General features: G+C 42.5%; 2 protein-coding genes and 1 long non-coding RNA gene across 4 annotated transcripts; 2 read left to right on the forward strand and 1 right to left on the reverse strand.

The window, feature by feature from the left end:
• Positions 1-269: 269 nt before the first annotated feature.
• On the reverse strand, positions 270-34,120 carry FARSB (phenylalanyl-tRNA synthetase subunit beta). Its single transcript, XM_072344432.1, has 17 exons — positions 33,877-34,120; positions 33,498-33,553; positions 32,309-32,463; positions 31,661-31,733; positions 31,078-31,193; positions 30,489-30,639; positions 28,901-29,009; positions 27,541-27,611; positions 26,250-26,311; positions 26,112-26,163; positions 24,716-24,777; positions 24,085-24,292; positions 23,581-23,661; positions 21,382-21,474; positions 19,524-19,641; positions 12,977-13,129; positions 270-534 (listed from the first exon to the last, which is right to left on the reverse strand). The coding sequence occupies exons 1-17, from the start codon at positions 33,932-33,934 to the stop codon at positions 383-385; spliced, it is 1,770 nt and encodes a 589-aa protein (XP_072200533.1). The 5' UTR covers positions 33,935-34,120; the 3' UTR covers positions 270-382.
• On the forward strand, positions 29,220-32,405 carry LOC140256134 (uncharacterized). 2 transcript variants are annotated; one of them, XR_011904643.1, is made up of 4 exons: positions 29,220-29,355; positions 29,993-30,068; positions 31,294-31,407; positions 32,321-32,405. It is a non-coding gene; the product is annotated as an uncharacterized lncRNA (long non-coding RNA). The 2 variants fall into 2 exon arrangements; XR_011904642.1 differs by lacking the exon at positions 29,220-29,355 and having other exon boundaries at positions 29,985-30,068.
• A 311-nt stretch (positions 34,121-34,431) lies between the features above and the next one.
• Positions 34,432-55,528, forward strand: MOGAT1 (monoacylglycerol O-acyltransferase 1). Its single transcript, XM_072344433.1, has 6 exons — positions 34,432-34,655; positions 43,802-43,980; positions 44,119-44,320; positions 47,868-48,042; positions 51,294-51,493; positions 54,137-55,528. Exons 1-6 carry the CDS (start codon positions 34,562-34,564, stop codon positions 54,289-54,291), a joined length of 1,005 nt encoding a protein of 334 aa, XP_072200534.1. The 5' UTR covers positions 34,432-34,561; the 3' UTR covers positions 54,292-55,528.
• Positions 55,529-67,316: the final 11,788 nt, after the last annotated feature.

A 67,316-nucleotide genomic window follows, 5' to 3' on the forward strand; every position in this document is an offset into this window, starting at 1 on the left:
ATTTGCTCTAATCAATTATCTTATTTCATGCAATAAGAAAAGAATGGGATTCCTGTTACGCAGCCATAATCAGTTACAGTATGAAGCTGCGCCTGTGGAACATTTCTGATTTTGAAGACCAATCACATGCTCTGCCCTTACATTTCTCTCGTAGAACTCTGGGCTGTTACCCTGCTTGGCTTTTTCACCCCTCTACAAATACCAACAGCACAGTCTCACTGCAGCTCCATCCTACACCCTAAGAAACACATCTACCCACGGAGCCAGACTCTGTTTTGGTTGTTTATTGAAACATAAAAGCAGAAGCGGATGTTGCCTACAGAGAAAGAGGAGCAGAGGGTGCAGCACGTGGGGGAGGGCATCTGTGGGTGGGGCCCCATCGTCACACGAAGGGCTCAATGTTGATCTCCAGGGCAGAGCAGGGCATGGTGAGCTCGAACTTGGTGATGACGTCGGGGTGCAGCACTCCCAGTTTCCCCACGCTCTGACCTCTGGCAAAGATCTCAGCGCAGCGCCCAGGGAAGAAAGCGGAGCCTGTGAAGAAAGCGAGAGAAAAATCAATATTTCTCTGGGCCAAGGAAGTCAATAGGCATTTACCACGGGGAACAAAGCACTCACTATTAGGCAGCTCTGTGTGCTGAGATGCTAAGAATAGGCTCTCACTTTCTGCATTAGCAGCTGCCATGATTGATAGCAAACGAGGAAACACTTTGAGTTAAAAATAAAACGTGAAGCCCAGAGCGTGGGCAACTTTTGCACTCACTTATTTTGACCGAGTTACTCCTTTAGCAGGAATAAGCACAGATAACTGAATTCAGAGGGACACTGAAATGGGTTTGCTGGGCTTTGGGTACTACTGAACACCTGAACGTTTCCCACCTGACTCTGTTTAAGGAAACGGAGCTCGCTGGCACCCACGGGTTGGCAGCATGTCATGCCTGAGTACACCTGATGGTGTATTGGGCATGAGCTGTGCTCCTCATCTGCAGGATGGTAACGTGGTCTTCCCTAGGGAAGAATGATGGAATGCACATTTGGTGCTGGGAAACTCATCACATAGGAAGAACCCCTCCCAGCTCCTTCTGAGATCAGATCCAGCATGATCAGTGCTGGGATGCTTCAACAGCATTTGCATTAAACCAGAAGGGATGAATTCTGTCTTTTAAGCTGAAACATGAAGCTTGTATATTTTGTTGCTGTTTATTCCTTCCTTCAGTTACTGTAACCCTGAGAAGGAGGTGAGGGCTGGTTGCTGGAGCACAGAGCAGGGCTCATCACCAGCAGCACTGCAGGGAGCTCAGGGAGGAAAGGAGAGGATGAAGCACCATGCTGGACCCTGCAGCTCCTCCTGCGCAAAGCCGCTGTGCCATGCTCCTAAGGCAGTGCCCTGCAGAGAGGGGCAGGCTCACTTCTGTATTTCCACTAGGAAATCAGTGCAGCACTTCCACCCCCTCTGCCCTTACTCTGTCCTTTTCTCAGTGTCCTAAAATCCAACAAAGTGTCTTCTATGAGAAGAGACAGTGGATGGGAAGGAGGAGGCTGCGATGCTGCAGCTAAAAAAGGGCCAAAATTGAACTCGAACTTCAGGAACATTTCCTAGAATTGCAGGCTCACAGAATGGCTGGGGTTGGCCGGGACCTTATAGCCCACCCAGTTCCAAGCCCTGCCATGGGCTGGCTGCCCCCAGGCTGCCCAAGGCTCCACCCAGGCAGCTTGTTAATAAATACATTCTTACCCAGTGTATTTGAAATGATCCATTCCATCTCAGCCCTGAGCACATCCCTGCTGCCCACACTGGGCACACAGCTGTGCCATTATCTGGCCCCGACTCTCAGCCACACGTGACTCTGCCCAAACACACGCTTCCCTCTGCCATGCCACACGCTGCAACGCGAGCGTTAAAATAAAACGTGATGGGAAGCATTCCGGAAAGAAACAAACGGCGTCCGTACAGATCGCTCTGCAGACTGTGGGTGAAAGCACAGCCTAAAAATAAAGACCCCTTGCAGTTAGTGGTAAAGGCTTTCCTCAATGTGAATAAAGCCAGTATTGTGCCAAGGATGTGAGCAGCACAGTGATGTTCTTTCAGAAACGCCTGTGTGAGCTTCCCCTGGCACAACAGCAAGGACTGAACACATGGTAATAATGCCGGCGTGCCACTGTAAGGACAGGGGGGAAAGCAAACAAATCAACACAAAGCGTTGACAGTAGGGTTAATTAACAAACTGAGTCTGAGTTATCTGAGCTGAGCTTGGTGCAGCCTTGGGAGTTACTTTATCTCCTTGCACATCCATCGCGGTTACATCTGGATGGGGTCTAACACAACACTGCACTGAATGAAACGCTGCAAAGCCAGCTATCATCCCTGCATCCTTACAACCGTTAAGCAGGTTTTTCCTCATTACACTTCCACCCGTAGCACCCAGTGTGCTGCCACTGGGACACAGGTTTCCCAGAGGCCAGGTCAGCTCTGGGTGTAACCTTGTGGTCAGCAGGGTCAGGAGAGCCCCAAGATCTGTGCTGATTCCTATAGCGTGGCACAATTCTGTATTTCAGGCCCAAGAAATGGCATGGGCAGCAGTCAGCACAGAGGGGATGGGACAGCTGCTGCCCGAGCAACCAGTGTGTTTGTAATACGTGCTGGAAGCCATCAGCAATTCACCACATTGCATTGAAAGCTGTGAAACTGCTTATGATTATGTCATAAAGTGAAGTGCTGAATCAGCTAGGAGCTGAACAGTGGCAAAATGTGCTCCTTCTAACTGTAAGCTCAGAGTATAACTTCAGAATACACAACGCAAGCAAACAGACACCACAAAGGCTTCCAACCACAGAACAGAGGTGGTGGCTCTGCTCTCCATGCCTGCAGCTTCACATGCTCCCAGTACTGGTCAATGACCACAATGCTATTTGATCTGACGTTCCTTGCAGCAAAGGTGTCAAAGTCTGATTAATATCAACAGGAAAAAGTGTGTGGAACAGAGCCTTCAGGACCAACCCTTCTCTTCCAGCCATGCTAACCCTGGAGGGTTCACTGCTTATGGGACAACCCACAGTGTGTGTGGTGCTTTGCAGACACACATCGTTACTCTGTGACTGGAGAGAGGTCAGGCAATCAGCAAATACAAATGGAAGGACCTGTTCAAAGCTTTAGTTTCCCATCTGTCTGGCTAACACTTGGCTCCTGCACCAGAGAAACATGAGCTGAGGAATACTTTTACAGTTTATGAACTCCAGTTAATAATGAAACTATTATTGTGATAATTGGCTGCACTGCTGAATGCCAGAGTATATTCCTGCTTGCCAGAAAGGCCTCCAGGCTGCATCCAGCAGATGGGGGCCTGAAGGTTCCCTATGTGAGCAGCTCTCTTGCAGCCCAACAGACAACAGGTGAGGAAGGTGAGCCCACACCTGACCCCCATACTAGCCCACACAGCTTTGCCAGGCTGCTACAATTAAGAGCCAGTTTCAGATAACAAAAAACAGGTGTTGAAAGGGGAGCCTATAAAAGAAGATTAAGAAGAAATACACACAAATGCAAGTAAAAAGAAGGAAAGAAGTATTGTGTAGCAGCTGGGGTTATGACTTGAGTGAAGCACCAACCAGCACTAGAAGAGGATAAGTAAGAAGGAGGCAGCTCCCTGGAAGGATGGATGGAGCTGCAGCAAGGCCCACAGCAACAGCAGCCTGCAGATGCTCTGAAATAACAGGTATGCCTCTTTCTTTGCATGTTTCTTGTGGTCCCAAGGAAATGGTAATAGCGTCTCAGACTCTGAGGAAGCTTATGTGCTGTGGGCTGGACGGTTGTGTGAGTTCTCAAAGTAAGGTACGAAGCCTTAAGAGAGCCAAGGTTATGTGAAAGATATGTGCTTATGCTGCTTTGTGCATATGAGAAGTCAGCAAAAAAGGTGTGATTACTTTGGTTGGAATATGCCAGACCGTAAGCTGGTGCCTGTTCTTAGGTGTTGATGAAGCAGGGGTTAGAAGTCAACGTTAAGCATGTGCTGTTCTAGCTGTATGCAGCACTGTCAAGAACTGTAAGGCTGTGAGGAGAATGGCCTTTCTGACATAGGCTTTGGCTGGTCGAGGAGTTGCTGTAGGACATCCCAAGACAATGCTGAGCATGCCGGGAGGTGGCTGCCTTTGTGGTTGCTGTGATCACACTCAGTGTCTGCTCCTATAGGTCTTATTGCCTGTGCTATTGAGTGTCCTGAGAGCCTAAATTCATTTAAAAACTGCAATTTTTTTATGCTATTCACTTCAACGATGGCAAATCTATCGCTCTTCTGATATAATCCTGTCTGCTCCACACACTAATAGCTCTTTACAAACTTCACCTTGAAAACCAGCCAGGGATTGTATTGTCCTCGCTAATGGAGACTTGCACAATGTCAGAGGAAGTCAGAAGGTCTGACAATGGAAATCCACCTTTTAATATGTCAACATTATAATTGGTAGTTGCCAGAAGGGGTGGGGTGAAACACAATATGCATTCCTGAAGAAGAGATGACGAAGCCAGTCATGGTTTATGCTGATATATTACATGCAAGTGAAAGACAAAAGCTACATCTTGTGGCTGCAAGTAAGAATTTAATTTCTAATGTTCAGTGATGTAGAAATAACACCTTTAATTACAGCTTCTGTAGCTTGTCCTCAAAAATCTGTAATTGCCTTTCTGTATTCAGGAGACTCTGATTGCTTTGGGGTAATTCTTTGGCCAGTAATCCAATAGAGCATGTAGTCTTTAGCACATTTTCTGGCTAATTGACCCTCAAAACACTTGGAGTTCCCCGCGCTCTTTGTTGTCAAACACCTTGCACAGTTTCTTTTCTGTGCTTTACTCTCCCTCCTTTTCAAAAAGAAATAGATTAAAGCAGTATTAAAGGCCTACAGTTGTGCTAAGCCTTCAAACCTACTCGTTTGTTCCTATAATTTGAAGGAACATCGGAAGCTGGAGCTTAAGAAGGTAATAGAGAGGAGCTCATGTGGCCCCTGAAGTCTTTCATCTTAATTCCCCGTCCTCTTGGTGAGAGGGCAGCTGGGTGACTACCTCGCCCTGGCTCATCTGCTGAAGTATTTTACCTTTGCAGTGCTCTATGGGATTTAGTTTGGAGGGCAGCGGTGGCTTTTCCTTTTTTAGGATCAGGCTCTTCACATTTCCTACTAATTCCCTTTTCCAGCAGATGCACTCAAGTACAAAGTCACAGCATGCATCAGCATTTTTCAAAGGGGATCACCTTTTCTTGTGCATGTATACAGTACAGTCGGGCTCCCAAAATCTTATGCAAAGACCTCCAAAACTGCAGCTACCTCAACATCACATCTGTTCAACTAATACCAACTTGTAATACGAGTCTTTGATATGATGTGCTCTATTCTGATTTTGTTGGAGTTAAAACCACAAACAAAATATCTTCTGTTGTAAATATTCCCCTGGTAGGTTGCTGAATATTAGTTACTTCCATCAAGCCTGCTACAAACTTCTTACTGTGAAGAGTGTGGAGAAATCATAACAGTGCTTAGACCCCAGGGTTGACCCCTACAGTCGCATTAAGAAATCAATGCAGTGCTAACCTGGGGACTGGTACAGCTGGCACTCTTCTCTCCTTTGCCTTCAACAGAGATTGGTAGAGGCTTCAGGCTAGCTTTATTTTTCCACTCTTGCTGTGAAAAGCAAGAGCAGTAACAGAGGGTGTTACTGGATGTCCAGATGTGATCCAAGAAAGTAACAGGTTTAGAGCTCCTTTTTAATCTCCTGTGTTGTTCTCAGGGTTACAGTACAGTCAAAATAATTTAAGATTATGTGGGTAACATCACTGTGTTCCTGGCTTTCCCAATGGAAGGCAGTATTTGGGTGGAGGCTGAGGAAACCAGGCATCCTGGGTCACCAATCCTAGGTAATGGGATTTCATGTATGCGATGCTGAAATAAGTGTGACTCCTTCAATCTGTACAGGAAAAATCTACCCTGAGTAGGAAACCTAGAAATAATTCTATCAAACTTGTATCTTTTTTCTAGAAATGAGTATTTGTGTATCAAGCTCAATCTGCATTTGTGAGGCAGCTCTGAGAAACAACAATTCTACATCAGCCTTTAGCTACACTTGAGGTGAATCATCACATAGCCAAGCTTTGTTTTTGGGCCAGTCCTGAAATACAGATTTATCTGAAATGTGGGCCTGCCCCATCTAGAAGTCCCACACCTTAGCTAATATTGCATCACAGCTGACTTCTCTGGTCCGGGACTCTTTTATGTTTTCCCTTTTCATATACATAAAAGAAAAATTCACCTTTTACATTAGTATTCCTCAGAAATAAAAATGAGACAATAAACCATACTCTTTGTGGTAGGGGTATTGTGTACTCCATGCTGTGCAGTAAGCCAGTAGGTCTCAGCTTGAACAAGAACCAGCCTGCAATTCTGCTTTAGCACATCACATCTAGTTTGTGTTTCACACCTTTGATCAAACCACCCTCCCCTCCTAGTGACCTGATGCCACTTGCTGAGATAGGAAGGTGGTTGAGTCACTGCCCCTGGAGGTGTTAAAGAAGTGTTTAGGTGATGTGTAAGGAACATGGCTTAGTGGGAAAGTATGGGTGGTAGGTGGATGACTGACTAGATATCTTAGAAGTTGTTTTCAACATTGGTGATTCTATGGTGCTATGCTTTCATGGCTACTATGTCTCAAATGACTTTAATCACTTAATATTCCATGGTAGTTTAAGCTATGAATCTCAGCACTGAGTGAAACTGCCAGTACTAGCAACCAAGGCTTCTCAAGTCAATTCCTCTAACAGAGGCACCATCTTAAGATTCTTCATTCAAACTTCCCTAGAAGTTTGAGGTGAAAACCTTACAACCTCCTGTTTAAAACTGTATTGCACGCATAATTGTGAGAAATATATGCAATACTAAATTTGAAGTGCTGTCTCTCTGCCCCTGTATCACAAAAATCAAAGACCTGCTTAGCTACAGCCTCACAGCAGTCTGAAGATGTGCTAGCACATCTGGCATCCACGTACAGCCCCACTGACAGCTGATGACTTGCACACTTGACAAGGTGTTTTGTTATCACTGTGCTTTGGTCTGATATAGTCCTCAACATCAGTCACACTGCAGTCAGCCAGCAGTATTAGTATTCATCTTTATTAGAATAGATGCACATGTGAGAAAAGGCCATAGCTGGATCTTAAAATAAGCTGTCTGCTTCAAAGACAAATAAACAAAGAAAAAAAAGTCTCACCATCACAAAAAAGACTAAACAACAAACCCAAGCCTGTGACAATGGGAATAAATAAAACTAGAATTACTTTAAAAACAGAATCTAATGTATTTGGTGATTACTAAGGCTACAAGTTTCATAAGATCACAGCACTGAAGTTGCAGCAAAAATGCCATCAGCTGAGCCTGCCTCCATCACAGCAGGGCACAAGACAGAAGGGATGCAGCACTGCAGCCGCCACTGACATCACTGGCGCTGCCCCTGCTTGCTATGAAGGAGTAACGCAATTTGCTATTTCTGCTTACTAGGTTGGATGAATCATCTTTTATAGAGGGCTTTGCAACAGCTACACTGAAAACACAGTCTGTGACAAAGCAATCATTTTGTATTTCAAAATGTAAGGAAAGAATATAAAAATGACCTAATTCTGTATCATATCATGTAAGCTGTGCCAGGCTTCAAGAACTCTTGATGCAAGGAAGATTTTAATCTTACACTTGTTAAGATATGCAATTTAAAAAACCATATAGTTGTCCTTGCTGATGAGGGTTAGGAGCAGCAGAATGCAACTTTAAAGAGGCCTCTCCAGCACAGGAACAGCAGAAGAACAAAGATTAAACATTAGGGGGAAGAAATGGGCACCTCTAGCTGAAACACAAAGATCAGTGTTTTAGGTGGGTCTGTGTTGATGGAAACAGGTAGAAAAAGAGAAGCCTAACTGTTAGGAGGAGCATTACTGCTGCTGGGAGAATCCCACGTCTATGGGAACAAAATGCAGTGGGGGGGGGAAGCCCTGTAATTTCTATTAATTAGTACTAGGGGAAAGAGGATGGTACCTAAACATAGTCTGTCTCCTTGCAAGCTGACCTGACAGCCCTCTCTAAAATATTTCTGTAGTATCTGTAGACTTTTTCTCCTGCTATTAAACCATAGGAAATCTACTTCTAGGTGAGGCAATTCAAAGGTATTTCTCATCTGAAATAACTTTCTGAATTTGAGAAACAAGTATTTTCTTTGTTCTTGCTGGACATCTTATTTTGTGTGTGGGAAACCATCTGTCAAGCAGAGGATGGTAATGAGAGTTTAAAAGAGAGAAGTCCATGACTGTCAAACCTCTCCCTGTGCCAAGATATGTTACAGTAACACGGTTTTCCTCTGCCTGATAGCAGTACTGGCACTTCTGCAGTATGAGGAAAAACATTCATGTGCTGCCAGTATTTCCAGGTCTACAAAACCAGGAACCAGTGATCCGACACTGATCCTGGGGCAAGAAAAACATGGTTTGGTAGTTGGCAAATCTGAAATTCAGAGGATGTGGATACAGTCAATTAGCAGCTGATACAGTTTTATGGCGATAGGTGTCGTCACACAAGTCTGATTCTAGTCTTTCAAACTTAGTAGATAAATACAATTGCAAGGATGCAATAGCAACTACGAGGTATCTGTATTTGAATGGCCATTAAATGGATGAAAAACCGGCTAATATTTTCTAATGTGTCACAAATAAATGATGCTCGAGGTTTCGCAGTCAGATATGCACGTTTCCTCTATTTATCTATGAGCAAATAAATAATTACTGACACTTGCGAATGACGCAATAACTGCCAGGACTGCTACTGAGTGCAATTGAGCTTGAGTTAATAAAACCAGAACAGGCATTAATAATGCCAAGTCCAGCACAGGTACTAAACCTCTGCATGGTTCAATCTCCCAGTTCAAACTGACCACCAGAGAGAGATGTGGGGGCTCAGTGCTATGTAAGCAACTCAGAATTAGTCCCAGACTTTCCTCCTTTTGTTTTGAGAATTGAGATTAACTTTAAGTGGAGATTTAGAGTCTGCTCTGTTGCATAATTATTACTTTAAAAGCAAACTGATGTTCTTAGTTATGGAGATAACTATTACACCTCTAATTTCACAGCTAAACCTCATTAACTGAGAAGCTATTACCATGATTTAGTGTGGAATTAAAATTTTCTACACTTTGCCACACCTTCCGTTTAATTAAGGGCTGTAAAAATAAAGGGGAGCAATTTTTTTTCCAAGACAACTGTCAATTACTAAAGGAAGCAAGACTTAGTAGGCATTCAAGTATGCATTTATTAAGCAGACGCTTACGGTGAACACAAACTGGCTGACTTCCCAGCCTTATTAAGTTGCTGCCTACCCTAACAGAATGAATGGCATGCAAATTTATCTAGAAAGATAAATAAACAGCAAGTCCAAAGCTTGAGCTGCAATTCACAAGAACAAATAGAGGAGCTGCTGCTGTAAGCCCACGCTATCCAGGAACCGCTTGTTTTCATGTGAACAAGCAGCATTCGTATTCTCTGTGAACATATCAAGTTGCTTCACTTTCATAAAGCATGAGTATTACTCTCCATTTTCACACAGGTTGTGCTGAATTCATTTAGATTTGCAAGGTACAGGAGACTCTCAGGAGGTACTGCAAAAATAGGGCTTTTTTTCCTTCATGTTTAGAATGACTGTCATCTTTTTTTTTATAAGGTAAGCGTGTAATTATACATTATACCTTACATCACACCTTTGAGTATTGTGCAAGACAAGCTACCATCAGTATTTAATATGCACGAACTGTTTCTCTAGCTTAAGTAAAAATTGACTGTGGATTTAAGTCCCATGAGGAACACCTTTTGTGATCCTGACTCCTGGATGAAAACAGCCATCTAGGACATGGGATTACAAAAATATTGCAGAAAACAAACCTGTTTCTGCAGAGACCAAAGCTTGAAATTCAGAATAACCTCCAATGTATATATCAGAACGGCACTAGCTTTCATTTCAAAGGAAGTGGAAACCAATTGAAATGATAAAAGAACTAATCCCATTAAATTCATTGGCTCTTCCTACTCACATATTTATCCTTTAAAAAGATAGATCCGTACATCTTATGATAGAGAATTCTGAGATAGTTTTATGTGAGGAGACTGTATTATGGAGCACAGGAAAATGTGAGGAGGGAAGCAGTAATTACACTCAGACTGTTCAATTATGGATGCCTAGGCTGTTCTAAAACAAAAACCAAAATCTTTTCTAGGTCAGTGATCGTGGAATTCAGCAAGTCAGTCCTGTGCACTTTTAAAACAACGGGTAGTGTTTCAGAATGGTTTTAAAACTTCATAACCTTCTATATGTAGTAATAAAGGAAGTTTCCTTAGTAACTCTAAGAAAGTGAAAAGCGCTGAGTGCCAAATGGACATATATTGCAATTGAATTCGGCCACTTAGAACCCTCCCTTCCTCAAGGCTGCTTTAAACATCTTTTCTCCACTTATTACCTAGCTCGGATTACACCAAACTGTAGTGCAAAGGCCAGGGGAACATCACAATTTCACCCATATTTTCTAGCATCTGCACTTTTTCACAGGTGTTGCTATGAAGGCAGAAAGGCTCTGACCTTTGGGTCAAGTCACAGGGCACTTAGGTGTTGGTAGAACAGAAGGAGCTTAAATAACTATCATTTGCGCATATGGGCCAAAGAAGAATATAGCAGGGGTGTTTCATTTTCCAAAGTGAGTTTGGAAAGAGGGCAAATATGTGCCCAATACATCTCTACTTATTCTGTGTTGCTCATACAAAACCAGGTTTTTCCCAATGTTGTTTTCCCAACAATTGTTAGAGCCATTTTAAGCAATTACACCAAGAATAAAGTCCTACCTTCATTTTGTGTTCAATACTAGTCTCAAGTTCTGCTTAAGCCTGCATACAGAAGTAGTATCTGGAGTCTTTCTACGTCAGTATCAGTCTCGTAGGATAAATCCATTTCTCAGTATACAAATATTAATTTGGCACAGGCAGTAAAAAAAAACATGCTTCATAAAGATGCATCAAAACAGCCATGTCACATTAATGCCCTGATTTAAAACCCCTGAAGTAACTGGCATTGCTCTTTCTGAAATATTTTGGGATGCTGCAGTCTCATAAGATGTTATAGGATATCCTTCTTTCACTCAGCAATTGACCTTACTCCATCATCTGCTGACACATTTTCCCATGCGTGCTTAATGCACAGGTTGCAAAGCAAGTTAAAAACAGAACCAAACAAACCTCTCTGGGCTACTTTGAGTTACCTCTGCAGTCAGTATCTTCTAAATAAGCTGGTGCAGTGACACTGCATTCACTTGGCACTAAGAGTATCAGCCATCTGCATTGTTATTGAGGTTAAATTCCAATGTCAGTAGAACTTTAAGGGATCTACGTGTCATCCCCGGAGAGTTTCTGAATCTCTCCTGAAACAAAGCAGTAAGCACTTTTTTTCCCCTGCTCTATAGCAAAGAGCCACAAGCTGCTTTACTATACTGCATGGGGAAAGGCATTACCCATCCTGCACTCCATGTACATTGCAGAGTAACACCATAGCAATGCAGGGATTTTTTTTCTAAAGGTATTGCAAGTACACAGCATCAAGAATAACAACACTAGAATCTAGGAATAACTTCTTCACTGTATTAGGATTATTTGTTCATCTTCTTATTCCAGTTCCTCAGTCAATCATACGTTACTGAAATGCTATAGTACAGAATACAAAATGCTTTTCTAAAGCAAACTTTATATGCCTATCCAAAAACAAGAAGGAATGTAACAGGTTTGACTGCCACATCAATGGTACCCGAATACTCAGCTCCTTGATTTCTTTCCTCCCAAATAAGCTTTGCTGTTACTAGTTTTGTACTGTGTAGAATTATAACAGCCTGCTAGTTTACCCTGTAATCATATTAACATTTTGAAGGTCTACCTAAGTAATACTGAGAAAAATACTTTGTGGAAAAAATGGGAGGGAGAGGCAGAGCTGGGGGAAAAAGTCATCGTTATATGATACAAGTGTGCATTAAAAATGGGCTAGGATACCACATTTCTGGCAGCGTACTGAAACAAAGAGATGTCTAATATTTGGCATTATCAAACACAGATAGGTGAGCTTTTCAGGTTTTTGGGATCTTATATGGGTGCCACAGGTTCCAATAAGTACAGAATGGAAGCACTTCTTCAAGCTGAGACAATTTATGTCATTATTTCATGCCTGCTTCTTGTTCTCTTGAGCAGACCTCACTGCTCCTACAATAGTCAGTCTGCTTTTTCTATATCTTGCACACAAATGCACATAAAAAGCAGGTTTTGCACTTAAGGGTGTTATTTTTAATTCATGTGCAGCTGACCCCGTATGGAGAATGAGGAGGCCTGTTATACAACAGCTTGGCTGAGCAGTCTGAGAGGCTCAGTCTCAAAGACAGCAGGTCTTCAAATAAAAGATAAATGAAGCGTATAGCTTCATGTGAATATACAAATAAGAGGCATATATAAATAAATGATATAGATAAAGCTATAAACTAATAGAACAGTATAAGAAGTTGTCTTTTCCAGTCGCTGTTAGCTGAAGAGAATGTAGTGGATATGTAGCATACTCATCCATTTTGTGAATTCCTACTCACCTAATAATTAGGTTAATTCATTGTAAACAGTCTGTGAAGCTCATAGCTTGCAATTTACTGTGAGTTTCTTTAAAAAGCTGTCAACTCATTGTTTATAGTAAGAATAAATCATAAAGAGACACCAATCCTGTTTTGTTATCAGTGAATGCAGTTAATGCCTTTTCAAAATTATACGTGCTGCCACACCACAGTGTGCTAATATTCATCCTGCACACTGCTAGCAACAGGAAGTTGACCTCAGATTGTAGGGGAACATTTGAGCTCCAAAACAACCTCTGCAGTACGCTGTAGCTGTGTCTTCCTTACCTTCAGTTGCCTTGATTGTATATCCATTCTCTTCATTTGGTGGTACTTCCAGAAGTTGCATGACTCTGTCCAGCAAACCATGGATAATCTCAAACCCAGGGCTCTTGTTGTAATAAATGGCACATAAATGCCTGTAGTTTCTTGCACCTACATCTGAAAAAGAAGTAAGTGTGTTACCTGGCAGAATTCATCATGTTTCCAGCCTTGCCTTTTGCAGCATTTTTTCCCCCCTGCTATTACACTGAGGGTACTTATAGCTGAAAGGAGGAATGAATATGCAAAATGGCCTCTGCTGTACCTACTGTAATTTGTGAAAATGATGGGATTTCCTTAGCCTAATAAGTCAAACAATCAGAAATGTAGACTTAAGGAACTTTATATCTTGTACAGCAAATACGATTGTTAAATAAATCTTCTTAGGCAGTGTCAAGTGCCAAGCTTACAGCTAAGTGCTAAAGAGCTCAAAAACAGAATAGCCAAAATCCAAATACTCAGTGTCAGAAAAAAGCGGCACTACTTGGGAAATTACACACTGATAACATTCACTTGCAGAGTAATCAGCCATGTAAAGCAACTAGTCCACAACATGAAATGGCTGGTATTAACCCAGTAATCTAAGGGAAGATCTAAATTTACACAGGTTTCCAAATCACAACTGTTTTCATGATCATCTTGGATATCCCTGAAACCAAGTGACAATGAAAAAATGTGCTATTTCTCACACAGCTGAGACTGACACAAGTCTGTCCCCCTTTGGACACTTCCCTTGCTCAATACCCACCTTCTGTAAATCTTTTTGCATTAGCTATTTCACTTCATTGAAACATTTGTATTTTCTTTTTTTTTTGTCTTCAAAACTAACATGTAGCTGTATGTTGTTAGACCTGTACTGTCACTATGCCATTGCTATATACTCTATAGGGCTACTGTACTGCAGCCTATTTAGATTTACTTGTTGCAGACTTCAAGGTTTTCACTTTTTGAGATGAATAAATAACAAGCTAATGGGCACAGCTGCCAATTCAGCTGCAATAAAATTCAAAAGACTTATCAATTTAGTGAATAGGATTTATTGCCTTCAGGTCTTTGCCTTCTCAAAGCTGAGCTGTAAGTGTTCAGCTCCTTGGTGTATACAAGGGCAAAACTTTTACAAACCAAAGGAGGAACCCTCTTTGTGATTACCCTTTTTCTCTGGAAATTCATAAGCCTTGAAACCACCTTCTCTATAAAGGTAGTCAAAAGATAAGGTTGTCAAAAGTACAGCTTATATGCATATAAGCATGGACTGCATGTCATCAGCTGACCTTTTGTACTGCAGTATTTGCACAGTGTAGGAAGTAAGCCAGATTTTTATGCATAGATTTCTTTCCATTCCTGAAATGCCTTTGGGATCTGTGGACTTGCTCATAGTTAGATGGACATCCTCCATCCTCATATGTTTCACTTAACAGTGGTTAGATACAGGGAATGACAGCAACTGTATTCCTTTAAAGAAAACAAGAATGTAATTGAACTCCTTCAGATTTCTGGCGGCTTGTAATGCTTGAGGGGAAAAGATGAATAACAGTTTATTTGATAGTGAAAGAATAAAGGAGTAAAAAGAACACCTCCATCTGGTCTGCAAGTTAAGGCAGAGCTGCACCACCCAACATGAGATTGCATGAGTAGGGCTTTCCTATTTCTTACCTAGAAATCAGCCAAAAGAAATGCAGATGAAACCTAGCATATTCCAGAGTGAATGATGCTCGTTATGCAGTTAAACTGCGTGCAGATCAGGCATTGGTCAGGACTTCTGGTCACAAGGCATCTCAGTTGGACTTAGTGTTCCCAGAAGAAAAGGTGCTGTGCTGCATGCTACCCACAGTGTGATTCAGGATCCCTATGTGTGGTCAGTGACTTTGCAGCAGTTACAGCTGTACCCGCAGTCTGAGTCCTACTGCCACACAGTTCTGGATGTAAGTACCAGGGCTGAGTGTGTCAGCACATCAGGCCTTGAGACAGTTCTTTTCTACTGGGATTAATCATTCACTGCTGTATTCAATAGAAGCATTAGTAGATGCAAAAACCAGCAGGGGCCAAGCTTCAGACAATACAAGGAGTAGGTATTTTCAGACATCACCTAGTTAAGCAGTAAATGCTCATAGGGAGAAAACTATTATGTGCTGCTGAATCCGAAGAATCACATCTGAATCAGTAAGTCTCTGAGGTACAAATGACTGAAGAATGTTAGCAAATTTTGTGCTTTTCCCTTGACAAACACTTCTAGCTATTGTTACAGACAGGATATTAGGCTATAAGTTATATTAGGATATAAGTGAGCCTCAGGTCTGATCTGCCATAGCTGATCTTTGGGCTACGCTAAGATTAATCACAAGCAGAAACTCAAGCATTCACTGGGTGTTTCCTGCTAATATCAACCACATAAGAAATCCATATCTTGCTTATTTGGTCCAACTGACCACTAAATAACAGAAATCTATCAGTAACTAGACAGGAAAATGTTTACCAAGTGGCTAGGCAGACAAGGATTTTAAAGGAACATGAAATAGTCCATCGAGAGCCTGCACAAAAGATAAGAGCAGCCTTTTGTGGCCAAAAGTCATTCAGAACTCCTAAAGCAGCAGCTTGGCAATACAGCCACAAGTTGTCAGCTCTCCTGCTGAACTTACTGCAGCAGTAACCGTTCAGTGTCATAATGTCAATTTGCAGTATTAAAACAATGGGGAATTCTGTTCTGAAGACTTAAAAAAATGCTGTAAGAAGAGCAAAGGTTACAGAGAAAATACCAATAAACACAACATCTGATTTCTGTTCTCTGAGCATGCTGGCCACTCAGCTGTATTATTATGTCTCTGTTTCCCAACTCAAATAAGATGCCAGACAGTAATACGCAGTCATAAATAGCGGCTAATCTATTTTCATGTTGTACTGTGCAGCAGAAAAGAAGAAAATGTTCTCCCTTTTCCACAAGACTTTATTTGTTGCTAGGAAAGCAGGCTTTCTGTGCTAGGCATTTGGTAGGATGAGTTCATTTTTCTCTCTCATTATGCTAGCAGAATTCATGCAACTATCTGAATTTTACTTCATATTCAGAGACAGTGGTCTTCAGATCACTATTCTGAACTAAATCATCAGAAAGAAACACGTAATAATTCTTGTACCTCCTGTTTTCAAGCCAACTGTTAAGATCTTCAGTATAGGAAAGGCTGTATTTTGAAGCGTTCCAAAAAGTTGCATTGCAGAACTTATTTCTTTAGAGTTATGCTATGGCACAAGAATTGCATTCACCGCAGATGACAGGAGAAGCATTAAGAACTGTGTGCAAAAGCTGGCGGCTGTTAGAAATGCTTCAGTTCTTTATAACTCACTTAAGAGATCTCTTGTGTCATGTCATGAAGCAATTCTATTTTTTAAATCAGCCTGCCAAGTATGTCAGCCTAAATTACATATATATATTTCTGAGACTTCAAAGCACTTCCTGGAGATCCTGTTGAAAAACAACCCAAAGGATGGGCAGCTGGTCAGGAGTACGTGAGCCAAAAGAGCACAGAGGAAGGCAGAGCTGTACACTGCCCTCTTCCAAATTAGGGATGTTTCAGGATAATATGTTGATCTGTAAGGGATCACCTGCTCGTTCAAACTTGGATTTTTGTGCAATTTCTGCATGCAATTAACACTTGCAGATTGAGATAGGAAAACTGCTCTGAAATATAGCATCGGCCATGTATACTGCTATGAGCTTGTTCGGTTCTACAAGATTGTAAATCAGAGGTGATTTTTTTGATGGATTCATTTCTTGTGGTAGGAGAGGGAAGGTCATTTTAGGCCAGGTGTAGTGCTGCAAGGTGATGGTTTACATGCTGAACTGGTGTAACTGTGTTACTAGAGGTGATTATCTAGAGTTACAGCTCTACAAATGCTGTGTAATATACTCAGCGTCAGCACATTTCTCTTGCTTTGAGAAGAAACATTTCTGCTCGTGTTTGGTTCTATTTAGCAACATCAAATCTGGCACACATTTTGCCAATTTAATATGTCAAGCCTTTCTGCCAGATATGTCTGAAGAGAAATACGTTCTGTTCACCTTGGTAAGCATAAGCTCTGTGTAAGCAGGTATTTTATTAAAAACCAGTGTGTTTAAAAGCTAGGTTTGTTCACACATGAATGAGATGCCATTTTGAATATAGTTAATGTCAGTACTCTTTTGACTCATGATTCTTACATTATAGATTGGAAATTCTGCATGCCAAAACTGTGAAATAATACAATTAAATTAGTCAGTCTGATGACATAAGTCTTCTGCAGGAAATCTCATTCCATATGTGAGAGGGCAATCCCACATTTTTTTTCAGTGTTTAGTTACTTGTTATTTCCTTCTCTCTTTCCTTTTCAAACCATTTATGATGCAAGCTTAATTTTAGAAGTGAGTTTGAGAAAGACAGCAGTTATTTTCAACACAACACTAAAAACAGTTTCAGATACTGGTCACAGTCTGCAGGTGCTCAACCTGTGAGAGGGGCTGCTCAAGAGCCAGGGCTGCAAAGCTGCTGCTGAAACAGAGTTTGTCTTTCATCTGCTGCAGTAACTCCCATCAAAACGAAGTACACTACAGAATCAGCCTCTATAAAGCTGTGAAGCAGCTACCTGAATAAATGAAACTTTCAAGAGCTACAATTAACATACACAAATTAAAATTTATCAATTAAATTTGCAAATTTTATAAAGCCAGGCTAAATACGCTCCTTCTTTCAAGATAAATAGGCCACTCTTGGTTATGAACAATGCTAATGCTATTCTACCATCTGTACCAAGTTTCTGTGCTGTAGCAACTCCGTGCTCAGCAAGGAATGAGCTGCACCACCAAACTTTGCACCTGATTTGAAAATAAATAAAGCAACATGCTTTTCTAAAACTGCTTATTTAGCTTGACAAGGCTGCTAAAACAGTAATCTACAAATAAAGCTCATCACCAAAGCAATTCACTTGCCATTCTGTTTATGCTTTATATAAACCTTTGTTTTGCAGATCCCAAATACCTTAAACACAACCATTAAAATCCCAAACCAGATAAGGAAAAAGCAAAACTAATACTGCTGCTGAACTCAAAGTCATGCCAGCCTTTTCTACTGAGAAGCAAAACTTACAAGCTACAACTCTGGATTATAAACACATATTCACAGAATTTGTAGCTGCGCATTTTTTCCACTAATATAACCTGTAAGAAGAAATGATTCAGTATATTTAAGAAAAATCATTTTAATATATTTTCCAGATAAAGAAGGTAACCTGAAATTTTGATACTGTACAGTGAAATCAGTGCATCGATACCACATCGCACAAGAAGGCTTTCACTGAGGCTTTTGAAAACTGGACTGCTGCTGTTGTTGTTTCATTTAAAGTAATTAATGTTGCAGAGCAATCCAAAGGCAGCCATGCTTTCTTAGAATAGTTGGATGAAACGGAAAGATAAGGAAAATCTTTTCATAGATGACTGGGCAAATCTTAGCCTGTTAGGCTTTCCTAACAGGCTAATTTATACATAGACTTAACTCTGTTCTTTATCCTCTACATGTGCTCCAAGTCTAATTCTTTGTATTGGTTGTCAGTATTCTTGAAGAATTTTGGGAAACAAATACAAGTAATAGTGTTCTAAGGTGATGGAAAAGGGATTCATGTTAAGATATCTAATTGCACTGATTCCCAAGCTTTTCCGGAACTACAGCTCTCCAGATTAGAATCAGTCTCTAAGTATAGCTTATCCCTCACTGACTGGAGATGTACAGCACTGCCAACTAAAAAGCAGTACGTTTTAAAGACTGCAGCCATTGAAACAGGCTTCAGTACCGTAATAGTAATATGCCTCCAGTACTGTAGGTTTGTGCCCTTTGAAAACAATACCAGCAGGGAGTTTGTCTCATTAGCTATGTCTCCAGTACAAATGCAAAAGAGTACCAACATAGGAGCAAGACAAAATGAGTGCATCAATATGAGCAGGTTAGAGTAGGTTTTGTTTTGTTTTTTGATGCAAAATCACCTTGCACTTATTCCCTGTATTCACAACTGTCCTTGAGTCATGCTCAGGGCTGCAGCTGGAGCAGCTCTCTTGAAATCTGGATACTAAATCCTCTGGCAGCTGCACCGTGTATATCCTATGACTGATAAACAGTGTAAACAGCACTGCTAATGAGATGCAGTACAGCTACAAAGACTTTGAACTGTAACTGATAATGGCAAATCAAGTTCAGCTCTTTTCCTTCAGCTGTTGTACCAGTCAGTGGCACAGACGTACCCACTGAACATACCTGGGGTTCACGTTATGCTGACTGTACTGCAGTTCTTGAGGTCATTCTGCTTCTTCAAAAAGCTAGGTCTATTTTCATATTTTCTCATTCTATTGGAAACATCAATTTTTCCCTGAACTTGCACAGCTGTAGCCTTAACCAGTTACTCAAATAATTTCTGAAGTTAATCTGGATCTACAATCCTTTCAAAGAGGAATTTTTTTAATAACTTTTTAAGTTACAAACGGTGAGGAGCCTTCTCTTACCTTTAGTAGGATCTTTTACTACAATGTCAGAAATCTCAAAGAGTTTCAAAGGCAAGGGCATCTTCCGGTTAGCAGCGATAGTTTTCAGCAGACCAGGAAGGAGGGTTGTACGTGCCACCTGCAGGATGAATGCAGATGCTGCAAGTGAAGTGAAATACCTTCCAAAATAGCTGACGGTACAGCTTTCTAATGTTTGGGTTTGTTCATTTCTAACAAGAACTCAACAGTAATGAGATGCAAATACTGAGCTGATCTCTTAAGTTTGAATATCTTTGTTCAGAATTATTAAATCTGAAAAGATACATTTTTCGCATGTTCTTTTTACAGCATTGTCTGAAAGAGAATATACAAGCTTAGAAACTGGTAACATCTCACAGATGCCAGATCTGCAGTACAGGGAGGGAAAAACCATACACAAAGTACAAAAAACCAAAACAAACCCTTTCAGTTTATTCCTGTATATGCAAAAGGCAAATGTTAAGTTTTATTTTGGAAATATTAAATACTATTTGAAATTTGATCTTGATACCTCCAAATATCAAACAATGATGCAGGCAGAACAGAAGCGAGATGAATATATTCATATTGCAGCTGTGGAGGGCCTGAAATATGTAAACAACGTATGCAAAGTACCAGGTGGGAGGCATGTTATTGTTTTAAAGCTACATTCCTTATTTTCTGTGGAAGTACTCTAATGGAGAGCAAAGGAGGCCGCTGTTATTATTTTTCAGACTGGCAGTCTTATTTAGTAAAACTACTATGAAAAAGATGGAAGTGACTGAATACTGCTTGACTGCTGATGAGGAGTTATCATGTACTTCTCATAGTAACTTCTCATCATGCAGCATTACTATCTGTTCCTCTCAACTACTCAATGAAGACTTGAAGGTGCACACTCAGGAAGAGGGCCTGTGGCATCATCTTGTCCTCATTGTGATGGCAGAGCTATCCTGGGGGAATGGGAAAAAGCCATTCTAGGAATCCCACTGCACTTAACATTTAAGGCTGAAATTGCGTACAGCATCACAGAGGGTAATTCCTCCCAGTCAGCATGGAGGCCTATAGGCTTTAAAAGACAGAGACTATTTTGTCGCAAGGAACATTCAGCCAATGATACAACTACCTAGCAGCACTCCTACTGCTTGTGTTTTCTGAAGGGGAGGTGGTGGGATCACACAATTAATATCCCAGACTACTGAAATTTTTCTGAGCCTTTCTATGAAGTGTTTTCCTTTGTATTTCTTACATTAGACACATGAATATGACTCAAAATTGTTTTCCATTTATTTTACAGATCTCATAATGTAAAGTCGCTTTCCCTATAAGCTAAAGAAAGCATCTTCAAAAAAGAAAAAAATAAAATAAATTAACCCACAAACAAAACAGAAACTTAAAAGCTCTGGAGGGAAAATCTAATAGCTGTTTCCAACAATAATATGTTTTAAAACATCTTTTCCATCCAGAGCTTGAAGTTTAAAAATTGCCTGGTCTAATATCTCCATTTTTACTAATCAGATTTTCTAAATGCAGAAGCTGATCAAAAACCAAGGTGGAATTTTCTGTAATAAGACAGCTCAATTTTGCCAGATGCCATCATAGTGAATATGGTACTTTGCTTCCTTGAAAAGGTAATAGCATTTCACACTGAATAAGGTCTTTCTCAGTCAAGGAGTAACAGAAAATGACTGTTAGCAAATGTAGCCCATGAACAGACACCCTCTTTACTGCTATAAAAAGTACCTTTATAGTTTATACATGTTATTTCCTATTAGCTTTTTTCTTTCCTCCTTATACATAGACTGTATAACAAATCTGTATAGACTGTATAACAAATCTGGCCTGAATTAAGTTACCTCACCTGAAATTCTGCAGTCTTGGGGTTTGCTATGTGCACTGCATTTGTAGCAGAGATATCCATGCCAAGTTTATCTGCAATGTCTTCCGTAGAACACTGGGAGGAAGAGACAGCAAAATGAAAAGGAAAAAAAAGTCAAGTCGTTAAATGAGACAGTGAACCAATGGTGAAACCTGGTAACAAGAACGAACAGTATGAGCAGAGCAGTAGCTCTGAGGCCCTTATACAACACCCTCTTTTGATACAAATTAAGCCTGAGCTTTAAGACAATGTAGGCAAACTGGTTTATCTACAAATGTTAATTACTAAGCAAAATAAAGGTAGTTTTAAAGAAGTCTTTATTTAAGCTTCTGTCAGAGATGGCTGTCATCTGTTTAAAAGCAGAGGCTCAGGTTCTGCCTTCTGACTTGCAGTGAATAAAATCTGATTCTGAAACTAGTTTAAAAAAATAAATTATCAAAGGAACGGCATTCAAGCTTTCTTCAAAAGAAAACAATGCCTTGGGGGCTACTTAAGGAAAATAAAGTGCTACCTAGGAAAAGCCAAAACAGGATATGGCAGAGCCTTCAACTTCCATAGCTGTGTCAGATTCTCATTTCTCACTTTTTTTTTTTAAACATAATCCTTCTAAAGCTGTTACTCTCAAGGTGTACTTTGAAGGAAACAGTGTAGGTGCACATTATTGGGCTCAGATTCTGTCTGTGCACATACAGCAACAGATGTTACTGCTAAGAGCCACACGGCAGATTTCCAGAATGTATTGCTTCATTAATATATTAAGAAACCAACAGCAAACTAGGATGTGGGGGTTTGATAGTACTGCAGTCTTCCAAGTGCTCCTAAGTGTGTTGATAGAGCAAATGTGAGCAAAGTGAGCAGATGATACCATCTGAAAAAGTAGATTATCAAATTTAAAAAATAAACAAATAAATTGAAAGAACACTGACCTTAGGAGGAGAAAATTAGGTTCAAGTTTTCACATGTGTATCTAAACAGTATGTTACTATGACGTAACTAAATGCATTTGGGCTAAACCTGAGGTCCTCACAGAAAGCACTGTGACTCTGTATGGGCGATTATGTAGGGTTCAAAGCAAGAACAGGTTTACATGCATAAATATGTAAGCAGTGCTTGCCATATAGCGCTGGGCTATGGAGTGTTGTAGCAGAAATGCTGTTTGTCATAGGCCTCATGCTGATGTTTGGATGAAGCATTGGTGACCCAGTCACCAGATACTTATTGTGATAAAATGATACGCTTTGATTGTTCAAAATTCTCCTGTGGCAGTTAAAAAGGTTCTCTGTTGTAGAAATACAACACAGTCAATGTTTTTAAGCATCTTTACTATTCAGCACTGGAAAAAAAAATTATATATATATATATAATATATATATTATGTATATATATATACATATACACGCACACACACACACACACACACACACATATATATATATACTTAGTGGATAAGCAAGAACCTACAAAAGACTCTTTCTTCTACTTTCCCCAACATGGTACTACTGCAGGTATTCTGAATATCTGTGTCAGATACTAGAACTGCAGGAGGTAATACTAGATATAATCCTCTTCTCTTAAATGAGTAACATCTAACGAACAACAAAACATTAAAACTGCAATATATTTTGCAGTATTTAGAGTTAATTCCGATACTTGCAGATGAAGCTCTATAAAATGACTGCCAACTTAGGCTGCAGTACCTGAACTAATCCATGCAAGCATTTTGGGAGCCTGTGTCACTGTATCTTAAAACCTTTAAGTACAACATGAAAACCTTATCTGCGATCCCTTTGTCTGCATTATAAGTCTTACAGGGATTCTTAAAATAAACTCTTTGAATTGCATATTGACCAGGTACCTAATGCAGTCATGTATGGGTGACAATATTGGTGATGGATGTTTCTAAAGACTTGCTGTCTTACAATTACATACTATCAAGTTAAACAAAAACAGTACTTCAGCATTATTTTTTGCCTCTGTGCTTCGAACTGCATGCCATATTAGCAGTGACTCATTCGATTTACCTGACCTAGAAACTCACAAAATATTACACTACAATGCCAAAGCATTAGCAAACAATTACATGCCAAAACAGTAAAAGATAACATGGGTACATTTATACAAGGGAATAGTCACTGTTGTTTCAACACGCAACTAAGAAAATATGAAAGCAATATAATATACCAGGGCAAAAGTGAGTGCTTCAGTGAATCCAGCAGCTGCCAAGTCCAGTCTCAGAAGTTCTGTGAGCTTATTGAGTGGAAGCTAAAATGAAACAAAACACACTTTTCAACTTCGATCTATAAATGCTTTTCTGCTCTTTCCCGGGGTGATCCTGCCTGTTATGTTACAGAGAACTCACCAGGGAGGTACTCAGTGTGCTTAAAATTTTTCTGAAAGCATCAGCCAGTTGCCTTTAGGTTTGCCTGAGGAAATGAATCTCCCAATTAGAGATTTAATATGGGCTCCCTGCTTAAACCCTGTCTTTTTTCAAGTACCAGCAACCACTGGTCTTGGACTTATTCAAATCAGTGGGGCATCTGTTTTGTATCCCATCCATGGTAAATACTTCTCAAGGCAAAGCATGTCAAAATATTTAATTCCTAGGTTCTGTTTTCCCCAAAGCCCTTCTGGCATGCATTGGTCGTTTACTGACAACAGAGCGTTTATTTGAAGGGGCAATCTTACTTGATTAGCTATGGTGTACGTTTTCGGAATAACCATCTGAATGTTGTTATAACCATAAGCTATTGCTGCATCTTCTACGATATCACATGCATGGATAACGTCCGCTCTGGTAGGAGGGATTTCAGTCTCTATACTGTTCCCATTCCCTATGACGTGTGAGCTCAAACACATCCTAGTCAGCAGCTTTGCAAGGTTTGATGGAGTTTCACTGAAAGAAAACAAGAGTAGTAATTTACAGGCCTTAGATTATATTGTTTTGTTAAAGTAACCAGCGTTTCTGCTACGTTGCCTCACTTCCTGAATAATCTCTTTATTGAATGCACGTAAACTGAGTATGCCATCCAGCTCAGATTCTGACTTAGAAACAGCCATTTTTCTTTATTTTACAACAGTGTGTGAAGCCAAAGAGAAAGATTTACATTTACTGAAAAGAGGAGAGGTTGTCCTACAAAACTGACTGACTCACCCAGGTTAGCCCCTGAACTTTTGTTATATTAGAAATCACACAGTAAATATCTTTAAAACAATCCAATAACCAATGTTTTCAAGTATCTTTTTCATTAGTAATGCTTGATTGAAAAAGATACAAAGAAACCAAACAAAAAACAAGTTACTATTTGCAGTAACACACCTGATTCCTAATTTCTTGTTAATGAGTTCAGGTTTCACCTTTTCCTTTCGGTAAGCCAGTTCCTAAAAAGAAAGGCAAAGCTTTTCAGGATACACACCACTTGCCATTTCTAAGAGGATCCAGTTTTGACATCATTCTAATTTAGCTTATTCTAATTAAGATACCCAAATAACGTCCAGAAATGACAAATATGGAATATTAGGTAAATCTCAACATTTTACGACAGAATTGTTCTTGAAAAATAACACTATAGTACATAATGCAAAAGCTGTTCTCATTTAAACTAGAAGTCTGAATGCAGCATGAAATCCTTTTTATTGAAACTTCCGATAACTTCAGATATATGCAAGTAACTGAGTTTCTGATACTTTCTAGTCACCAGTTCATCTTAAGTCAAAGCCCTAAAGCAATGAATGGTCGTGTAAAAGACCGCATGGTCTACTACAGATTGTATGACTTTAGGATGAAAAGGAAAGAAATCTTGTTACCCCCATATTGGCACAGAAATATGTTATTTTTTCTAGGAAGTCTGTAATGCATCTAAGAAAGTTGCTTTGTATGTCTACCTTTAGTGCTTCTAAATTTGATTAAAAAACCAATTCTGTAAAAACTCTTAGCATCCAAAACTGCAGCATTTTTTTTGCACTGTTTTATGCAGCAAAACTGTAATTGGTTAAAGCAGAGATGTTTGTTTTGTTGGATACCTCTTCTAGATTCCAGGTCTTGCCACTGAAGATAGAAGAAGTCTAAGACTAAAAAAAAAAGGTTTTCCCCCTAATTAATTTGTACTTGCTTGAAACATCATTTATGAAGCCCATCAGACCTATTTGTTCTCAGTTGCTTTCGGGAAGAATTGCTTTCTTTTATCACTCAGCATGGTGACTTAGATAGCTGGAATCTATAAAACGGAGGACTGAAAAATCCAGGACTAAAAGGCTATTTTATTCAAAGGCATTACAGATTCCAGATCTGATAACTGTGTTACACTGAGGCTGATTTCAGTTGTCCAGTGGGTTAAGTCTGTAGGACCTCTTTCTGCATTCACGTTTCCTGACTTGGAACAGGTAGGCTTTAGACACAGACTTTTGATAGTCATCATTACTTGTTCCTGAGAATGTCTGTATCACAAACTTTAATCCACATTACCACTCATAACTTTAAACCCTGGTCTTCTTTCTTGAGCATCAGATTAAATGAACCTTATCGTAAATTAGCAGTGCTTCAAAATGAGTTTTCTAGATAAGGGGAAACTGAGACACTACGTTCTGTCCCTTGTGGGGTTAAAGAAGGCCCTGACCTACTCTTCACCTCTGCAGAAAAAGAAGACAATGTCATTCTTATACTTTGTATTAAAAAAATCCTTTCCCTGGTGACAGTGAGACGTCATCTCACTTACCGGATAGATGTGAGTCTTCCCATTAGGATAAATTACTTCTACTGCTTCAACACTGTAAGAGATATAAGAACAGAACTTAAAACATTTTTAAAATGTGGCGGAAGTGTAATGTCTTTCTGACTCCAAATTTATACTCACGTGAATTGCTTCTCACAGTATTCACTAAACATCGCAACTATGATATCAAGAACAATTTTTGCCTACAAAATAAAGATGATAATCACATTGAAATCTGTCCTTGTGCTAAAGCAGACAAAATATCATAGTAAAAGGAGGGAAAGATTTGTTATATTCTCTTCATTCTGTACTACTTAATAACTTAGCATCTAAAATACCAGGCTGAATTTTAAGACATGCTTTGCCTCTGCTGCAAAGACGTTACTCAAAAACTTGGTATCTGGAGATTGTTGGTTTTCAAGGCTCTAAAGTGTTTGCATGTTTCTGCTAAACTGTTCTATTAGAGCTGCGCCTTCCAAACCTTTAATCTAATTGCTTACTTCACTGAGGCCAAAAGGTTGTGCGCTTTTTGAAAACATGTTGCAAATGAGGCTACGTTGACAATATCTTTTATTCTATGCTCAGTATTTGGAGAAGTTAGTATAACAGAATACAATCATGAGATTTTAATCAAACTCTTAATCTACAACAGTTGCTTTATGATGCCTCACGCTATGACTTCCTTCATGAAAAGAAACAAATGCTATTTCTGTATTTGCTATCAAAGTAAGCAGCAGCAAGAAGGAGTTATTTTTTAGTTTCCTTAGAAGCCATATCACAACATGCCAATTTCTGTCATTAATGAAGCATTGTGCAGTAGGATAAACTAAAAGTACTTTTGTTCTTGAGCATCAATATACACACTTTAGGGAAACCATCAATGAATGCACAACCTACGTACAAGAACAGGCAATTATAACTGCTGGGCTTTCATGCTTTGGTGCTGAGTTGCAGAATTTGCATATGGAAAGACTTCCAGATGACAATTATTTGCACAGCATTCCTGCTTGAAAAAGATAACTACGAAGAAAAATTGGTTTCCCCCTTTCCACAGCCCAGATTTTAATTATTCTTTACAAAGAGTGTTTTGGCAAAATACGCAGTCTTAATGAATTCTATTCTTTTTCTAAATCTTAAATACTTTGGAAAGTGTTCAACAACAAAAATATATATAAGCTGAAACTTTGGTGTCATCATGAAGATACAGTAAAAACAAAACCCACAGAAAACACGCCACCACCTGTAAAGCAAACCTAAAACTGTACTGAGGGAATTCCACGCAGTCCCACAGCTTATCCTGCCCCTTTGAGATGGACGGTCTGCTCCATAAAACAAACGCTCATCTACTGTAGGTCTTTGTACTACAGCATTGTTGTCCCTTTGGGATAACAATGACATTACAGCATATCAAAAGCAGAAAAGATTAATTTACCTTTGTCATGTCTGTGCCTGTACATTCAATAAATACATTTCTCGTTTTTAGGCTTATTTTTGAATGATCTCCTAAAACATGTGAAGACAATAGCATGTTAAGAAATGTTGTTGCTTTTCCTGCAGCGTCAATGTTATTGACTGATTTTGTATTTCAAAATGAACATCATCACCACCTTCCCCAGCTTAAAAGCTACTATGCCTGCTGCATCAAGATTCACACCATTCTTACTAGAGTAGCAGGGCTTTTTATTTTTAAACTTATAAATCAAGAAAAGCAAAAATACAACATTCTAATCAGAAAAGGCAGACTGGTCTTGCTGACCTGCCTACCCTTGAGCACTGGAAAACACAAATCGACAGGAACTCCCTACTGGCAGTAGAGAAAGCAAACCAGCAGAATCGCAGCCATCTGCTGGTAGCACAGTGATTCTGCATCTCCCCTTTCCCAGCTTTAGTAGCAGATCGGCATTTGATGTGATGCGCATGAGAAAAGAAATTTAGGTAGCAATGAATGTTTTTTAAGAAGCGATTTAGACTGATAAAAATCCATAGCTACTTTTATGAATAAACAAGATCTCCTGACACTGTCATCTGAGACGCTAAAGGTTTTGTTTATGTGAGTGGTCCAGCACAGCACAGGTTCCTCTAAGCATGGATTTGGTTTTTGCCTGCACTTGTATCATGTGGCATACACCGCAGCACATCGCTGACGTACTCAAACTTTTTCTTGTTTGGAAGAAGGCAGGAAATACACTTAGGAGCATCACCTAAAGCGTCTTCCTTGCAAATTAGATGTGAAGTCCTTCAGTGGTAGGTTCCGTGCAAAAATGGGGTTCTGTCAGTACATTCTATTACTATTCTATCTATCTACATTCTATTACTATTCTACATTCTAATACTATTCTAATACTATCTATTGTGGTTGAGTAGAAATCTGCCTCATATCGCCTGCTAAGCACTGATGGCCAGTGTGTACCCTGAATGAATTTCATTGCCAATAACCATGCTGTGTGAATGTAGTCAGGAGCACCTGAGCTCTCAAGAGTGAAGGATGCTGCACTCCATTCCTAGCATGCTGTGCTATAACTACAGCTGAAATGTATCCAGCTCTTCTGGACTCACTTCAACACCCATATAATCTATCACTTAAGTGCTTGTAGCCAATCCAAAAAAACCAATGCCCATATTTACATTTAATTATCCCCTCCTGAGGGAGCAAAAAAATCTTCTCTGTGTTTAAACTGAAAGAATAAGTGAAACATTTTTAACAGAACAATCTGCACTACGTACCGTTTCTATTAGACATCCTGACTCACAAAATAAGAGCAACAGCATAAACTAGTCAGAAGTAAACTTACCATTGATGATTGGTGGCATGGACAAAACAACACCATTACTATCATAAATGACAGGATAACGTGGCTTGTTTTCAATCAGGTGTAAATAGTGTCGGAGATGGCTGTCAGTCTGGGGAAACAAAGAGTAATGTCGTATTTAATGTTAGCTCGCTTTTGAGCTTCCATCCTTCCACAGTCCTCAGGTGAGGTATTAACTGGAATTTTTAGAGAAGGTAGGACTGGGCTTTCAGCTAGGTACCTGTAGTGGAAATGCTGAGTCATGGACTGAATTGGTGATTGAGCACCTGGTGGGAAGGCAATGCCAACCCAGAGGAGCTCAGGCACAAGCAGTGTACCTGAGTAACTGGAAGGGGTGGAGCCAGGATCCACCCTTTTCCAGATCTCATTTAAGGCTGGGCAGCGAAGGTGAGGGCATCTGTTGCCAGAGATCTCTGCCTACCTGCGGCCTTCCAAAGGTAAGCAGCTCTTTTCCTCCATTTCTGTATCTGTGGCTCATTCTCATTTGCTGTAGCAGAAGGCTTTGCCACCCTATTATCATCCCATTATAGCATTACAATACCTCTAGCAAAAGCTGCTTGTTCTCAGAAGTGGGAAAACTTTTAAATGAGAGTTGTTTTGTTTCTTTTTTTTCAGAAACATTTTCTTTAAGTATTCTCTCACAGATACTTAAGGCATGAGGTCTTTGTTCACTGCAACAGTCCTTAGTTTATCAGAATTCTCCTTAGAAGTGATAAAAGAAAATTATTTTGGTACTTTGAATTGTCAAGTGCTAAACCCTGACACATTTATGCTTCAACTTAATTCAAAACTTACATCTGTTCCAATGACATGGATGCGTGTTCTATTAAAAACAGTCAACTTTTATTCTCTCTGTTCTCTTTTTTCCTAGTTTTTACTTGCCTTTAGTCAGACATTGTTGTGAATTTCTTTTAACCTCTGTATGTGTGCTCTAACAGCGCTGCATATTTTAATTGTAACAGTTTCATTTTCAAATACCATCTTATTTGAAAATACGTATGTTTTCAAATACAATAAATAGTATAACATTAGATCTGATGGGATCTTTTCCTAATGTTTACCTGGTTTCAACAGGATGCTGAGCCAAAAGTGATGTCGAACTTAGTAACTGAGTCTTTCACACAGCTACACCTGCCTTATATGCAGCTGGGTAAGTAATCCAATGTCGCCACCAAGCTGGCCCAATCGAAATAACAGTTTAAAATTTGGTATTATTTACACTGATAATTTTCTCAGTTTTGTACACTGAATATTTCACCGGTATAGGCAACAACAGAACCTTTTTACAGTATGATGAAGAGTGTCATGAAAAGTAACTTTTGTGTTGATAAATCAGTGGGGTTTAAAATCAAAATCACTATTTTAAAAGGCACCAAACACCATGATGTGTCCTTCACGAGCAATATGAATGAAGTATTACCATGCATTTATCATGTTCACTGGCTGAAGCTACAGAAGATGGCTGTGTTTTACTTGTAAGAACATCCCTTAAATGCAAGGGTATTCAATGTTAAGCTTCGGAAATGTCTTTCCTTTACTTAGCACGGTAACCCTGAAAAATCACACTTACCCTATATAGATCCATAATTTGTGAAGCTGTGTACTCCTGTGATTGGTTCAAGGGCTTGAATTTAATTTCAGAAGGTGCTTTAGCTGTAAAAGTGAATGGACCAGAAATGGTGTCCAAGTCATGGGTACCTATTGCTACTAATGCTCTTCTCCTAGAAAGAAAAACAACATAATGATTTTGCTGGTAACGTTTGGAGTTCCTTTGAGGTAACACCTCGTGATGTTCTGTATTCTGTGCATTCACAAAGCTTACTGGAAAAAACAAAGCCCAGTTTTGAGAAGCCTAGAAATCATTTTCACTCTGTGTGTTAGCAATGAGAAATGTTAAGAGTACGCATGGCAGTCAAAAGTCCATTGGGACTGTTGTAGAAGGCGTCTCCCTCAACTCTTATAGAAGATGTATTTACATTGAAATGTATTGAGAGCAGATAGAAACAGATCAGGAAATGAGAAGGAGAAAGAGAGCTGCTACGTATTTTCTTTAATATGAACATAATATATAATGCCTCTCCACAACAGGGTGGTGAAATCTTGACATAAAATCCAATCATGGTAACACACTATGTTGTATTTGAAGTTTAAGCACTAACCTGCAAATATTTTGGTGTAGTTTTTCTTGGAGGTCAATGAAACTGTCATAACGTTCTTTGGTAAAAGTTATGTTACGAAGGACTGCAGCCACAGCATGAGGACGGATTTTGACAGTCTGCAATTTGCAACAGCAACAGATGACAAATGTCAAGTACAAAAGACACAAGAACTGATTTTTTTTTTTCCTCTTTTTTTTTTTCTTTTTGGTGGAACAGCCTCAAAAAGGAAAAAAATCTGGAAATACGTTAGAAATTCAAAGGGAAACAAAACCAAACAAAAAACTTCAAGTCTGACAGAGACAAGGGGGGTTACAATGTAACAGCCAGAAGGTAAATGCAATATAAATGTCTGAAGCTTTGAGCTGACCTGCAATTAGGTTCACCCAGAATAGTTTGCCTGTTGTTCCTTCCCTTTGTTGCTCCTAAAAATAAATCACACTGAGTAGAGACGCTAAATTTTCTCCAGATCTTGTCCTGCAAGTAGGATTTCTGGTGTCACTGCAGTCCTAAAATTGCTATTGCTATTATCTTCATGGTTCAGAAAATTTCAATAAGCATACAGTTGGGCAGTAAACGCTTTTACCTCCTCAGTGATAATCAGCTTCTGACCTTCACCTTTAGCTGGTATTATCTTTTCATACCTAGGGAGATTCATCCTAGAATAAAGATAGAAATAAATATGTAACTAAAGGACAGAATATGTGCAAAATTCAGAAAGCTTTTTAGAAGTGCAGGAGCAATTGTATGTAGACTATTTTCTTGGGAACTGTCCTTGTTTTGGACATTGGAATTTGGGTACGTAAATTATATTTATGCTGTTTAAACCTCAAATTTTCTATCGACTGGTTAACTTGTAACTAAAATTGGAGGAAAGCTCTGAAGAAGATAACATACTTCACTTTGGTTATGACTTTATTTCTGTTGGTATATATAACAGAGGAGCACGGGAAAGTACCACTGCAACAGTTCTTTACAGAGGATAAGTCTCAAATAGCAGTTGGGAAAACTTTTAGAACAGATTCAAAATGAAACACTCTGGCCTAGTCTTATAAAAGTATTTAATAGGTCCTCCCCAGAGGAAAATCCAAGAAACATGTGGATATCTGACAAATATACCTGACTTATACGTATAACTGTCCTCAAAACCCAATCAAGTAGCAAAGTCGTTCATCAGAAATGGACTCTCATTTAAACAAATACCCTAAGACACAACTATCTCACTCTCCATTACCTTTCTTTAAAGACCTGCAGACCTCGGACCAATCCTTCGAGGCAAAGAAGATCATAGCGGTTGGCAGGAACATCAATTTTATAGAGGACAGTCTCAGATGCACCCTCTGCCTTTCCTTTGCCTTTCTCTTTACTTATAATGTCTTTCTCAGATGTCTGAAATCAAGCAAAATATGATTGTTTTATTTGTAACCTGAAATATCTTAATGTTCACAGCACTGTGACAGTGAGATAATAGGAAACATAATTGGGATTTATATAGCAAATAAGCATGCCAAGCACCAAAAGTACTGTAAAATCAACATTTCTCTCAGATGTAAAGACTGCAATGCAGTATATCAAGAGCAAACTTCATTATCAGAATTTGCATTTTGAAAATAGAGATAGAAACACAAGTCTCCAGGCAGGCAGATCCCAGCAGAAAACCTAATTTACTGCTACAGATCAGCAAAGATTGGTAGCATCAGGTCTATTGAGAAATTCAGCACAATAAATGATGTTCAGGTATCTTCCAATAAAGCTAATGATAAGAACAATTAATTTCGATTAAAAAACAAGGACAAAATGTGGTGTACTCCTCAAGACTTGTGTGCATTCAGACTGTAGGGTCAACACACTTTCACAAGTATAAAACCTGGATTAAAAAAAATGCATTAATTGCAATGGGATTGTCTAGGACAAACGTACTTGTGGCAATGCGCACAAAAATGTGTACAAAATATGGCCAAATGTACCTTTCAAAGTATGTCTAATATATGGCCTACAGCCATCCTTATGCTGCTATCTAAATTGGCCAGACTTAACAATGGGAGGCAAAGAGCCAAACTTCCCAAGCCACGGCAGTGTGCCACCTCAGGGTCTCTTGTTCCTAAGGCAGTAACTTTTTTGATGTCGTTCTTGTCGGATTCAAACCACTTGTGTTAATGCAGCTGATGGCAGTGGTGTTTTGTAACAAGAACACAGGGTACGCTATGTTCTCTGGGCAGTACTATGCAGAGATATGAGGACGTTTCAGGTTGACAACCCTGCTGGTGGGCCATATGTGTAGATGGCAACGCTGAAGGCCTGCCCACATCTGAGAACAGCACTGTGGAACCCGCTGCCAGGGATGTGCCACGGATCCGCACAGACACAAGTGCTGTCAGGCTGCTGCGTCTCCCCATTGAGCAACCAAGCACAACGCTACTCACAACTTCATCAAGCTCCAAACCGAACTCGAAGCAAAGGTCGTTAAATTCTTCATCGGCTGCGAAGAAAAAAATAATCATCATAAATGGAGTTTTGCTTTACAAGCAGATCTCAGCTTTTGTTACGTTTTGTGTTTATTTGGGGGCGTTTTCAAACGGCGATTTTGAAAACAAAAAGGGATAAAAGTCGCATTTTGTGAGCAGCGTTTTCCTCAGCGGCCGCCGTGCTTCTGGCCGCAATGTGTTCACGGCGGCCGCTCCGGGGCGTCACTACCGGCACGCCGGCTCTGCAGCACGCAGTCCCGAGCCGTCGGCACGGCCGAGCGCCCCGCAGCCTCGCCGAACCCCGCTGAGCCCGAGGAGCCGCGCCCGCCGCACTCACTGTATCTCCTGCCCAGCGCCTCGAACAGGAGGTCTCGCTTCACGCTGACGGTCGGCATGGCTGCGCCCGGCACGCTGCGCGCTTGCGCTACGGACGGCGAGGACCCCGCCGCGTGAGGGCGCCCCGCGCAGTGCCTGACAGCAGCGCCGCCCGCGCTTGAGCCCAGAGGGGAGGCGGAGAGGCGGGCAGCTACAGCGGGGCTGAGGGCCTTGCGCCTCTTCCGCAGCCTGGTCGGTGGCGGTCGGTGCGGCGGGTTGGCTGCGGTCTGGGTGTTTGTTACCGCGGGGCTCGATTAAAAACGGCGTTAAAACCAAGCACGGAGCCGGCTCCGGTTCTTGGTCCGCCTCGCGTGAGCGGAGGTGCCCGGGTAGCGGGGAAGGAACGGCTCAGGCGCGCTGTGTGCCCGCGCAGAGACAGCCGTGGGTGCGGACGGGCGCTTTCCGCACGGGGCGATGAGGCTGCGGGCAGCGCAGCGCCGAGCGCACGGCCCGGAGGAGCCGGAAGGCCTTTCGAACGCGCCGCCCGGCCCGGCCCCGGGACCCGCCCCGCCGCCCGGCCCCGCCCGCTGGAGCCGTGCCGGCCGTGGGCAGCTCCGGCGGCGGGCGGGGCGCGGGCGGGAGGCGGCAGGTGCGGGCCGGGCGCTGCGTGCCAGCCCTGATCCCGCTCGGCGCCCGCGCGGCTCAGCATGAAGGTCCGCTTCGCTCCCATCAACGTCCCTCTGAAGAGGAGGATCCAGACCGTCGCGGTGCTGCAGTGGATCTTCTCCTTCCTCCTGCTCGGTAATATATTGCTTCAAGAAAGAAATCCTAACAATCGTACCTAGTGAACTTGTTCTTCCAATTGTTTTGTAGAGAACTTTGCTAATAGCTTGCTAGACTCTCATCACTGAACGCAACAGCAAATCTGGTAGTTAATCTGCAACTTGATAAAATGAGTCACTTCATCAGGTAAGCTGAGCCGTAATCCTCTGCGACCAGCTCCCCAGCCCATATAGATTAGTAAGGCTCTGTGTGAGTACTTTATGGGGCAGACCTGACTTAAAGTATGGTGTGACCAACTCTATGTAACCCTGGAATGCTTCAGTGCTTCAGGATTTGCAAGGATAAAGGGAATATATGTGCTTGTATGTCTTTGAAATATGCCATCTTTAAGATGTAGGTGTGATGTGTTTCAGACTGTTGTAAGGTTATTTGACCATGCCCAAATCACTTGTGTATTTGGGGAAGCATGGAGGATATGGAACATCTTTACAGACTTACCCTTGGCATTTCTCTAGTTTATGTTACCTATAATTTAATGTGGTTGGACATATAATGTCCACCTGTTTATATCTGTGGCTACATTGCAAATAGTCTGTGCTTTCTAGTCTGTATCATTGAATTAAATCTTGGCGTATCTCATTATTCTGGTTTAAATAAAACAGTGGATGCCAAGAAGCAGTGGGAGAAAAATTTCATCCCAGTGTATGTGGTGGCAGTGCTGCTTGGGAACAGGTGTCAAGGAAAGTCAGCAAGGAAGTGGTCTTATAGCTGCTTACATTGAATATAGTGAGTGAACCATCATACATATGTATATAACCATTAGACCAGGCTGCCCAGAGCCACATCCAGCCTGGCCTTGAAACTGTTTGCCAATGCTCAAAAAGAGGGTGAACAGGTGCTGCTAATTATCTGCCTGTACTTTCACTTATTGTTCGAGCTTTCTGAAGCGTCTCTGTCATTTTATAGGTGCACCATTTCAGTCACGCGTCAGTCAGAACGGAAGGGTTAAAAAATCTCACTTGGTTCCAGGAAAAGGTCACCTGGTTGAATCCTAAATAACGTTAAGAACCAAAACAATGGGTTTGTTCTTAACGTTCTGCACTGTGGTTATGTTTAGCTGTCCTTTATCCTTTTTGTTCTCATTAAGCTACCAGATGAGGAAAGAGTTCTTAAGTTCTTGAGTTCAAAAGTGATGCTTACAGGTCATGCAGAAAATACCCAGGCACAAGTGGAATACTGTGTGAACTGATCGCAGGGAAGATAGTGGGGCTGGGGGTGGTGTTTGAGTGGGTATTATTATTGTGGGGGCTTGTTTTTTTAGTGTGGCTTGAACTAGGGGAGGCTTTAGTGTAAGTTCAGTGTTTCTCACATAAAAATGTCCAGGTAACACGAGATGGTAATTAATAGTTTATATTATAGATATTATACTGCGAATAAATAGAGTATTGGCTTTTTTTTCCAATGGTTGTTCATTAGGATGTGCTTATTCAGCCTAAGCTGAAAAAATATAGCCCAGTAGAATGAATAGGCAAAGTTAGAGAACTCTAAAAATTAGTGTCTGGAAAGACAAAAGTTGAACCAGGTAAAGACAGCATTGAAATCTGGGGAAACAGGATATGAATATGTGATTTGGTGCTGTAAGGGGAACTTGAGTCTGTTGTAATGTTGAATCCATGGTTTGACTTGGATATATACTCTGGAAATACAGCACTGCTTTTTGTCTTCCTGGCTAGGACTCTATTTAAAGAGTACCTACCTGTATTGTAAAAAGTGCTTTGTGATGGTCTTTGCTCCTTGCTCTCCAGGGTTCCATTGTTGCATTGCTGCATGGTTTTCATAGTGTGGTTGAAAATGCCCTCTTGCTAAGACTGAAAGCTGTGGGCAGTTTGGGCTGAAGCACATGTGTGCAACAGTTACCTCACACTGTGAATCTTCAGTTTGCAATTGCTTATCACCACTTGTAGAAAGAACTAATCAGTCAACAAAGGACAGGTAAGTTCTGCTTCTTTGCTCTGCTTACTGGCCTGGCCCAGGTCTGTACTGCAAAAGTATTCTGCTTTAGAGCGTAGGCAGAATAAACATGCCTCTGCCTCTGAAAAGCTGTATAGATGTACACAGCACTTCATTAAACAAAAGGAACCTCCTTAAAATGCAGAGTGTAAGTTCCTGTGCTTTCCTGTTCTGTAATGTAAGCTGCCAAAATTTGCCCTCAAACAGAAAAAAAAAAAACAAGTTTTTATTGTAGCCCTGGTTCTTCTGTTGGTTATCCATGACTCCAGAAGCAAAAATGAACTCTGAAATACTATGAGCTGTATCTAGGAGCTAGTCTAACCGTTTCCTGCTCTGTGCTACTTTCTCACGCACTCTAAGTGCAGCAGGCTACAGTAGTTTTAGGTTAAGTTCCATGAAAGAGAAAAGTGTTCTAAATGGGGGTGTTGCCTTTAAAAGAAAAGTATCATCTTGGAGTCTAGGAAACCAAAGCATCAAAATCTGCTGTTCTCATATCCAGAAGAGCTTCAGGCTGAAGCTTAATGTCAAATCGTCAGTGCTTCGCTGCTGAAACAGCAGATATATGAATTGTTGCAATTTCAGACTATGTTAGGAAAAACAACAGCAACAAAAACCTGCAAGATACAGTTTTGGTGAATGCAGTTTTATGCCTGTAATTACTGATCACTGGCCTGGCCAGGGGCTGCCAATCTCAGGGCAGGTCTGACTCCAGGCTGGTGCAGTGCCTGTTGCTGTGTGCTGGTATCCGCACCTGGAGAAGTGAGATCTGCAAGCTTGCTAGTGCTGCTGGGCTGACTAGGGGCAAGAGCAGAGAGCTTGCATTGCTACCATCTTACAACCCATTCTCAAAATGAATTGTGACAGGCAATGAGTACAAGGGGTGTTACCGGTGCGGGCTCAATTTTAGGGCCAATTCTCTTTAATGTTTCCAACAACTGCTTGAACAGAGGGCTTGAAGTTGTAATAAGTTTACAGACAGTGCTAACTGGAGGGAGCTGTTGACTCCCTTGAGGGTGGAGAGGCCTTGCAGAGAGATCTTGACAAATCATAGGGCTGGGTAATTGCCAACCACATGAAATTTAGCAAGAGCGAGTGCTGGATTCTGCACCTGGGATTGTGCAGTCCTGTGGAAAGGGATCTGAGGTTTCTGGTTGACAGCAAGTTGGATGTAGGCCAGCAGTATACTCTGGCAGCTAAAAGGGCCATCCATACCCTGGGGTGCATCAGGCCCAGTGCAATGGAGGGGGTTGTCCCACTCTGCTTTGCATTGTGTGACCACACTGGGGGAAGGTTTGGGCACTGCACCACAGGGCAGTGGGCTCAGCCCCGAGCTGTCAGAGTTTGAGGAGCACTGGGACACTGCTTTCAGGTGTTGGGCTTGGGTGGTCTTGAGTGGAGCCATGGAGTTGGACTTGAGGATCCTTGAGGATCCCTTCCCAGTCAGGGTATTCTGTGATTCTGAGATCTTTGTTTTTAAGCTTGGCGGTCTTTTCCTTAAGAATCTTAACGGAATGCATTCTGCTACAATTAACCATACATCTGATCTTCTCTCACTAAGAACTGGTGTGGGATTTCTGTTCCTCACATAATAACTGAGTCCCTAAGTGTGTTACAGAGGTTAGCTGTGTGCCACAGTACTGCACGTCTGTGAATGAGGTTCAGCTCATATCAGTAGGAGATGGTTACCTGGGCAGGAGGTAGATCTAAGTGTTTGTTTCAAGGCAAAATAAATTATTTTTGTTAAATTTGGTTCAAGTGCTGCTTTGTGAGTGCTGTGTCTTCTTCTTCTTCCTCTCTGATATACATAAATCAAGTAACAGAATAAGCAGTGAAAGAAAGGGATAAAATTTGTTCAATCCTCAGACAAGGTACCAGGATTTAGTTTTGATATGAGGCACATATGGTATCTCTTTTATGGTTTACTTTCTAGGTCCAGCAGTGGTGGGGCTGGGCTTGTCCTTACCGGGGAGCTGGGAAGTGAGTGTTACACGTGCACTCCTGTGTTTAATTGCAAAATAATAATACTAAATAAATACATAATAAAAGCTAGAATATGCATGAAGCCACAAAACAGTACGCCAAAGGAATCGGTGTATATTGATGTATATACCTTGTCCTCTAGTAATTGAATTTATGTGCATGTAGGATGAGACACCCTTAGCTGAATTTGGCCAGAGACAGTTTGAGTTGTGGCTCTGCCTTCCCCAAAATTATAGAGTGATGAAACAGTTGCTACATAGTGAGATCTTGCTGCTGGAGTAACAATCAGTGGTGTGAAAGCAGGTGTGTGGTGTGATGTGCTCATACAGAAATCAAAATAACCTTTTCCCCAAACATGTCCTGATGTTTTGTTACCCTGTGTTGAACTGATTCATCAGCTGTAGCTGGCTAGCAAAACCACCATAGCATTCTTCAAAGCTTTGCTCTTCTTTCTCTCTTTAACAAACAAGTTGCTCTGGAAGCTATGGGCTCTTCCTGGCTAGCTGGCTGATAGCGTGCTTGTTTTGTTGCCTCTGTACTCATCTGTCCCGGATGTGTATTGCTGACCCTCGGGCAGGGACAGATGTATGATCACAGAATAACAGGGTATTTGCTGATGCCTGACTGACTGGTATTTCTAAGAATGCTAGCTCTGTTACCTGCATCTTAAGGAGGGAATTTAGCCATGTCTGTGTGTGTGTATAAGAACAGAAAAATGGCTGTGCTGTGTCAGACCAGTGGCCATCTAGTATGGCAACCTGTATGTGAGCTTAACTAACGCTGATTGCCTAAGGAGGAATAGAAGATGCAGGAAGTGTGTACACTTATGTGTTCTTTGGCATGCTGTCTCAGGATTTGGTAATTAGTAACCGAGGGATTTACGGTATCCAGACTGCTCTGTCTAACAGCTAATAGTGCCTAATGCTCCGTATCTCTAGTTTATCAGTGTTTGCTAGTGGAAGATAGGCTTGCTTGAAAATAGAACCAAATTGCAGGATACTCAAGCTTTTAAACCAACCTTCCAAACCTTGGCATCTGAGGATTTGTATTTGTTATCAGTGTAGTGTTGAAATACAACTCATTAGGTAGGAATGCTCAGATACCCTGTGACTGTGGCTCTGAACTGTGACCGATACACCAAGAAGGGATGGTCATCTATTCAACAAACTCTGACATCCTCGTCATCTCTGTCCTGAAGATGGCTACAAAATCCAAGTGGATTTCAACTTTCCAGTGCTATTAGTGTAAATTAGCTGGTTCCTTCTTTTTGCTGCAGATGTAAGTTTTGTTTGGGAGTCCATATCTGCTGCAGGTAGAAAGTGGCAGCAAGTTCCTGTGCTTCCTATCTCTTTCTTTAGTATTTAGAGGTAACTTGAGTGCTTCCAGAAGTTGTTTTTTTTCTTTTCCCTAACAAAAGCATCCAATAAGCAGGGAGAAATTATTTGTAATGACAATATCAACTTATCAGCATTACCTTGAGAGGTAGTAGAGAGGAAAAAAGTGTTCATTAGGGACTAATAGATTGCCGTACAGTTCTCCTTTTGCGTTCCCTCCAGTGTTCTGTTGCTCACACACACCTCAGCAGCATTGCTGCTCTGAAGACTAGAGGTGAGGAAAGGTCTGTTCTGTGGTAGGTACTGTCAATGCAGTTGTTAAAGAAGATGCTATCTTTATTTTCCCCCCGTGGCCACAGAAGAAATGAGGTTTTCAGCTTGCTTTCTGTGCTAGACTTGTGTTGGTAGGCATGCATACTCAGAGCCCAGAAGAGTATAAGTATTAAAAGTCACATCTCTACTAGTGTACTTATTGACTGGAATCCCAGTGGCATAGAGATGTCCTGATTATTGCATCCTCTGAGGGATGAGGTTCAAATGAAGACGCAGCAGCACGGTGTGTTTTCAGGAAGCTTTGCTAAGGGCATGCAGGTGCTGCAGTTACAGCAGGATCTGCAGCAGAGCTTAGACCATCTGAACCATCCTGCAGCCCAGAGAGCTCATTGTGAGTGGCCTTGCTTTGGAAGGCAACCTGAAGGTTCTGATTACTGCAGTGCTCTGGAGAGCCTACACTGGCTGGACATGAACTGTTGTTGCTTTGAGACCAACGGGAGGCTTTTCTTCTTGTGAGGGGGCCCTCACAGCAGATACTGCTCAAGCATTTTCAGCTCTTTAGTAACTGCAGATGCATTTGGGGCTTCCAGTTGCCAAGATTGCCTGTGTTTACCAACCCAGTATACTGGTTGCCTACTTCCTATCTCTGTGCTATTTAACCATTTTATGGATTTGGCGCTTGCTGCTGCAATCTCAGGGCTTATTTAATGAGTGAAACATCAGGTGTTCAAGCATCATTGGGCAGGATAGCTGCTGGTACTACCACCTAACACTATATACAGATTTTTTTCAATCAGACTCACAGCAGAATGGTATCCCTATGTTAGAATTTGGGAAACGGAGGAAAAGGAACTTAAAGTCACTAACCCAGCTTTGGCTGGCAAACCAGACATTGGGAGTCTCACAGTATTGATTTGTCTTCTAATCCATATTGTTCTTTTTTCCACCCACTGCTTCAAAACAGCACTGAAATGTTTTCAAAGCTTCAATTCAAATTCATTCAAAAGTTACTTACAGTGTACACTGAAAGTACATTGGAGGGGGCAGTGATACAGCCAAGTGACAGATTCCATGTTGTTCACCTTTTTCCTGAATTTGTGAATTTAAAGTGATTGCTCATGGACTTTTCTGAAGGCTAAAATACAGGTTTTGTGTTTACAGGCTCACTGGTTTTGAGTCATCAGTGTTTAACTCATCTTGCTATGAGTTAATGCATTGAAATAATAAGGAGGCATGGTAGAAGGAATTTGCTTTGCATATTTCCTTGTGAGTGCAGTAATAAATGGGCTTTGTGCTACAAGATGCTGAGCTCTAGGAAGTGCTGGCATTGTATTCAACTCCCTATACCTTATGCAGTAACCTTGGCTCCAGTTTTGTTCTAGCTAAAGCAAAGCAGCGAGCTTGCTAGTCTCCACTGTATGTTTGTCTGCATGGTATTAAACAGTGCTATCTAGTACTTCACACTGCTGATTTAATTAGCTTTCACAGCAAGGATGCTTTGATCCAAGGCCCCTTTCAACTGTTTGGCTAGGTAACTGGCACTTAAAAGCCACGTGATTTCTGCACTGAGCCAAAAGTGCTTCTGAAAGGAAGGCTAGGGAATATAAACACTAACTTCCTCATGAGAACTTGAAATTCATTAATTGATGGCAATTAGAAACTTCTTATTCAAATGTAATCTGTGACCCTTGGTATCCTGTCCAGATTATCACTCATGGAAATTTCTATTATTTCACAATTTCTTCTTCGTAGAATAAGATAAGGGCTGTTCCTCCAAATCCTTCTATTGCTTATTTTGAAGTGTTGCCAGGGTGGGATTCCCAGTGAGTTCTCCCTCAGAAGTACAAGTGAGTGTCCTCCTTCACCCACATTCCTTGGCCAGTGGTAAATGTATTTCCTAGAACTTGCTGCCATTTTCTGGGGGGTTTTCCACACCACTTTGAGGGTCTGTGCATCTCAACTGTAGTATTTTTCAGGTTTTGCTGAGTTGTACCTCTGTGTGAGGTTAAGCAGAAGCAGGAGCCTTCTGTCCTGGTTCTACTGAAACAACTGTGGAGCATCCTTCACAACAGAGATGTTTGATCCTGCTTCAGTTTTGGCTGGGGGTTGTCCCCTGGCCTTTCCTGTAAGCAAATGCAGTTCCTTATTCTTCTGCTCGTTCCCTTCCAGGAATATGCATCCCTTTCCTACACAGTCTAACCAGCAGCTTTGCCATTTTTGCATTCTGCAGTAGTAAGCAGTTGCCCCATGACAATATATCCATTTCTACACTGAAGGCACAGAGAGGGTCAAAAGAGGGGATGAGATGGGAGAAATTCAGGAAAAAATAAGTACTAAGGTTGGTGGAAATGCAGGAGTGCCCATAAGCCAAGTTAGGCTCTGATTTCAACAGCTCGAAACCTGCTTCCCTGATACAGGGAATCTGCTGTCAGCTTTCAGCTCCCAAGTAATCTCTGCTGGGAAAATATTCAATGAAGCTCATCTTAACTAAGACAAGTGGTTTGCTACTGTTGGTTTGTTTGCTTATTTCACAGTTATAAATGCTACCAACATTTACATTGTGTTTGTCAAATTACTGGCTGCTGTACTTCTGTGACATTTTTGCTCCGCTCTCTTTAAATAGCCCAGGCTGTTTCAGCTTCTTTTGGGAAGCAACAGGGTATTGCCTTGATGAAAGACCATCAGCTGTGAGACATACAACATGCTTCTTAAAAGGCTGCTTTCTAAGGCACCACAGAATAATGCCTGTTTGATACAACTCTGCCTGTTGAGTCTTCCAGCAAGGACTAGGTCCTGTTTTTCTTGCTGTCATATGAACAGACAGTGCCACAGCCAGGGCCACCTGGAATTTAGCATCTGCTGAATTACGCTAATCTGTGCACCTGATGCATTTTGCTTGCAAGAAGCCAAAGTAAGCAGCTGATGTAAGGTGTACAGCAGGGCAGACAGCAGCACATTCTGCTGCCCTGGTTTTAGCTGGCTGCCCACATCTGTGTGCTTTGCTGCAAGTGCACAGAATTCTGCTGGTCCTACAAAGGTAATATTTCTGTAGGGAGATTTCCTGTTTCTGTATGATATATTTTGTGTGTATTGATGTTGTAGGACGCCACAATTCTTATTTATCTAGGTCTGAAAGTCGGGCAGTAAAACTGCTACTGTGTCCCCATAGAATTGGTGAGTGTCTTTTTGCAGGTTCAGAGACAGAAATGGAACCTCTTGATATATTGGTCCTGTTTAGTGCTTCTCCTTGGTCAGCAACAGAGCACCTTTCGTAGGGAGAAGTACCATCCATATGATCTAGGCAGAGAAATAAAGAAGCAGAAAGGGAAAAGAATTGCCCACCACCATTCCCATCAATACAAGATCTTGCTGCAGCCCTTTTCCACTTTGCATCTCTTCTGCCAACTTCTGGAATATCGCATCTATTTTTGTATTATTTTTTCCCACAACATGAAGAAGCTGACTTCAGTGTGTGTACATTGAGTACAATAACCAACCAAGCAGTCCTACAGCTGTGATTAGTAATAGTTCTGTGATTTCTGTTTTGTCTTCCTTCATCTCCTGCAGGGCAGTTTTGCTGTGGATTATTCGTGCTCTTGATTCTGGGCAACTTCTGGTTCCTTGGTGTTCTGTACCTGCTGTGGCTGTACCTGGACTGGGAAACGCCACGCGCTGGGGGCAGGCGGTCGCAGTGGGTCAGGAACTGGACTGTTTGGACTTACTTCAGGGAATACTTCCCCATTCAGGTGGGTAAAAGGTTTCTTGAACAGCTGTTGGCCTGCACTTGATGTCAGTCTGTCAATGCGCGGTCTCCATGCCTTGTTGTTTTTCAGAATAGCTGTGATGCAAGTATTAAAATGTCCACCGCTCTCTCTCTTCTTCAGCTAATAAAAACTTCAGATTTGGATCCAAAGCACAACTACTTACTTGGCTTTCACCCTCATGGGGTTCTGGTGGCTGGAGCCTTTGGGAATTTTTGCACGGGTCCAAATTTCAAGAATTTATTTCCCGGACTCACTCCATATCTTCATATCATGCCCATCTGGTTTGGCTGCCCCTTCTTCAGAGAATATGTCATGAGTGCTGGTAGGTAAAAGCAGACTGAATGTCTTGAATGTCTTAACTCTAGCTGCATTTTGTACCTTCTTGTTTCAAATGTAAGGTGTGGTCCTGACCTGTGAACTGTAAGTAATTTCACTTCAGACTTATCAGCGCTGGTGCCAATCGGGACCTGTTACGTGAGGAACTCAATTCTGGTTGCAAAATGGTTTTGAAGTTTTCGAGGAGCTTTGTTGATTTTGCTGAACTGTCTGATGTATCATTATTTCTAATGGATAATGGTGGAAGTCTGAGCAGACACGATGCAACTGATCCATTGCAAAAAAGAAACAGCTTTACGGCAGGAACAGATTCAAAGTAATTGCTTTTCTAAGAGAACTGTTGGGTGTTAGTGCTAATTATTAAATCTGAAATCTTGAGGTCAAACACTATATCTCTTTATCTTTTATATCCTTTTAGGGCATTATCTTAGCTAGAGCAAATAAACTATTATAGGTCAAGTAATTGCTGATCATGAGAGTATTGCTGCCAAGCTGCTTTCTGCCTATTACTTCTAGATGTGGCAAGAAGGTAGGAAGGGGAGCAGGAGCTAAGGCAGCCTGGGACTGAATGGACATGTCAAGTCTGTCGCCTGCTCCCCAGGCAAGGGGAATGGAGCCTACAGCAGCTCCAGGCTCCCTCTGTACCCTTTGGTCAGAGCTGTTTTCCAGAGCTTCCCTTTCCCTTCCCCACCCTGCTGTTCCAAACCTCAGAACCTGCCCTAGCTCAGCCTTGCTGAACTCTGGCACTTGTTTGGTGGCTTTTGAGCAATCGCTGTTCCTTCATCCTACCCTAAATGAGTTGTGAGAATGAACGATTTAGTAAGTGCTTCTCAAAATGGGGAATTGAATTAAAGAGGCTTTATGAACTTCTGGTTTAGCCATTAGCCCGAGGCCGTGCTTCTTGCACAGAAACAACCTTGACACTAAGGAAATTTTGCTGGTTGGGAAGTCAGGAGTGTGTATGGCTAAAGGTTCCTACAGAGCTTCTGATAGATTCACTGGGGTGTGTCAGGACTGTAGGACTGTGGTTTTTTCTTTTACCACTCGTATTACTGAGCCTTTTTTGTTTTCTGAAAACAAATTGCTGGTCTCTCCTCTTACTGAGAGACAGTGGTAGTAAGCAGCAGTTATTTACAAGAGGAGGACAGCGTGTGAAGGTATAGTGTAATTCAGTCATTGTGCAATGGTGCTTGAAAAACAAATTGAGGATAATCTCTCACCTGTAAAGCTTAAAGTCCTACTCAGTACAAACAGATGTAGTTAAAAGTCAATTACTTACTTCTGAGTAAGGCCCCACATTTCAAATCTGTGTACTTTTAGCAGAGATGTAAACTGTAAAGACAAAACTGTAAAGACAGACATTTTTTTTGTCACTGCTCTGTATAGCACTTGTCATAAAGGAGTCATGCTTGTCATTAGCAATGCAATAATAAAAGGCAAAAATAGCGTGCAATAGCAATTAGTAAATAGAAAAATGTGTAGTGAAATTAGGACTGCAGTTCTGTCTCTGACCAGGGTTTCCGCACAGTGGTTTAACAGAGGAGCTATTTCATGTAAACTCATTGAACTGTGGCATTTGAGAAAGTACAGTGCAGTGGGCAAGAGAAGGTTTGGGAGGCAGAGCCAGCTCTTAGTCCTGACTAACATAGATGCTGATTTCAGACAAGCTGTTCATTTGCTCTGTATGGGAAACACACCTAGAATGTTTAGACCGATATTGGAATTGCAAATCTACATCTACTTCAGTTTACCACTGCATGCCTCTTCATGCAAAAAAGAAAATTATAGATAGATAGATAGATAGATTTTAGAGGATTTTTTCAGACTTGTAAAGTTGAGAGACAGATAGTGATGAAAGATGACGAATTTAAACATTGCTTAGCCTGAAAGTCAGTTTACATGACCTACAGAAATAAATATTTACCTGCTGGATGAGAAACGTCTCAAGTAAAAACATGTTGCATCATAGTCAGCATCTTAGCTTGTTTTTCACTGGTCTGTAGCTGATAAACCAAAGGGGTCCCTTCAGTGTAATACAGGTTATCAGTCAAATGATGAAACACTTGCAGAATCTTCATGGTGCTGAGAGCCCTGTTTGTAGCATGCTGTTTTCTTCCCCAGCCTTTTCCTCCCTGAGCTGAGCTGCTGTGCGATGGGAGCAGTGCCCTGCCTCCACTTCAGCAGGGTTTGTCCCAAGGAAAGACATTGCTTTCTCTTTGAGAGAGTGCGTGTTGGTTAGTGAAAGAGCATCACTCATATGACTTGCAGGGCTCAGGCCAGCTGCCTTTTTCAGAGTAAAAGTGACTGTGAAGGTATATGTGGCAAATAGCTTTTTTTTATGGAGTGCTCTGAATTTGCTCCAGTAGCAAGCTATTTCTCTTGGTAGCCAACTCTGAAAACTAGATCACAATCATTGTTTTTTTTGTTGCAAGATGTTTGTAATTCATATTGTAATGTCTCTAATGGGAGAAAGAAGGAAGAAGCCTTCACTCAGCATCCGAAAGAGCAGGTTTTGGTGGAAGCCCTGTAAAAACAGCACAACAGCCAGACCAAAACAAACAAAACACCACAGCAAAAACAAACCAAACAAAAACTCACCAACCAAACAAAAAACAACCAACCAAAAAACACACAAAGTGGGGGGAAAAAAACACACGGAGATTTTATCTAATGCTGTTTATTCTAGGAACTGAGTATATTAATTCAACACAATACAACTAAACGTGGCTTCTGGGTGAGTGGTTCCACTGTGAGCCTTTTCAGTAAGCATTTATGGCACAAAGAAACTTTGGAGGGGTTGGATAGTTCTGTTAGAAAGGGGATTTCTCAGTGTATCAAGTTTTTAGCCAGGTCTGAGTCAATGCTGTGGGCTCATGTCAGTGTGCCTCTGAGTAGAAGTATCAGTGTGGCAGCAGCACCAGGAAAGTACTGCTATTCTAGCAAGAAGAGATTAGCCTCAATAAGTTTGAGTGGCAGGTCCTGGTTACTAGGGAATAAGCTGATGTAGTCATCGTAAGCTGAAACAGCTGAGCCTTTCCTGCTTCTTCTAATGCTGCTGTGCCACTGCCTAAAGTGAAGCTGCTGCTAAGAGCTCTGAAGAGAATGGAATCAGCTTGGCACCATAGATCTGTGTTTAAGTTAGCAAGTTCACCGGTCATTCTGTTAAGCCCTCTGTGCTTTATGGCTTTAGCTGCTGCCCCAGCAATATCTGCTGCAATTCAGCTGTCCGGTCCTCCTTGGAATGTGGGAGTGAGTTGAGTCAAGTGGGCAGAAATGGCATACTCTTCCCTGAAGATCTCAGATTGCTGTGGTAGGCACATCATTTTAGCTCCTAACCCTGAAACTGAAGGATGTAGACCTAAGACCAAATCTTTTGTAGAATGAGGAGGTTGAACCCAAACCTTTAAATTCTTGTCACATGCTGTAAATGTTTAGAAACATCGCTTAGACGCTATTTAAAAATATTTCATGTATTCCACAGTCCTTGCAAATGAAGCTGTAATGAATCACTCTTGAAATGTTTGCTCCTAAAGGAATGGTTTCTGCCTCCAAGGAGAGTGTCTCATACGTGCTGAATAACACGGAAGGCGGCCATGCATCCATCATTGTGATTGGAGGAGCAGAGGAATCTCTGAATGCTCATCCTGGGAGTTTGACTTTGAACATCCTCAAGAGGAAGGGCTTCATTAAAATGGCCTTGAAACATGGGTACGTATCCCATCTGGGCTGTCCCACCAGGTGCACTCTGAATGCAGACTCTTAAATATAGTACATACTATATTTAGTAAACCCAGAATTAGAATTTGAAAGAACTGTTGGTGTATGTACGTGTGGATATCTGACATAAGAGCCAGTCTGCGCACCTAGATCCAGTCTGTGAGTGTTGAAAAATCCCTTTTGCCTTTCATAATTGGTGAGCAGTAGGTGGACTTATTAGCATATCTTGGTGATCTGTTTCAGCTGTTCTATATTGCAGTAGCAAAAAGTAAGAGTTGTGAAACAGTGTTAGTAAACCTCAGATTTTATTGCTGACTGCAACCATTCTGTTTTCTGTATATCGAAGCGATATTACGACAGAGTTTTCTTATTGTTTGAAGCCAATAAGTAAATAAGAGTGCTGGGCCCTGTTCCATTAACTCACTGTAAAGTACGGTCCAGGAAGATATCTTTACAACTGCATTCTGAATCATTTCTTTTAAAGATTTACAAAAGTAAGTTTCTGGAAATATTTGGGGTGGATCTCAAGAGAAGCCAGCTTAGTTTTTCCTATCAAACATCCACGAATGTATGACTTAACAGAGCTGGTATTAATATCTTTAGCACGTTGTACACAGTATGAGTTCTATTAATGCTGGACTGGTGTGGAACCTTCAATTTGTTCTGCTAAGCTATCAGACGCTCAGTGTTCTACACAGCATGGAAAGCAGTGAAAAACCAATATTAATCCTCGACAGACCTGTAACGCTCCTCTTAAACCATTAACTGGAAGAAAGGTGGGCTCTGAGCAGGGCGCTCTGTTTTCATGTAGGATGCTGAGGTCGATTATATTTTTTTTTTCCTAGAAATATTCTGACACAGAATAGCGACAAGAGTTTTTTATCTATAAATGTCACTAGAATTCTCACAAGGGATCTGCTGTCTGATAAAGTAATAATTTAGTGTAATTTGTACTCAGAAACAACGCTTCTGTGTTTCAGCTGGGACTTTGAGCAAAGGCCTGCTTAGGCACTAATCCCTGCTCAACTGCTGATGGTACCAACAGGGTCCTAAACACCATCAGTATTTTTATTTATTATCATAAATTTTAGAGGAATATTTAAGTGCTTTTTTGAGCATGATACATCTGATCTGCCAATTCACAGAGGCTGGTATTAATCTCTCATCTAAGCTGATTTGGATTGAGAAACTAGATACTCCTGTGCCTTTCATGCTCCTGATTTCAAGAGCATCACCACATGTGATGACAAGATCAGGGCACTTACAAAACACAGTAAGGGCCACTTTTTGCCTTATGGAGTTTGGTGTTTCAAGTAATTGTTATCCTCTTGAAGAAAGAGGATTAGTGTCTGGAGCGCTCTGAGAGGGCAATAATGCCCTGTCTCTGCCTTAATGGCTTACCTACACCTCACACATGATCACCCTGTGTGCTGGCCTACAAGTTAGTCAAGGTCTGAGCATGTTCAATGGAAACAGCTGTTAGGAAAAGTGTGGGAATCCTGATATCACTTCTGTATGGTTGGACACTACGATGCCAGGACATGATGCTTTTGAAGTCCTGAGATCCTGTGCCAAAGGCACTGCATCCAGTAGTTGTATTATTAGTAGTTAGTTATCCTTTGTGCTCCCTGGCCTGGCTCTTGCACTGCTAGTGCAGAGAAGCGCTGGTTCCTCTGCTGGGAACTTGTCAATCGTGCTCTGGGTATGTAAGCTGAAGTTGTCTGTGCTGCTGGAAACGACATTGTGGTCCAGAGTAATACAGGTATCTGATATGAAGTGAAGAAATCCTAAAAATGTGAAACAAATGATGAATCAGCCAACTTATCCTTAGTTTCACAATCAGAAATTACTTATTTCTCTGTCACAACCTCCTACATAAATGTCTTGCAACAGTCTTTACCATGCAGATTAGAACAAATCTCAGTCTTGGGTTGCTATTGCTCCACAAGATTTTCCTGTTTGTCTCAGTGTTGTAGTAAAAAATAGAGTATTCACACAGCACAGTATGTACCACACTTTCCAATATTTGATTTACAAGCAGCTGAGTGATGCGCTGCATTGGAGAAACTAAGCTTTGAGCAGACACCATTTGGAACAGGGAGTTACAGTATTTGGGAACTGTCAGGCTTGGGAAGCTCCCAAAGCAGTGTCTTGTCCATACAAGAGGTTTTGGTTGCCCACAGTACTTTACAGCCAGCTCTGCCCTCAGTGCCTCCTCTTCAGGAGTTCAGAGCTCTGTGGGAAATCACCTTGGCAATATTAAAGTGATGCTGCTATTTTACAGAAAGCATTTTCTGACAGGCAGTGCAAGCTGAATGGAATGGGTGACAGTAAGATAAAGCAAATAAAACATCTTTCAGAGGCTGCTTAGGATCACCCTGGTCATTTCTTAAAAGCTCAAACTGTGTAGGATGTATTTTCATCAAACTAAGCCCTAATTGTAGGATATGCTGCTGCTGAGACTGAAAATACAGGGGTGCTTTTGCCTCTCAGAGGCAGTGCCCAGGGTAGTTAGTCCAGGAACAGCTTAGTGCCTTTCCTTCCAGTGCAGTTCATGAAGTGAATTAAAATTCATTCAGCTGTGAAGGAACCGGAGTGAGTTAGTATAATTTCTGTGGGTATGATCTGACCCCTGATAAAATAATAGCTGCAGAATGGTGCTCCAAGAAGTCTGGAATTCACTGGGAGTTGGACAGTGGGGGAGTTTGGCATCATACTTTGGTTTGTACGGATGTCTGTTTTGTGTCGTGTTTTCTGTGCGGAGCTCAAGTGCGTGCATTATTCCAGCCAGCAGCCAGAGAAGGGCTCAGATCTGCTTCTGGCATCGCCCAGCTGGGAGCACCGTGAGGTTAACAGCGGGGCTTCTCTGCCTGCCAAAGATGAAAACACATCAGAACAAGAGTGGACTTGCTGAAGTAGCAGTGGATAAGATCATAATTACAGTACATATAATCATCCGTTTTTATTATTATGAATAATCAAAGGTTGTAAAGGGTAGCAAATAGCTGAATACTGCCCAAACGCTCAGTGCTACTTGTATGTGAATGACTTCTTTTTTTGGAAACAAAACCCCTGTGCAGCCAAAAAGCAGCTGTGTATCAGAAGGGTTGAATGCTGCTACTGATGAGTTCTGGAGCTGCGGAAGTTCTGTGCTGATTATTGGGAAAGTTTCCACGTTGCTGGTGTGAACCACAGTGCAAATGCAGGCTGGTGTGGGATCCTCACTGTTCTTTGCTTTACAGAGCTCATCTGGTCCCGGTGTTTTCCTTTGGTGAAAATGAGCTCTTCAAGCAAGTTGCAAACCCCAGAGGTTCACGGCTCAGAGCTGTACAGGAGAAGCTGCAAAAGATAATGGGCTTTGCTCTACCGCTGTTTCACGCCCGAGGAATATTTCAGTACAGTTTTGGCTTAATACCTTTCAGGCAACCGATTCACACTGTTGGTGAGTTCCTTGTGCCTTTTCTAATGCGTTTGCAATTGCTTAAAAATGCAAAAGTGCTCCATTGATATCTGTGTAAATGGGTAAATCTAACAGAAGCATCTGGTTACCGTGCACCTAAGACAAGTACGTGAGATCTAAAATATACCTCCCCATCTATTTTTCAGAGGGGGAAATCCTTTCTCCTTTCCACCTTTCTGTCCCAGGCCAAGAGTCATTCTTCATTCACAGTTGTTCCCAGGCTTGTTGTCTCAGCAGTCCTCAAGGAAACAGAAGGGGTTGTCCAGCCTATACCAGAGGTCTGGCACAGCTCTGTAGCTGCTGCTGTGCATTCTGCACGCTGATGTTACTTTCTAAGAGGCTCAGCACCTTCATTTCTTATCCGCAGAGAAACAGTGCAGACACTGCAGCAGCTGGGTGGTTCTGACATGGTGTTTGCTGGTACTGGGGAGAGAAGGGAGAGCACGCCTTCAGCAGGCTGCTGCTTGGTTGGCCCTGCAGCTGCAGTTGTTTTTTTCCTCCCATGGGAAGATCCATTCACATTTAATTAAGAACATGCATGCCGTGTTGACAGGCAGTTTGGAAGAGAACTTTTTCTTCCCCCCAAAGCTTTCATCCTTATCATCTCCTCTCACTGGAGTGTAGGACTGAATATCTTTTTCTTTGTTGTTTAAATGGCATTAAAAAAGAAAGGTTATGGTAGGGGTTGTGCAAGGCAGGACTTGGTTGCCTGCAAACTGTGCGTAAACCTTTTTCAGCTGGATTCTGAACTAATCCATTCTGTTTCTACTGAAAACTAAACAGAGCTCGTCTGGCATTTCCATAAGGAACACCTAAGAAGGCCCTTCCTTTACTGAGGGAGGATTTGATTTTAGTGTGAATCAGATCCATACGTTTAAGACAAAAGAAGCTCTTTTTATGTTTGATCAGTGCACCTAGTAAAATAACTTGGAAGATATTTAATTTTTAAAGCCCACATTGTGCATCAGCAGGCTGAAAAGTGTCACTCAATTTGAAGCCATGAAGTTTTCAGAGCACTGGAACAAATGTGTTGCATTTTCTGCAGTTCTTCATTGAGCTAATGATATTTCTGCCTGCTCTGAATTTTACAGTGCTTCTTCAATGCAAATCTTCATTATTGAAATAGCTCCTGCCAGGGCAGAGGTGGCCTGTGGCTGATGCACCATAATGCTACAAATCAGCAAGACCAGAGTAGATCCTGTATCATCTCCTGAAAGCCCTTGCCTTTGCTATCTCTATTTCTAAGCTGCATTCTGGTGGGGGGGCTCACGCTATGGCTCCATGCAGGCTCAGAAGTGTCAGCTCAGCTTCTGAGAGCTGTGAGGCTGCACTGAGCTCCACCCAACTGTTTAGCTGTGTAAAGAACATGGGCAGGTAGCGGTGAGCTGCCTCCTCCTGGAGCTGGCACTGGCTCAGATGCTGTGCTTCCTGTCCTGTGTTTGATGGATAGCGATTTCCTTTGCTCAAGGTATTACTGAGCCAAGGCCGCTTCTCACCCCGACCATCTTAAACCTGGATTTCAGCACCTTGCCAGCCCTCTGAGCAATTGGCAGCCAAAGCTGCAGGAGGAGCACGCAGAGTCAGCCCCTTTGAGGCTCTGGCTGCTCTTCACTTCCCTTTAGTCAACACCATCCAATCTGAATCAGCAACATGTGTTGAAAGGGATTTTCAGGCACGTTTCTTAAAACTGCTGGGGATGCTCTTAGCTCTCTGTTTTTCTAGCAGAGAGTTGATTAGATCCTCTGTAACCTTTATCAGGTCTATTATGCTCTGTTCATCTATTCATTTCCAATGAAAGAAGAGCAGCTTTCAAAATTGGAGCGATTGAACAAGACAACACTGAGATCATGGGAAGCTCCTGTTAGCTAAGTGCAGCATTTTGTGGAGGAGACAGTCCTCTGGCCTTGTGTGGGATTACTTCATGTTCTTTCCAGATCTTGCCCCAGCTGAAGAAACACAATCTCAGGTTTCATGCAGTGTCTCACATGTGGACAGTGTTCAGTCTGGAGTGATATTTGTGGGCACCTTACAGGCTCTGGGGTTTTGAAGTGCTACTACTTGCCGGGCTGAGGTAACCAATGAGATTTCTGGTACAGGTGCAGCGGTACCCATTTAGTGTAGATTGGAGGATATCTGTCTTTCCTTCTGTCCTATTTTCCCTTCGGTGTTGCGTGTCTGCGATTGAGCTCATTGCTGAGGCACACCCTTCACACTGGATACCTGTAGTATTCAGAACAGAAGACAGTGGGAAGGTAGAGATTTTTTCAGTGCTGTTTTAAACTCTCTGTGGAGTACTGCCCCAATGGCAAGGCACTTGTAGCCCGGGGGGTTGTATGTTCGATGTGAACTGCTCTGAATTCGAGCTAACCCTCCTCAGTTGCTCTTCTCACATCAAACTGAAACGATGAAGAGTTTTTGTTCATTTCACCTGACTTTGAGCAACGCTGGGGAGAAATAGAGCCAGAAATTGGGTTTGTGAAAGGTGGGATGAGGCCCGTGAGCAAGAAGAGAACTGTGCTGTGGCTCTGCTGTGAGCTGGGGCAGGGCCATTATTACAGGAGGGAAAGTGGTTTCTCTTGAGAAGATGTCAGTGAAGCTAATCCTGCTCTTGTGTTTGATTTACAGTGGGAAGCCCCATCCCTGTAAAAAGGAACCCGAATCCCACCAATGAAGAGATTGAACAGCTACATGCTCTTTACCTGCAGGAACTCAGCAAATTATTTGAAGAACACAAAGGAAAATATGGAATCCCTGAGCACAAAACTCTCATCTTTGAGTAGTAAATTACAATTTGTAATTCCAGATCTCATGGAGAGGAAAAAAAAAAAGAAAAAAAAAAAAAAGTATGCTGAAAGAGGTTTTTCTTGCAATCTGTATTTTGCAATCTGTAATTAGCCTTGTGTAAGGAGCAGTTTTAAGAAGGGATTAAATAGTTTATTGATCTTTATCTTATGGAAAAAAAAAGAGAACACAACCAACCATCCTTAGGGTGTGAGGCTCGAAGCAGGTGCTGTTTCGAGTTGCCATTTGGGGTTCATCGGTACTAAAAATGCCAGTGAGAGACTCAACACTGATGTTCTTACTACCAGGTACTTTATCATAGCTTGAGCAGAGGACGCTGTCCCAGCATGACATCAGGAGCAGGAAAAGCATACAGCCTGGAGGTCTGTCGTTGGAAACTGGGAGTCTTACCAACACGTGTCAAATATGACAGCAAGCTTTCCTCTGAACATCAAGAGTCTGCTGCTCTTCCATGGGAATGAAGTTGTATGCTTTCAGTAGATGGCTCCTGCAAGCCATTTACGTGTGAATTCATGAATAACTAAGAGTTTTCTGCCTTGAATAGGACAATCAGCAAAAGTGGTTTGTCCAACTGATGGAGCAGGCCAAACTCTGCTGGAAGGAAGAACAGTGTGTTGAGTTATTCTGTGTGCACGTATATGCTGGGTGGTGGGAAGCACTGAATAATGTGGCCTTTTTGGACAAGCTGTTCTTTGGATCATCGGTTTGTAAGATGAAGCAGCTTTGTTCAGTAGTTCTGATCTCAGAGGAGACGGCAGGGTGGGAGAAGTATACAGTGAAACTAGTGTGGGAATCGTGTGAATTTCACCTCTTGTGCAGATCAGCAGTTATATGCCAAGCACTGCCACAGAAGGAAGGAAAGTGGCGTTTGTTCAAGTCCAGTTCTGACACTTCACCAAGAAAAATGTACTTGATTTATGCCTCTTTCTTCCCCACTGATAGATGTGTGGAGGTGCGTGGGGAGCTGTGTCTGTGTGATAGAGCTGTAACTGCCCTGGGGCAGTGGGAGCACAGCTCTGAGGTAAGGTGGGTTGGGAGGATGCTTTGTGTACAAACAGCTGCCTAGATTTGAGAGGTTTATCTTAAATGTGGATGTGCATCTAAGAGGAAAAAAGGAATCTTAGCCAAACTCCTTTTCGGTTAAAGTGCCTGGGTCACTGAGATGATGATGTGTGAAGAGAATTATAGTATTTTATTAAACTTTTTAATGAAATTCTTCAATTTGTAAATGCTTTCCATCTGCTTTTGGACTTAGTGGACCTGCTTTTATCGACAAGTGTTTGCTTTGCCTTGGGCAGCTTTGGTGCCTGAGCGCTGTGTGGGTTGGGTGCTTTGAGAGAACGCACATGGGCATGTTGGGTGAAATTCTTTGAGGAGCGGGTTCTTAATGAAGCAAAGCTGTGTAGTTACTTGCTAGATAGAGCAGATTTCTGTTGGGCTAACGTGTTCTGGAAGGCCTCCAGCAGACTGGTGTCCTTAGGAGAGCTGTGCCTTCTGGTGTGTCTGTCACTCAGAGGTGGGCAGCACTCAGCCAGCGAATCCTGCTAGGACTGTGGATGTCTTTCTGGGAGCCAGGATGAGAGCTGCAAGCTGTGGTGCCTGAAGAGGCTCCCTCTTTCCTGGCAGGTTGCTGTCGATGTGTCTGCAATCCATCTCTATGCTACTTCTGCTTTCTTGGTGCCTCATGCTCTTGCATGCTTCTATACAACCCTTTTGCTGCCTGATGATCACTGCAGTGTAGGCATGTAACTTCCTCCTGCTCTGCCCATCTCTCCCCAGGTTAAGACATCTGAGTGACTATACGTGCCTACAGAACAATGGGTAAGGACTTACCATTCCACAGAAATGGAGTTCACAAGCAGGGCTTGAGAAGAGGAAGCACTATGAGTGTGAATGTTTAACACGAGCTTAAGCTCAGGACTGTTTTGGCTGTTGGAAGGGCGCGTGTCTAGGGAAATCAAACCCAGCAGGTTTGATAGCTGGGAGGAAGCCTCTAGCATCCTGAAGGCTTCAGTAAGGATGAGCACTGTGGAGTCACTGACCCATTTTTGCATAGAAGCTATGTGAGGTTTCCTTTGGGTTTGTTTTTTTGCTGCCTGCCCTGATGAGGAGTGCTGATGGAGTCACGCAGGAAGAATCTGGAGTCTGTGTCACAGTGTTCTCTCCTAGATCATCTGCTCTAATAAGACATTTCCTCTCATTTTCAGCCTGCTCTTCTCCTAGTGCCTAATGATAGAGAAGCTCAGGATGTAAATTTGAAAGCATTAGCACTGGGTTGAGGATGGGAAATGTTTAGATGGTTATCAATCAAATTAGCCCCAAATCTTGAGGAATAGACAGAGGTGACCAGCACTCAGACAGTGAATTTCTGCTCGGGAATATTAGGACCTGGGTTTTGGGGCAACATCTGGCCCAGAGGGTACCCTACAGACAGTCTGAACCCCATCAGAAGATGACTTGTGGTCTCTGGATGCTGCTGATAACCAGCATAGTTAGAACAAGTAGGGGCTGGTGTTACTGTGACTTCTCATGTTTTCTTTGCCTTATAACACAGGAAGATTGAGGGGGGGGAAAGTAAAATAATCTTAAAATGCTGCGTATTACCTATGATGGTCTTTACAAACCTTGGTATAAAGACTGCTGTGGTGCTCATCCACTGAACCTCAAGGGCCTGCCTGAACTCACGAGGGTGTATGGGAGCTGCTGTAAGGTGGTGGCCATTGGTGTGCTCAGAGAAGGGGCAGCAAAGGATTACTTGCTGCAGTCTCCTGGCAGTCAGCTCCTGATGGTGCTCCGGAGGAAGCAAGGAAGGCTGAGCAGCAGCCAGGAGCAGATGGCCAAGGGGATGCAGGTTGGGTGATCCCTGAAGTGAGTGACGTCAGAGCCTCCTGAGCTGAGTTCAACTTGAGCTTAAGCATCAGCCTGAGTTCTGGGTCAAACCTGAAGAGTTAAACTCTAAGTATCTGTACCCCAGAAAGAAGAAGGAACCCTGCAGAATCTGCTCAGTGCTGGAAATGGGGGCTAAATGATTGCTTGGGGTAAGAAAGTATTGTGGAAAATGTATTGTGTTCTATCAGGAAGAGAAGAAGCAGCCAACATAAAGTGGTGATGTGGTGTAGTTTCTATATAAAGAACTATGGCAATGTTTATGGCAGTAACTGTCCTGACAAGTATGAATTCCTAAGCCTGGGAAGAGCCAAAGGCGTTTGTTGCTGCTTTAATGCATTATGGAATGATCCTGCTTTGCATCTCTGTGTGCCATAAAGGCATTAGAATGGTGGTAGCCTTGGCTTGCTTTCAAGCAGTCTCATTATGCCTGTGTGTGTGTGTGTGTGTGTGTGCCAGTAGGAAGTTTGTTACGGTTTATCCTCAACATCACATCTCAGTTTTGTCGAAGTTAATAAAAAGAACCGAGTGATACCAGAAAGCAAGAAACAGGATCTTCGTAGGATTTGGAGTGCTTCAGAAACACAAATCCTGATGGCAGCTGCTTGTGGCAGGTAAGTGATGCCACCTCGTCCCAAAGCGGGTGGCTCTGGGGGGTTCTGGCATACGGGAGGCTGCAGGCAGCCGGTCAGCTGCTGTTTCCAGGCGTTGCATCAGTCCCGTGTTCCGCCTCCTGCGCAGCTTTTCCTCCGCGTGCCGCCGTTCCTTTCTCTGTTCGCCTTCAGGGAGGAGCGAGGAGCTCTGAGGCTGAGCGCTGCACCTGCGGCCGCCAGGGGGCGCCACGGGGCCGGGGCAGCTGCGGGCGGTTCGGGGCCGGGCTCCGTGCGGCTGAGTGCGGGGGAGCTCACGGCAGCTGCCCTGCACGGATCGGGTTAATGAGAGGTAAGGGCTGGCCTCGTAAGCCTGGGGGAGCCGGGAGCGCTTCTAGGCAGCTTGTAAGCCCAGTGGTAAAAAGCCCTATTGTGTAGCATTAAGCGCTGCCGCTGTTAACTTCGTGAAACTAAGCTTTATCAGCCACATAACAGCGATGGAAAAGGCTGTCATGTGACCGTACGAATCTGGTTAGGTGGGAAATATTTGCTTTCCTGCCCTATAATGCATGGGTTGGGAAAATGGGTGCTGTTCCAGCTGCTTGGCTAACAGTGGTGTCATGTGAACGCTGTTGTCCTGTAACCACCTGGAGTCAGGATAACTGGTTCTGCTCCTTCTGCAGAGCAGGAAAAGCCTTACTGGAAATCCTGAGGCATGACATGGCTTCAGTGCATGAAATCGTGTATCCGGGCACGTTGTGTTTGCATCTTTTGAGGAATAAGCGGGTGCTCTATAAGCACTTTTTGATGCCAAAGGGCGTCTCACTGGAGCGATGGTTGTAAGTAAATCCAGTTCGATTTGACTCAGACTGTGGGAAGCTGAAGTTCCCAGTCAGCCCTTCACCCCTTCACCATCCCCCTCCCGTGTAGATGCTTTCTGAGCTCTTCAGGTTTTCATGCCCAGGTTCCAAAGCAAGGCACGGGATCAAAGCTGATCATCAAGGGCACGTTATCTTGAAAGAAGGAGTCTGACGCCTCTTCGCCGTGCCCAGCTCTTGTGTCAGCTCCCTGCGGCCAGGAGATGGTGCCAGAGGGCCCTGCTCCCATCCCTGCTCGCCATTTACTCCCTAACTTCATCAGCAATTCTGCGGCTCGGGGAGATGGTTTGGTTGACAGCCCTGATCTGCATTATGTGGGATTAAACAGGCACAGTAATTAACTTGCATAAGCGCTTTAGCAACTTTTGGCACTTGAATTGCAGCATGTCCTGTCTGTGGCCGTGCGGTCTGCCCGTAGCACAGGGCAGCAGGGTGTGAAAGCTGTGCGGGAGAAAATGGGGCTCAGATTTCAGATGCAAACAGCACTGAGAAGGAGAGAGAGAGAGAGAGAGAAAAGTGCTACACAGCCCAGCTCAGATATACTTCTAAGGAGTTAATGTGCACTGAGCACGTTCCAGGTGTGTTGGGATGGCACTGTGGGCACTGTTGTCTCCAGCCCTCTTTGATTCCAAGCAGCTACAGAAGAGATGTCTGCATTTCCAATCCTCCCTCTTCTCTGGTGTGTGGCAGCTCTTCTGTGCTGCTAATTCAGATCTGCTTTGAATCAGGCTCACCACAGGAAGGCCAAAAGGCAGTGACTGCAGTATTTTTTCTTTCTTTAAAACATACAGTGCCAGGGAAAAGGTTTTGGAGTCAGCAGGAAAAGCTGAGGAGATTGAATACCCCCAATATGTAGTAAGGTATCCTTGGTCTTATATCTGAAGCTTGTTCCAGATTTCTGTGAGGCAGAAGAACTGCCAGCTCATCTGGAATCTGTAGGGCTTCAGGAAAGGTGCTGATCCAGATTGCTTTGCAGGCAACGTGGGCTTTGTTTGGCTTTCAGACTTGGGGTCTTCTTGCAAGCCCTGCAGGATCATCTCAAGACCTCTTTGCTTTTGAGGAAGAGTTCTTTCAGGAGATGGCCCTTCCCAAAGCAAGGCACTCAAAGCCTTCTCACCAGCCAGATGGTTCTGTGCAGCTCCTGCTGTTCTAGGAGCAGTTGGGAGCATGCATATTGCTGGAGCCATCAGCTGCCCAAGGTGTGGCAGACTTCAGTGCTGTGCCATCCTCAGTCCCAATTCCTCCCTAAAACGGGCAGTGGCCTTGTGAAAAGCTACTTTAGGCAATGGATAATCAGCTCCAGAGGATTCCTTTTCCAGCTGATGGTGGTGTAAGAGCCTCCCTCATGTCTGAAAGCAAATTTCAATGGAAAAATAGATCTGCTGGCTTCGGGGTCCCTTTAACCTGGGGCTGCTCTGGGACTCAGGATCAGGGTGGACTTGGGTCAAAGGGCTGATCAGTTTGTAACAGACAAACCAGAGTTCAGTAACTGCCTTGGGGTCAGCCTGGGCCCTTGTCCTGGTGTAAAAGCAGAGGGTAAGAAGTTATTGTGGGGGCCTGAGCCCAGCAAGCCCTGAGCACCTCATCCCTCACAACCCAGTGCTGGAAGCTCAGCCATCCAGCAGTGTGCAGCTGCTCTCCCTTTGAAGAAAACCACTCATGGGTGTGAAAAGCTCTGATCCTTATCTCAGCGTGGGTGTGCTGTCAGAATGACGTGGAGGAGGTAAAAACAGAAAGTGATAGACACCAACCTCAGCCTTCTTCTGTCAGCAGCGCTGTTTACCTGCATGGAGAGGCGGCTCCCCAGTTCTTCCTTTGGATGATAATGTTTGTTTTGAAAGCTGCCTTAACTCCTAATGGATATTTTACTTACTAGACAGGAAAATGAAACACGTTGTTTATAGGTAAAGCGTTAGTAAAAAGCAAACGATGTAAGAAAACGATCCACGTGAAAGAACAAACCCAGAAGTATGAATTAACATGAGATGACTTTCAGGTTTAACTAATTGCTTCATGAGCTGGAATCCTAAAGACTTGCCTTGCTTCTACAAGGATCTCTTCCACAGATTCTGAATGTTGGCAGGCTGGCAGCCCAAACCTGTGGGGGAAAGGGTAGGTGAATGGAAATCCCCACTTTTAAAAGGCTTCGTGTCCTGTTTGTCTGCAGTGCTTCACAGTAGCAGCTGGATATTGGTGCTGACACGTCTATACGGCACTGCTGTCAGCTCTGCTGATATTATATGTGATGTGTCCTTTTCAGTACTCAAAGGATATTCTTGCAATATCGCGTGACCTTATTGCTATGTTTTCTGTGTAGGATTTCATGGTAAGTGCTGGAGAAAGCAGAGAACAGGGTGACGTTGGCTCTTTAGAATTGCTAAGAACCCCATCATGCTTTGCACACAGTTGCATCAATACTTTGGGTTCTGCTTGCAGTGAAGGTGGTATCATGGGGTAACATGACACAGACCTCATTTTAAATGATGGCTTTTCATCAGCCTTCTTGGTTCTCTTTGTAGGCTGCTGCAGCCTTACTCCGTGTTGTATAAAGCACCCTTGGGGTTGCCTTTGCCCTACCACAGCCCAGATCAAATTCAGTAGGGCCGAAGGAAAGGGTTTTGGGTTCCAAAGGCAGATTATGCCATCACGATTTTCCCTGTTGGCTTCAGGATTGTTTCATCTTTTTTTAAATTAAGGGCGTCTTTGGATTCTTATATTTTCCTTAAGGCAGCAATATGGATAAAAATAAGAGCAATCTTCCAAGGTGTGATTGCACACAGTTCACCTGCAGTTTCTAAGGTTTCCTGGCTCAGTATCAATTTCAAGCAAATGTTGCCAACTAAGGAAAAGAACCAGGAGGTGCAGAGCGGAGTTTTCCATTTAGAACTTCAAATCTGGAGGTGAACCACACACAGCTGAACGTGCTGACCCAGAGCTGTGATTTCAGCTGCTGTCAGACCATTCCTTCCCAATAAAAGTAAGTGAACGAGGATTGAACAACTTAATTCACCAGTGCTAAATTGCATCCCTAACTTGGTGCAATCCAATGCAGAGGCAGGCTGTGACTGCAAGTCTGGTTGTTCTCCCTGCTATCTTGCTGCTTGTGCCTCTTTCCTGATGGGAAGCCACATCTTGTTTGTTTTTGGCACTGAGCCGTGTCAGAAGCGTGGCTGAGGGGACAGATGGGTGAACTTCTGCAAGGGGAAAAGCTGCATGGAGCCTGAGATGTGAGCGTGTGCCATGGGGACAAGGAGCTGCACCACAGGCTAAGGGAGAGCAGCATGGCAAAGCGTGTTCAGCTTGTGCTCTGGTTTAGTTTCACTTAGGAGATGAGCTAGAGAGCTAGAGAGAAGGCACGTAAGTACCAGCAGCAAGAACTCTGTTGGCAGGCAGGTGGCACAGAGCACAGTGCTGACTCACAGCCATCCCCAGGTGTCAGCAGGGCCATGCTGGCTGTGGGGTGCATCGCTCACGCTGGTGTTTGCTCACATTCCTGAGCTGGGCTGTGAATCCCTTGGCTCAGCAGCAGCCGGTGCCTAGTGAAGCCAGCAGGAGAGTGGCTCCAATGAGAAGGGTGTAACCGTGCTTTTTAGCTAACTTGCATTGCATCTAATTGAACCTGCTGCAGGGGAGAAAGGCTGATCTTAAGCCGATAATTCCGCGTTCAGATGTGACTTAAAATAACTGGCTTAGTGGAGAAGCAGTGCCTCCACTGATCCCAGTGAGAAGTGTTCTTCTGCCAGTGCTGGCTACGGCTCCCAGAAAACAGGGAATTACTGCTCTGAGTGACATCAAAGGCCAATTATCCCATTTTTCTGCCACCCACTGGAAGACTAAGGGTCCTGCAAGGGAGCTGAGGTCAGCCTGTAGCTCTTCTCATCCAAGTTCCAGCCATCTGGATATGGCAGGATGTTGCAGCAGAGCTGAGGCCAGAGAGCAGCCATTGAGCTGTGATCATGAAAGCTGTCACAAAGAGGGGCTATTACCACAATTAGCGCCAATGAGATGGGATGTGGATGCATGAGCTTCCAAAAATGGCATCCGGCTTTCCGTGTCATTTGCAATTCTTACTGTCACGTTTGGAAATTTTGGCTCCTGAAGAAAAAATACAAACACAGAGGGCAGGGGGCAGTGAAGGCACGTGATGAATCCTTGCACAGGAAGCTGTTCTGGTGCCATAAACACGTCTCCATGAACTCGAGAGCTACTGATCTGCATCCTTGTTACTCATCGTCATGTGTCTAACCATAACCTTGTTTTCAGTTACGTGGCAGCAGAAGCATGCACGTCGTTTTTCAAGTATGAAAATGCCTTTTCCTTGTGGTTGGTGTCTTCTGTGCTAATTTGCTGACCTCTAAACTTTGATTCTAGTCTAGCGCAACTGTTGTGAGATCAAGGGCAGTGCTGCCTTCACAACAAGTGATGGGGATGAGGAAGAAAAAGGGCAAAGGTGAGTGATAGCAGGGGTTGTAGCAGCTGAGCTACGTGCATCTGAGTTATCTGCTCGAGCAGATAAAGTTGCCCATGAGGATTTCAGTTCTTGCAGGGAGGGAAAAGTGTGGCAGGGGATGAAGCAGAATTTGCAGGTGACCCTAAAAGTGCCTCTTTAAAGAGGAGGTTGTCGGTCTCTCCTTCCTTGGCATCAGTTTTGCTGTGTTCTTTTAGAAGAGCTATTGCTGAAATGTAACACCTCCTCCTGGCAATGCCAGCAGCAATTCTGCTGTCTGTGTGTTCAGCGGGGCTGCACAGCTGGCATTCCAACATGGCTTCTTTGGATCTTACGTTACTCATGGTATCATCGCATGTATGTATTTGCTAAATCAAGGACTGGGTTCTGTGGGCTATAAGAATTTGTTGAAGGCCACTTTGTAAGTCTACAATTAAAGGAACACATATTTACTCACACCACAAACAGTCTGAAAAAGTTTAGTAGTGTATTTAAGATTGCATTCTTTCCATTCTGGATTCGGAGCCTGTCAGAACTTCAGGCTTTGTTTATATAAGCATTGAAGTCTTATTTACCAGTTGTTGGGGGTTTTTTGTTCTCAATGAAGACTGCTTTGGCAGCGGTGATGCTTTTCAGCAGGGCTGGAGGTCAGTTGGTGCCTTAGAATGAGGAGTGTGGCTACTTAGTATTACTCCAGTGAAAGATATATATATATGAAATATATTGCTATCAAATCTGGTATCCTTTACACAGGAAAGAGAAGGAGATATACACTGGGGCTTTTAAAATTAAGTTCATTAATAACTATTTGTTCCTGGTTTGTTCTTGTCCATGTTGAGTTAAGAAGCATTCACCACGTAGCCCTCCCAGCTGAGCTGCAGTACCTCACTACAAGCTAAACCAGCACTGCTCCCTGCGCTCGCATCGCATGCTGGAAGCAAAGGCGTCTGACTCAGTAGGTGCAGCTGAGCTCTGTAATCTCTCTCCGAATGTCTTCCAGGAGCAGAACAGGTTGTGTGAGAACATGACCTGGGTGAGCTGCACCAATTAGAACAGTCAGAATTCCCAACTTCTGTCTCAACTAGAGAAACGGATGAGACAAAGTGTCTGTTAAAGGCAACCAAAAGAACATTAAATGAAGTGCAGATATAGTGTAGAATACTGTTAGTAACCAGGTGATGACTAGATAAAGTGTGTTCAATTCTTCCCAAGCTGTCAGAGCATGAGAGGTTAATAAACTAAAGCCACACCTGCTGTGTTTCTGGAAGGTTTCTGAATACCTGTACTGTCTTGTTGTCAACTGGCAGCTGGTTGCAGAGGAACGCAGCACTCCTTGTCTGCGCTATGTGTCTAAAGACAAGCCCAAAATGGATTAGCTGGGAGAGGATAAAGTTGTGTTTGTTGTTTTGCCAAAGTTAATGTGCTTTTGGAATGGGGTTAGAACTCCTGGATGCAGCAGGAAATACAGCCCGTGTTCAAAGCGGATCCCTCTGGGACTTCTGATTTCTTTCAGTTAGGACGGTCTCCTGCAAATCTTTGGTCCCTTAAGGTAAATGTATGGGGACAGAAACCCTTCGAAGCGTTAACTGCACGTACAAACTGTTGTTTCTGATTTGTTATTCTCACGTACTCAACTTTTATTTCTCAGCAACGCTCGCATCCTGGAAATATCAGAAGAGATAAGAGGAACATCGTGCAGTGTTTTGAAGAACACACATGATTCACTGTCTGGTAATGTAAACACTTTGCAGGGGTGCAGATCACAGTATGTAGATGTCCTCATTTATCTGCTGGTAAGGAAGTGTGGTTGTAGCCTTCCTCGCACATGAATTGTCTGCCTTAACCTTAATCCTCCTAATCCTTAGACCTTTCCTGTGTCAGGAGAGGATGAGTTCTTCTGTGCTCTCAGATATTACTGACCTCTTTTCCTGAAACCCAAACCACCCTACATCTGAACTTGGAGTGTTGTGTCACTTTAATCATTAAGAGATCAATCTGTCTTCCATTATTGATGCCTTCTCAGATTTACTTCAGAGCAGTGCCAAGACGTCGGATTATAAAATCATGCTTTCATTATTGCACCTTCTCATGTATATTCTTGAATAAGGCTTTTGTCTTAAATCCTCCTGCCATTCTCTCAATGTTTTATTTCCTGATGTTCTTTAATTTCACATGCATGCATTCTGATGTTACTGCGAGCGCTCAATTCTGCATTAGTAGCTTTTTAATGTGCATTTACAGTGTAGTATAGAATGCTGGTATGTACATCTACTACTGCAGAAAAACAACCTTAAAATGTATTGAATTTTGTAATTACTTTTTATTAGGCACAGGAAATCTATCTGCAAGTGAAGTTCTTTTTCACTGTCTGCTGTCTCTGATGCTGGATTTTCAATCACTAAGTAATCACTGTGAAGCAAAGGAGTGTGTGTATCAGTCAAAACTTCAGTAAATCTCCTGGTATCGTTACTGAGGAGTATCTTGGAGAGCAAAGATCCCCTTAAGCAGTAGATTGAATCATTTGTCTGAGGCAGTCAGTAGGGAGCTCTGTAAATGCAGAATTGAGCAGATCTGACACTCTGCTCAGTGCTGCCCAGAAGAACTGATAGACGTGTAAGTCCCTGAGCAATCCCTGTTTATAGACCTGTGCAACTGACATAGATTAGTTTATAAAGGAAAGGCTGACTTTTCTTTCTCCCATTGCTATCAGCACATCCCAGGTCGCTCACTCTGCTGCTGCGTGGCTCCAGGTCCACTCCAGCCTCCAGCTAGCACTGCATGGCCTGCAGAACTGCACACCTCTGCGGTAGCCCTGGCTTAGGGTAGGACTTTCTAGTCGAGTTAGTCAAATCTGTGGTAGCTTACATTCCTTGGCTCTGGAAGGGGGAGGGCGGCTGCTCCCTTCTGCACTCAGCTCGCTGAAAGCCAATCCTTTGAAGTTTCACAGCTTTATTGAAGCAGTGCTGCCCTTCACTACGAAGGAAATCCAAGTGTGTTCAATGAGCTTATTTTTTTGCAGGCTACATTTCACGGGTATTAAAGTGACTGATTTGTTATGCCAAAGTGAGATCAGATGCATGTGTTAGAATTCAAACAACTCCAGATTCAAAATCAATTTCATACATGAACACATAACGTAGTGTGAGTAGTCAGACTCGGTATGTATCGATCAACAGCACTTCGGTCTCCTTAAGTCACCAAGCACTTGAGCTTTACAGCCCAGACCTGGCACACACTGCAACAGCTTTCCTTTTGAGAAGGAACTTTGTTTCTTACACAGTACAAGAGGGATCAGTGGCCTGCTTTTACAGAACTCCTTGTTTTTCCAGGAGGAATTTCTCTGTAATTATATGATCCTCATGGACTCACACTGCACGCATCCATCGCTTGGATGATGTTGCAGCCTGCTTTAAACTTTAGGCAGAACTCTAAATCCTTTCAGTCCTACTTTCATAATTCTGTATGAATTTCCAGGATAACCAAGATCACCATAAGATAACTTACTGCTATTACACTTAGTCACGAGCTTACGTCTGAAACATGCTGTGCTCCATCCAAAGCATCTCCGTTACTTACCTTCACCTCATACCCCAGAGAAAGAAAAGTCTTCATTCACCCTTGCTTTGCTTTTCAGGTTTGAGCTTTTCTTGTTGGTAAGGATTCTCTTAGCTACATGTTTAAAGTGCTGTTGTATAAATGTGGTGGGGGTTGCAGCGATTTCCGTCATGAAATTGTTACACTGACTTGGAAAAGAAATACACTGCAAATGTGTTGGGAAGGTTACATCGGGATTCTGTTCACACAGGAGGCAAAATGTCAGAAGCCTTTGTAGCTTTCACTTGCTACAGCAGGAAGGCACACTTTATTTGAGCCGCTCGCTGTCTCATTACATACAAGTTATGATCAGCTCCATCTGTAACACTACTTCATTATTGTGCTTATTCATTCAGAATCGTGGAAGAAAGCAAGTCTGTCCCGGGAACTGCCTTTTCTCCCTCTTCCTTCTCAGGTGGACACAGGGTCATCTGGGCAAGTCTACTAAGTCTTATCAAGGCAGTTTGACAATCCAGATTTCCCAGAGCTGGGCAGGCTGGCAGTCACTGCTGCACAAGGTAACATGGGATGCTGCGGCACACAGTGCTGCCTAACCTGCAGTGCCAGCAGCATTGCAGCCTTAAACCTGTGGCATGCCTGGGAGAGCC

The sequence above is a fragment of the Excalfactoria chinensis genome, chromosome 9 (genome assembly GCF_039878825.1).
Source record: "Excalfactoria chinensis isolate bCotChi1 chromosome 9, bCotChi1.hap2, whole genome shotgun sequence".
In the NCBI taxonomy this organism is placed as follows: domain Eukaryota; kingdom Metazoa; phylum Chordata; class Aves; order Galliformes; family Phasianidae; genus Excalfactoria; species Excalfactoria chinensis.

Excerpts from the sequence above, each read along its gene's own strand:
- FARSB (XM_072344432.1), bottom strand. The coding sequence starts at position 33,934 with ATGCCGACCGTCAGCGTGAAGCGAGACCTCCTGTTCGAGGCGCTGGGC. Across the intron at positions 32,464-33,497 it reads GTTTGGAGCTTGATGAAGTT|ACATCTGAGAAAGACATTAT; the intron begins GTGAGTAGCGTT and ends GCTTGATTTCAG. Across the intron at positions 23,662-24,084 it reads CGTACACCATAGCTAATCAA|CTTCCACTCAATAAGCTCAC; the intron begins GTAAGATTGCCC and ends GTTTCATTTTAG.
- MOGAT1 (XM_072344433.1), top strand. The coding sequence starts at position 34,562 with ATGAAGGTCCGCTTCGCTCCCATCAACGTCCCTCTGAAGAGGAGGATC. Across the intron at positions 34,656-43,801 it reads CTTCTCCTTCCTCCTGCTCG|GGCAGTTTTGCTGTGGATTA; the intron begins GTAATATATTGC and ends CATCTCCTGCAG. Across the intron at positions 48,043-51,293 it reads AAAATGGCCTTGAAACATGG|AGCTCATCTGGTCCCGGTGT; the intron begins GTACGTATCCCA and ends TTTGCTTTACAG.